The 70,821-nt window shown below is 48.9% G+C and overlaps 1 protein-coding gene across 2 annotated transcripts; it reads left to right on the forward strand.

The window, feature by feature from the left end:
* The first annotated feature begins 3,359 nt into the window (after nt 1-3,359).
* On the forward strand, nt 3,360-48,329 carry LOC308671572 (hexokinase-2-like). 2 transcript variants are annotated; one of them, XM_081333844.1, is made up of 18 exons: nt 3,360-3,460; nt 24,141-24,303; nt 29,327-29,475; nt 30,811-30,930; nt 32,011-32,106; nt 33,454-33,553; nt 33,763-33,946; nt 35,043-35,198; nt 36,293-36,526; nt 38,240-38,544; nt 39,306-39,454; nt 41,628-41,747; nt 42,403-42,498; nt 42,719-42,818; nt 43,605-43,788; nt 44,131-44,286; nt 45,469-45,702; nt 46,305-48,329. In XM_081333844.1, the coding sequence occupies exons 1-18, from the start codon at nt 3,416-3,418 to the stop codon at nt 46,447-46,449; spliced, it is 2,736 nt and encodes a 911-aa protein (XP_081189970.1). In that variant the 5' UTR covers nt 3,360-3,415; the 3' UTR covers nt 46,450-48,329. The 2 variants fall into 2 exon arrangements, with proteins under 2 accessions (XP_081189970.1, XP_081189969.1); XM_081333843.1 differs by lacking the exon at nt 3,360-3,460 and adding an exon at nt 14,365-14,525.
* The last annotated feature ends 22,492 nt before the right edge of the window (nt 48,330-70,821 follow it).

The raw sequence follows: 70,821 nt of genomic DNA on the forward strand, positions 1-70,821 counted from the left end.
TAAATGTTATTTTCAAGTTCTGGCCGGACATAAGGTAAGTTATTTTTCTGTGGGGATCCCAATGGGTCATTCGTTTGGTATATAGACCAAGATACCTGTCTCTCACCCTCTTATACAGACAACAGTCAAATAGGATGTGAGCCAGGTCCTCTACCTCTGCCGCTCTGCAAATGCAGAGACGCTCATTGTACGGTATAGCATGAAATCTCCCATATCTGACCATTGAGTCAAGCTGTTCGAATCTCGCTCTCGTAAATATCTTCCTAAGATGTTTTGGGAGTTGTAACTTCAAATAACTGTCCACTTGAAAAGTACGTTTGTATTTACTCAGCCATTTCAAGTTACCCACCTTACCAAGGATAGCTATATCAGTTTGTGCTTCTATATCCTTAATTCTTTGGGCAACTCTTTTTTTGGATTGTTCTCCTGTTACGCAAGAGACAGGAAGGCCACAGCTTCTTACAAAATTTGTTAGTTTGGTGATCCAGGAGATTTGTGATTGTAGTTTTATTTGCTCTAGTAGGCATAATTTGTTGAGTCTATCAGTCTCCATTTCATTAGCTAGTCATTTCTAGCTAATTTATCAGCAACAGGAAAGGGAGAGTTAACCCTGAATCAATTGCTGGCCTGATGTGAGTTCCTTGATAAGGCTATCAGGCAGTTTTCCAGGAACTTTACATCAAGAATGAGAGCCAAAATGGAAACCTCTAAAAGCAAAAGAAGGTTTTTCAACAAGATGCGGTTTCCCTGCTAAAACCAGCTAAGCCAGTCCTACAATATTAAAAATAATAGTGAAGGGGGTTTTGCTTGCTGCCGATTTAGAAAGTTTGAGAAACATTTGGATCCCCAAATAAATGATTTTCATGCATGCTTATAAAATACTTCCCCTGATAATTCTCTCTTACCTCTTTAAGGCAAGCCACCCAATTCTCTGTGGTTTAGTGTCCTTCCCCATTCTCCTCCTTCACTCCCCCCCCACCCATTGGGGCCACTGTTATTCCCAGCAGCATCAAAAGGTAGGACTTTTGCTGCTCTGGCAGTGCCGACTCTTTCTGATTCTCAGTCGAGGGAAACAGTGTCAGGGCAGGAGAAGTTTCAAGCCGATCAAGCAGCTCTCCTGGGTTTGCGTGGCACTGGATCCCCAAAGTGGGTCCTTGGAGAAGCTGGGATGCAGCTGATTCTCTTGTCACAAGTTGCAGAGTTCCCTGGCCTGGCCTGCATTCAGGAAGGTCATGTCAGGATAGTGTCTTCCTTCCTGCGCTCTTCTGCCCAACAATCTAATTTCCCTGGGATGGAATTAACAGCGCAGCATCTCAGCTCTGCTTTAAACCGCTTTTCTTTCCCCTGCTCATTCCATTAAGGCCAAGACAGCCCCACCCCACGTGTGTGCTTCAGGTCACGTCCCTCCTCAAAGAGAGGGGATGGGGCCCCACTGGGGCACTGACTCAGCCTGTGGGGGGAGGGCTTCCGCCTCACCCTTTGCTCCTTCTTCCTCGGCTATTGCATCCCTTCCCACCTGCTCCACATCCAAACTGAAGTCAGGTTCATTCACACAATGACCAGCAAAAAGGTGTCCAGGTTGTTCTGCTGCCAGACGAGCTGGCTGCAAGAGAGAGTTCTGCACGTGGCAAGGCTCTCCCGTCTCACCAGGTCCAGAGCTGAGGATCTGCTTTGGGAGAAGAATGGGGAGCAAAGGCAGCACACACACCTCCCCCAGTCCTTGCTCTGGGTTCAGGGTAAGGCCAGATGGACAGTTCGAAATATGGTAAAGGGTCCCCTCAATGAGGCCACCTGAGCACCAAGTGTTTTGTGCAAAGTGGAAAAAAACATGCATTGTGCAGGGAAAACTCTCAGGAGCCAGTATTCCTGCACTTTGTCCTTAATTGATTAGCATCCTCTATTTTAAAGTATAAAATGACACCCAGACACCTGGCCAATAGGATAAAGCCAGCAGCTTCGAGTCACCCATCGTCCCAGAAATGCCTTATGCTCATAATTTTGGTCTGGGCTTGCTGGTGCTAAGCAGGCCCTGATTCTGAGCCGAGCCTGACGCAGCCAGCCTTCCCGGCCGGAGATGCAAAGGAGAGCAGCCAAGGGGGCAAGCGAAGGAGGCTTACTGTGTGGTGTCCTTGTCTCCCAGAGAATCGGTCCACCCACTGAAGCTTCAAGGGCTTCAGGAGCCATTCCCAGCAAGGCCCCTGGGTTTCCATCAAAAGGAGCAGAATCAAGGCCCAGAAGGAGGGAGGGAACTGAATGTCATAAAATAAGTTTGGGTCACTGTTCACACATCACACATTAATGTGGCTTGTTCTGTTTCAACTGAAAAAGTTGGGAGAGCCAGGCTTGCCATGATGGACAAACTAATTCTGTGCCAAATCAGTTTCTCAAACATTTTCCTCCTCTGAGAAATGCGTAATACATAAAGGAGGTGTACTTGGAGCGAGAATGATTAAGAAGGTGGAACGGGTATTGTGAGGCATGGGCACACATACAGAGAAGTGCCCCCCTGCTGCCAGTGGGTAACCTGCATGCAGCCTGTGTAAACTGAAACTTTGCCAACAGATCCTCCATGCCCAGAGGCAGTCTACCTCTAAATGCCACATGCTGGGAACAACACTTGCATGGCTGCTCAGAAGCTCCCCAGAACTGGCCAGAGTGGAAACAAGACAGAACCTTGCTCTGGTTGGGCAGGACCGTGTTTTACTCTCTTTAAGTCTTATTAAGACTTAAGTATTAAGTCCTTATTTCCTTTAAGTCTTATTAAGCTGGGGCAGCTGGTCTTCCTCGTGGATCCATGCTGAAAACCGGGGCTGCCTTCAGACAGCAGTGTGGTGGGACGAAGCACGTTTCCTCCCCATTTATGGTCAGTGGAAAGAAAGGAAAAACCAATGATGAAAGAATCTGGGGTGGCTTCAAGGTTTTGCACAAGGGGTCTCCGTGACAGATGCCCCCAAATTAGCAATAACCACCCTTCCTTAGCATTTTGATGATGACATGCTGCTCTTTCACTAAAACCACTGAAATACTGCAATCCATCACAGAACTGGCAGTAATTTTAAAAAAAATTCCAGAGCCCTTCAGTTCCTAGGTTGTGTTGTCCTGCAGATGCTTCAGTGAACAGTTGTTGTTTCCCACAGCCAGCGTGCGAGCCTGGCAGTGACTGCCCAAGAGGAAAAGCCACAGCTGAGATGTGGTGCCCAATGTCCCTTCTCAGCCTCCCTCATTGCCCAGAAGTCGGATTCAATGCATACAATCCTGTCTGCCTGTGCAACACACTCAGCCTCGCCCAGCTGGTGACCTCAGCCAGCTTCTTCATAAATACTCCCAGAGCTGTCCTCTGCTCATGCCTTCCTGAGCTGGAGGACACCAGGGCAGCTCCAGATCACCTGCAGTTGCTACCAAGAAATTGGACAGGATGGATGCCAGGGAGGAGACCAAGAAGCAGGAAATCTTTAATCAGGTAGGTTTTTAGAAGAGAAGAGAAGAGATCTTTCCTATTTTTTCCACAATCAGCTAGACTTCAACTTCAATGTTAACCTTGCTTACGGTGATTATTTGCCCTCAAGCTGGTGCTGGAAACCACATTTTCTTTGCGATGATGATCCCTAAACTGCTCTTTCAGGTCTTCCAAGAGAGCCTCCATCACCACAGTGCCTGCACCTGGCTGCTGGTCGTCCTCTTCTCCTCTTTTCCTCCCTCTTTCCAGAGCTGGGTCTTCGCACAAAGTAGGATACTGTAGCCGGGCCATTTGGGCCTCAAGTGAAAACTCTGGGTTGATTAGTACGATGAATCCTCGGTTGGTTTTCTTGGTCATCATTCGCAGTATTCTCAGTGCTCTTCTGCAATGCAAATAGTGTCAGCATGATTCCCCCCCCCCCGCTTCAAGGCCCAACTTGTGCTTTCATGGTGTACCACAGAGAATACCACGACCTGCATGATTCTGATCTTTGTACCCTAGTATGATCTATGTTGTTTGCTTAGCTAGTATTCTGTGACTATCACTAAATGTTGCATCTTATGATTTATGATGAAGAGTTGTATTTTATGATTTATGAATCTATTTTCATATGATTATCACTATTACTTGTATGTACACTGTGAGTTTATGCACCAGAGACAAATTCCTTGTGTGTCCAACCACACTTGGCCAATAAAGAATTATTTTCTATTCTATTCTATTCTATTCTATTCTATTCTATTCTATTCTATTCTATTCTATTCTATTCTATTCTATTCTATTCTATTCTATTCTATTCTATTCTATTCTATTCTATTCTATTCTATTCCAAGCCCTTCATGGCATCTCTCTCAAGGGCCGCCTGTGGATTGATTCTTGGCTGCTGTCACTTGGCTAAAGGCAAAGGCTTCACCCCTTCAGGGTCTTCATTGCCAGTTCTAAGGCAGGTGGATCTACCTGGTTCTCATCCAGATTGTTTTCATCTATATAAATTGTGGAGAATTTTTTTTGGTATGATTTTGGTTTTTTAAAAAAGTATAGAATAGTTGGTATTTTTATACTGTTTAATTGGCTTTGCCCTTCCCTCCTTATGCTGGTCTTTGAGCATAATAAACGAAGATACACACTCACAGGTAGCGGGGCTGGCCAAAAGGCTTCGCGGGAGCCTGGCCGGAGAGAGGGAAGCGGGAGGCTCGAGCAGCTGCTGCCGGAAGGAAAGAAAGGGGGATGGTGGGTGTTTGTTGTGGGGGAGAGACCAGGTGAAGCCGAGGAGGAGTTTGGGGTTCTGTGCGATTCCTTTCCTCTGAAATGGAGGGAGGGAGAGAGGAGTTTTATCGCTTTCTTTGGCAAGGGGGCTATTGCGAGCGGAGGGATGAGGGAAAGCTTGCTGGGGTTTTGAACGTAGCTTTTAACTAGAAAGGAAGGGGGGGGAAGAGGAGGAGAGGCTGGTCGCTGCTGCTTCGGAGACCAGCGGCCATCCGAACTTGGATCCTGATGACCGGTGCGAGGTGAAGACCTGGTGGGGAGCTGCCCTCGCGGGGCAGGCAGGCTGTTGCCGCGGCGCGGAGCGCTGACTGGGCTTCGCTCGTGCTTTCCGCTGCTGCCTGGAGCCGAAGGGTCTCTCTTCCCCACCCCCCACCCGTTTTGCAAGCGGCGGCTGCAAGCCCTTGACTATTGTCGCCACGACTGCCGGGGGGGGGGGCTGATAAACGCTGCCACACATTGACTGCCACGCCTAGGGGTTAGTCATCTTGTTCCTGTAAACTCAGTTGACGACGAGAACCTGCCACCCCTTCGCCTTTTGAGACCAAAATTTCTGTTGCTAAGCAAAGCAGCTGTTATGCCCAGTTGTATGATCTTTTTTGTCACAGTCTTTAAGCAAATCATTGGAGTCGTTAAGTGAATCACACAGTCGTTAAGCCACTCTGGCTTCCCCCACGGACTTTGCTTGTTGGAAGCTGGCTGGGGAGGTCACATGTGGGGGTCACGCGACCCTCGGTCGCTGCAGCCATCAAGGCAGGCTGGTTGCCAAATGACTGCGGGGATGCTACGATGGTTACAAGGACGAGGTCTGGACGTAACTCACCTTTTCAGGGCCTTTGTAGCTTCAAATGGTTACCAAACAAATGGTTATATGCCGAGGACTCCCTGTACTGATCTTACTAAGCAACTCCTACCCCGCTGTGGTAGTTAGTGCTTGTAACTCTGAAAAGTTCAGGATGAGCAACACATCTCGTTCGATTGGCGGCCATTTTTTAACCTCAAATATTTCTGGTGGCTCCTCAGGTTTTGGGAAACCTCTCTAAGAGAAATGCAGAGTTTGGCAAAGGGGATCCTTCCACTGTGGCAATGAAACCCAGGGCTTGCAAGGCAGCCCGATTCATCCTGGCCGCCCAGCAGGCAGCTGGGAAGGTCTACCCCGGGCTGAAGACAAGAAGGCAGAGGCTAGAAGTCGAGCACGGGGAGCCCCCATATGGTGCTGGAGGGGGGGACAGTTCTTCAAGTCAGCTGGTCCAGAGGAAACCACAGATGGACGGGCTGCTGGGCATCCGGCGGGGGGGGGGGCTTTGGAGCTCCTGGGTGGGTGTCGGCCTCAACCTCTCCTCAGAGGGGCTTCAGCTGCTGGCTGAGGTTGTGGCCCTGGGTTTGGCTCGAGGGGTCTGGGTCAGCCTCAGGTTTCTCTCCCTGCACTGCGCAATCCGGCACTTCTGTTTTTGCTTGAAACATTTCCCTTACACGGAAGTTATGTAACAAAATTCCAGTTTTGCGATATGCAGCGGTAATGGAAGAAATGTTGCAATCGTGTGTGTGTGTGTGTGTGTGTGTGTGTGTGTGTGTGTAAGCACTCCAGCACTGATTACGACAGATGTGATATTAAATACTGTAGGGCCTCACCCACATCCTAACCCCAAAAAAACCCTGCTTGCAAAATGCAGCCTGAGGACACCTTGTGTGGTGGTATGTAGGAAATGTGTTTTGCGAGTTAATTGGAGGCTGGATAGGTTAAATACACAAATGTTTTAAAGAGGAAGGTTTCACTGGGGCTGGGTCTTCCTTGTAGAACGTGGCGGCAAGGGGATTTGAGCAACATCTTGATGGAGGTTTCTAATTATTTACTTTTTATTTTAATTCCATTTATATCCCGCCCTTCTCCGAAGACTCAGGGCGGCTTACAAGCTTAGCAGTAGCCTTCATTCTATGTATATGCCTGCTTATTAGGGCTTTCATACACCCCCCCAAGCGGCATTATTACAAAGTCAGCTTAATTGCCCCCAACAATCTGGGTCCTCATTTTACCTACCTCGGAAGGATGGAAGGCTGAGTCAACCTTGAGCCTGGTGGGATGCGAACCTGCACTAATTGCAGGCAGCTGGTGTTACTTAAGGAGGCATTAGCCCACTGCTCCACCTCTGCCTTACTCAGCTCTCTAAATATGCTGCACTACATTTCCCATCAGTTATACAGGTTAGAAAGGTAGGTATTAATAATGGGAGATATTATCTGAAAGGCTTGTAATTCAAAATTATGGGAAAAATCACTTTCCCTGTAACACAATCATATAGAATTCCACTAAATTAAATTCCTGTCACCAATTCTTGCTCCTGGTTTTCAATGGCGTAAAACTATCCTCCACTCTGCGTCTGCATCTTGTTGTCAACCAGGTGGTAATGACAGATGGACATCCTGCCATCTTCCACATCTGTGACCTCCTATAATTCTCAGTCTTATGAATGTAAAATATGGGAATTATTATTCCACACACACCCCCTTGGGAAATGAGTTAAACGGCATCTGGTTTGATTTAAAAGGTACAATTCTGTCTCCGTTTCTGGGACTTTCTTTTCCTTTAGCACATTTGTCTGTGTCACCTTCTTCTTCTCCCCTCTGGAAAGGAAGTTTGCAATTCTCCTCAGCAGCAGCCTACCAAATGTTTCCTCTTCCTGTGAAGAATGTGATTGTGCAGCTCTCCCCCCCCCCGCCGCCCCCATGGTGCCAAGTCTTCTGTGCCCAAAAGATCCCATCCTTTGAAGGAGGAGGAGGAGGAGGAGGTCAACTGGAGGCAGGAAGGAGCAATGGTTGTAGCAACTGGCTGACACACCTGACCTCTCTAATATAAGAACTGCGGTTGCTGTCGCCTTCGCCCCCCCTTCTCCATCTCTCCCCCCCCTTCTTCATCTCCAGTATCCCTCTGACTGCAGGACACCTAGCTAAATCCATGCTTATAATCCAACAAGGAGGGAGGATCCTGAGCAATGGGGCACGTGATACTGTTTTGGACTGTCACTGGGAGGAGAGTCCATTTTTAATGTCCCTTTACTCACCCACTGAATGTAATTCTCAGAGCTCTTATAGCACTGGGGAACTAGCAGAAGACGGGAAAAGAGCTGATGTGGTTCTAGTATACAAAAAGGGGGAAAATGGATCTAGGAAATTATAGGCCAATCAGCTTGACATCAATATCTGTTTAAATCCAGGGACAGATAATTAAGTGGAGGATTTGTGAGCAAAGGTCTTACTAGAATCCAACATGGGTTTGTCAAAAAGATCATGCCAAACAAATCTCATTGCCTTCCCTGATCAAGTGAATATGTGGACCAGAGAAATGTTGTGGACATAGTATACTTGGACTTCAGTAAGGCATTTGACAAAGTAGATCACAGCCTGCTTCTTAGTAAGTTAGAAAAATGTGGAATTAGCACCATTAGATGGATTTACTGACCAGCACATGGTCCACAATGGAACTAGATGGAGGTAAGCATGCTGTGGTGTACCAAAGTTCTGTCTTAGGTCCAGTACTCTTCAACATCTTCATAAATGACCTAAATCAGGGGTGTCAAACTGCCGGCCTGCGGGCTGGATGTATCATAGCAAAACCGCACCCACCCCATTGCTGGGATAGAAGGGGTCAAATTTGCAGATGATACTAAGTTGGAAGGAATTGCTAAGGCGAAGACACTCAAGATTCAGAAGAATTTTGACAGAATTGAGCATTGGCCCAATCTAATAAGATGCAGCTCAGTGGCCAGAAAAATAAGGTCCTGCACTTATGCAAGAAAAGCCAAATGCACAGGTAGAGAATAGGCAGTACCTGGCTTAAGAGTGGTAAGTAGGAGCCAGCAGTGTGCTGAAGGTGCCAAAAAAACCAACACAATCCTAGGCTCCATCAACAGAGGAATAGAATCAAGATCACATGAAGTCGTTGTACCATTATATACCGCACTGGTAAGGGCACACTTATAATATTGCCCCCAGTTGTTGTCACCACAATACAAACAAGAAGCTGAGACCCTAGAAACTGCAGAGAATAGCAACAAAGATGACAAGGGGTCTGCAAGCTGAACTGTGTGATCAAGAGAGCTAGGTATGTCTCGCCTACTGAAGAGGACGGGAGTGACTTTGTCTATGGAGATTCTCAGTCATCCAGGTCACAGTTATCCCAAAGAGGCTTTCTTCACAAGGCAACTTGACAAGAAACTAACAAGAAAGTCGAGTTGCCTCGTGAAAAAAGCATCTTTGGGATTGGAGTGACTCAACAGCATTCTTCCAGGAGTTGAGAGGATGCCATAGAGAAGAGAGGATTGACGTATTCAACAAAGCGCCAGAAGGCAGGACAAGAAGGAATCAATGCGAGATCTTTAAAGAGGGACCCAACCTACAATTAAGGAGAACTTTTCTGACAGTGTGAACAATTAATCAGAGGAATAGTTTGCCTCCCAAAGTTGTATGTGCTCCATCACCGGAGGTTTACAGAAATAGACTAGGCTACCATTTCACCAGGATGGTACAGGTAATCCTCAACTTACAACAGTTCATTTAGTGACCATTAAAGTTACATCACTAAAAAAAGTGAGTTTTTACCATTTTTCACACTTAGAACCATTGCAGCGTCGCATAGTCACATGATTAAAATAAAGAGGCTTGGCAACTGACTCATATTTATGACGCAGTGTCCTGGGAACATGTGATCACCTTTTCCAAACTGTCTCACTTAGGGACAAAAATGTTGAGCTGAATTGCGGTTGTAAGTTGAGGACTACCTGCACAAGGTCTCTTTGCCTTGGGCGGGCGTCCGGACTAGGCGGCCTCTGAGGTCCCTTCTAATCCTGCGACTCTGCTCTCATCTGCCACAAAGGCAGGAGACTAGCCCGAAAGGAAACGCTTCGGCTGGAATCTCCTGCCCTCCTACATGAAGTGGCCATTCAGAGGCAAAGTGGCAAGGATGTCTGTCCTCTCTGGAGGCTGCTGTGCATTCTGCTGAGCATGCAGAGCGCAAACCTCACCTTTGCAAAGTACTGCAGGTGGCAGCCCTCTTTTGGAACCCCGAAGGGCACTCGAGCCAGGGGTCTCTGCCAGGCTGTGCAGCTGCATTCCTTCAGGATCTTCTCATTAAATGGCTTCCCCCCCCCAATTTTGGCCACAGAAAAAACTCAGCTTTAATAGGATTGCCTGCTTTCTAGTGTCTGCTTGCCACAGGTTGCAAATATTTTGCAATCTACCTAGCTATTTAAATGTCTTTATCTGATTGACTGCCAAACCAAACACTGAAATTGACAGTAACAAAATATTACAATCAATCAGGGATTATTGAAAATGATATCACAAGTTTTAATGAGCCACTTCCACCTCTTTGTGTCCCAGCAGACATCATTTTGTCACAATTATTTGTTGGTCATTGCTTCTCTGAATTTATTGTAAACTCATGCTTGCACCATCAATCCAAAGCAAACTCCACCCTCGTCCCTCTGAGGTTAAATAGCAAGGGGAGTTTGCTAGAGGCTAGCTGTCAATTTTTTTTTGGGGGGTGCCTCCTTTTGGAAGCCCCTGGTTCTGGTTTCCAGAATGATTGGGGGCGGGGAGGATCTGTGACACCCCATCCCAGCCCCTGAACTGTTGCATTTGGTGTGGCAGGAATCCTGGCAAATTACAGCGGAACTCTTCCTTCGTTTCTGGAGCCCAGAGCGAAGGTGCTGGGCTGCCCGCCCTTAACCTGACCTGGAGCTACCACTTGTGCCCAGAAGATGCTGAGGGTTTTCTCTGGAAGGGCGCAAAACCCCCGAAGGGTTGGGTCTGTTAGTAGCCATGGGAGATTTGTGGCATCCTCAGTGGGGATTTCACTTCTCTCACTCTCCCGTGATAGGAAGCTCAGACATATAAGAAGTTTTTTCATACAACTATTTTCCACACCTAAAAATGGTTTTAGGCTAAAAAAAATCAATTTGGGGCATTTATGGAGAGCTGCTGTGGGTGGCACAATTAGGCTAACTGAAGTCCACACTGCAAGAGGGAAATTGTGGGTTCCTTGTGAAATGTCTGCATAAAGTTGTTGCACAGGATTGCAAAAGGCATCCAGGAGCTCTGTCCTGCCTACATTTTCCCCGCCCTCCTTCTGCCAGAATGACAGCATTCACGGAAACCAAGGCTCTTTTCCACTGGGCCAGTTCTGAAAAAGGCAGACTTTTGGAGGCTGATTGACACAACCCAGCATGCGCCACCTTGGCAACCAGGAATCTTTATTGCCTCCCACAAAGGCAACCCAACATCATGGTTGCAGGAACAGGACATGCCTAGTCTAACGAAGAGGACGACTAGGGGAGACATAATAGCACCTTCTAATATTTGAAGAGCTGCCACAGAAAAGAAAGGCTCAAGGTATTCTCCAAACCAGCAGAAGGCAGGACGAGCAACAGATGGAAACTTATCAAGGAGAGAAATTCCCTAACAGGGAGAACAATTAATCAGAGGAACGGCTTGCCTTCAGCAGTTATGGATGCTCCATCACTGGTGGTTTTTAGGAAGAGATTGGACAGTTATTGTCAGAATGGTAGAGGGTCTCCTGCCCGAAGTGGGAGTTGGACAAGAAGACCTTCAAGGTCCCTTCCAACTCGTTATTCACTGCACACCTTTAGGGCAGTGTATCTCATGCTGTGGGTTGAGGACCCCAGAACAGTCACAAGCCCAATTTCTTTTATACCTGGCCAACACTGCAACATCTGGGAAAGATGTCAGAGCTCTCTTTGATTTTCCTGTGCAATTGGGGCACTTGCTCTGCTACGGTGTTGGCCCTCGGCCACGATATATTTATTATGAAAAGCGCTCCCTGTATCTGCTGTCCAGCCGTAACCCCAATGAATTATTTTTTTATTCCTGGGTGAAGGGGATACCCCAAATTCCTTTAGGGCAGGGGTCCCCAACTCTCGGTCCGTGGACCAGCACCGGTCTGTAGCATGCCAGCATGTGGGCCACACAAGCAAAGCTCCATCCTTGGGATGCAGGCAGTATTCAAAACCAAACCCCATCTGGTCTGTGGGAAAACCTTTCTCCGTGGCACCGGTCCCTGGTGCCCGAAAGGGTGGGGGCCTCTGCTTTAAGGGTAGCGGTGTTTGAAAAGTCCAGTCTTGTGAGTGCGTGCGTGGTGTGAACCGGTCCAGGATTTCATTTTTGTTGTGGTGGCTGCTGGCACCCACTCTCTCTTTCCTGTCCCTGACATTTTCTTTTGATGTTTTGATGATGATGCAAAACAATTCTTCTTCTCCTACTTCATGTAAGAAATGCGAGGAATTGCTGCCGCAGAGCAAACAGTTGTTCCTTCATGGGTGGACCTGATAGAAGTCTTTCTCTTACAAAAAGCCGGGAAGATGAAATGATGGCACTGTTTTGTAAAGAGTCACTATTGAAAGGGGGCCCACATTAAAACATATTTTTGCTTTTAATTTCGGGGGGGGGGATCTCTTTGTTGCTCTCTCCCCTCCCTGATAGCACACACCCCCATATACACACTTAAATGGCAAAAGACAAAATAAATCTTTTCCTCGTGTGGCTTACATTTCTAGAAATGAGCCGAGTCCATCCCTCTTATCCTTCTATGCACTTTCAGCAAAATGGAGCTCTGATCTTTGTCATTCTGAACTGTTGACATATAATGAACTATCATTCATTTGTTCAAAATCCTAGAATCCAAGGGTTGGAAGGGATCTTGGATCTAGTCCATTCCCTACCCAGGGCAGGAATTGCCCAGAGGCTTTTTGAGCTCCTCCGGGGACGGAGCCCCCGACTTCAGAGGCAGCACATTCCCCGGCTGAAAAGCTCTTGCTGGGGAGGAATTTCTCATTTCCAGTTTGGACCAGTTTCCACCCACTGGTTCTCATGCTACCCCGAGGAGTATGGAGAATAAATCCACTCCTCTTCCTTGAGACAGCCCTGTGCGTTTCGGAAGACTGTTGTGATGTCCCCCCTCCACCTGATTTTCCTTTGACTAAGAAAACACCCACCCAGTTCTTCTAAAGCTTCATGGGATTCAAGACCCCCCACACCATTTTGACTGCTCTTCTCTGCCCCCTTCCAGGCCCTCAACATCCTTGTTCTATTGTGGCCACCAGAACTGGACACAATATGTGAGGTGCTGTAGAACTATCATTCCTGTGATCTTAAATTTGTATACATTCAAGTATATCAGGATCCTTTTCAATCTTGAATCTGTCTTTGGAAGAGTTAGTACATTACACTATCATGTATTTTCTCAAATCTCAAAATATAGACAACTGCTGAGCTCCTGAGCATAAATCAGGCTTTAAACCCTTGTTCAAGCTGTTAGCGATATTCAGGAGCTAATTTATAGATGGGACACCAAGCTTTTCTCTCCAAAGTCCCACATCTCCCTGCTATGCTGTAACGATGTTACAATGTGTGAATCAGGGCACTGCAGTTATTATTTACATAACTGAACGCATTGTCACACAGTTTTTAGAGGCAGTTATCTTTTTGCTAAGTTTTAAAAGTCAGTTAATACAGACTAGATATAGTAACGTCGTGCAAATGGACGTATACAGCGTTAACCACAGTATCGCCTTCAAATACTACACTGTTTGGATCAGGGGTCTTCAAACTTGGCCCTTTTATGACTTGTGGACTTCAACTCCCAGAATTCCTCAGCCAGCTTTGCTGGCTGAGGAATTCTGGGAGTTGAAGTCCACAAGTCATAAAAGGGCCAAGTTTGAAGACCCCTGGTTTGGATCAAGTTCCTTAATTAAACTGATCCAGCTGCGTGCAGCGCATTCTCACACGGGGCGGCAGCGGCCGACTTCTTTGTCCGAGGGATTTCTTAGTAACTGAAGTTTCGCTTTCAGCGAACCGAGCAGGGTCCAAACCCTCTTCCGTGAAAGCGTCGCCGGGGGAGGACAAAAGGGAGGGGGGGGGGAGGGAGGGAAACTGGACGAGCGCTCGCCAAAGGCGGATGGCCCCCCTCGCCAGGAAGGCGACTCCCTCGCGCGTGGAGCCCCAACCGGCTCGGCTCGTGGGCGGGAGGCTGCACCCGGCTGCGGTCACCCGGGGACCCGTAAGCTCGGCAGGCGGCTCTGAGGAAGCGGCGCCCGGGACGCGGTCCCCTCGAGGCGGCGAGGCCTCGCGCCCGGTTCCCCGGACCTGCCCGCCCGCCGCCGAAGGAGCCCGGCAGTGCGGCGCGAGGCGCTCCGGGCGGGGCCGGGCCGCGAGGAGCCCCGGCCCCGCCGCCCGCCCGCCCGCCCGCCATCCGGGCCAAGGCGCTCTGCACGCGCTCACAGAAGCCCCGCCGCGGGTGGAGGGGGCGGCCCGCACGCAGCCCGGGCCGTGGCCGCTTCCCCGCCCCGTCGCTTCCCCCGCAACCGCCGGCCGGCCGGCAAGCAGTAGCCCTCCGGGCAGCCGCGCCCCGCCCCGCCCCGCCGGGATGCCCGGGGCCTGGCGGGCGCGCCCGTCTCCCCGCACGTGCCGAGAGCCACGCCGCGAGGCGCGCGGGGGGGGGGCAGCCTGGCCGCCCGGCCCCCGGAACAGCCGCTCCCCCCTCCCCCGCCGGCACACACCCTCCGCCCGCGGCCAATGGGCGGCGTCGGGCAGGGCGCGTCACGCGGAAGCCGGCCGGGATGACTGATTAGCCGGCGCGCCTCGCCAGTCACTTTGTCCGGCCGGCGCCGTCCGAGCTCCGCTCCCGCCGGTGGTCGCGCAGCCAGGGCCGTCCGGCAGCAGCAGCGGCACCATGATCGCCTCGCACTTGCTGGCCTACCTGTTCACCGAGCTCCACCACGACCAGGCGCAGCGGGTGAGGGCGGGCAGCACGTGGGCGCGGGCCGGGCGCGCCTCCCCTGCTCCCCGCCGACGCCGCCCGGGGGGCCCGGGAAGCTCGGCGGCCGACTCGCGTTGGACGGCGAGGAAAAGGCGGCGCGGTTGGAGGGGGGCTCCGGCGGCGCGAGGGGCGCTTTCCATATGGCCGGGCCGGCCGGGCGGCCAACAAAAGCCCGGCGGGCTCCCTCCGAGGGGAGCGAAGCGCCGGCGCGCCCCTCTTCTCTCGGGCTCCGTGCGAGCGTCGCGGCCGGGCGCGGAGACGGAGCTCCGAGCGGCTCGTTCGGCCGTCGGGTCGCTCGCTCGCTTCTCGTTCGCCTAAAGAAGCGGCGGGAACAAAGCGCCCTAGGAAGCCCGTGGAGAGCCCGTTGCGGCTGCGGGCTCTCCGGAGCCCGCGTGTCCCGCCCGCGCCCAGGCCCCGCGGCTGCTGACCCTCGAGGCCCGGCAGGGACGGCTCCGCCGGGCCTGAAGGGAGGCGGCCGGGGGACGTGGGGCCGCTGGCACCTTCCCCGCGAGGCGCCGAGCGGCAGCCGTCCCCCGGAAGGGCCCCGGGACCCTCCCAGGCTTCCTAGCCGCTTGGGCGAGAGGCTCGCCGGGGCGCGCGCCTGCTGCCCGCGTTCACTTTGCTCCCCTGCAACGTGGCGCCCGCGAGCGCCTGGCGCGGTTGTCTTCGAGGGGTTTTGCTGCCTTTCAGCCTCCCCTGCAGAGAGGCCCGCCAGGCTCGGAGGGGGCGGAGCCTGAGGACGGGAGGCTTGGGGGGGTGTGTGCCGGGGGTCAAGCCACGAGGAGGAGGGGGGCTGTCCCGCTGATGCCTTCACAGAAATGCGAAGACGCTGGGCCAAGCTAGAACTTTGGGCTTGGGAGCCGGAGAGATCAAAGCTAATGATCCATTTGGCTTTCCTGTGCCCTCCCCCCACCCCAAAGGGCCAGTTACCCGTTGGCCTTGTCTCCTCTCTCTGGCAGGAGCAGATGTTGCTTTCACCATCTTATTGCCATCCAGCAAAGCCCCCTGCGCTGCTTTCGGGAGGTTTGGCGCTGTCTCAGCCCGGAGCCAACCATCACGGCAGCTTCCTTAGGCATTCATTTCATACCAGACCTTCGTTTTTGTCCTCGAGTTTAAAAAACAACGGGGCCCTGCAATCCCGCCCTATTTTTATGAGGGAGGTCTTGTTGCACAAACCGTGTGGGATCTAGTTAGTGGCTCCTTTTGATTGCAGAGGGATCTTGTAACTGTGCAGCCCACCCACCCGGCTCTGGTCAGAAACAATTCCTTGTGCAGTACAGGAATTCTCATGGGAGAGCCACAACAAAAGAAGCTGTTCTCAGATAGGAGCCATTTCGTGGGGAGGAAAGAGGGATGTTTCTCTTCCGGACCTCAGGTGGTGATTTTCTGACCAGAGACGCATGGCTGTCTTGAGTGCCCTGGATGAGGTCCTGACTCGTATTTACTCCTGTGACAGCCACGGTTTCCAAGAACCTCATCATCTTCTCATCTCCCCTCCTTCACTGAGATTTGATTGGATCCATCCCTGGCGGCCTCCTTGGGGCCGTAGCATCTCCTGGCCCTGGTCCCCATTTCCTTGGAAAGAGGTTAGCGGTCCAGAGATGGGAAATTTTAAAACCTCGCCTATTCTTCCTCCAAAAAGCCTCTTGCAAGACCTTCCTCCTTTTTTGGTGGCAACGGAAGTTTTTAAGAAGAGACTGGCCAGCCATTTGTCTGAAATGGTATAGGGTTTCCTGCCTGAGCAGGGGGTTGGACTAGATGACCTCCAAGGTCCCTTCCAACTTATTGTTGTTGTTGTTTGTCTGGGGGCTCAGCAGCCAGGTTTATTTATTTATTTATTTATTTTTATTTTAATTCCATTTATATCCTGCCCTTCTCCGAAGACTCAGGGCGGCTTACAAGCTTAGCAGTAGCCTTCATTCTATGTATATACCTGCTTGTTAGGGCTTTCACACACACCCCCAAGCGGCATTATTACAAAGTCAGCTTATTGCCCCCAACAATCTGGGTCCTCATTTTACCTACCTCGGAAGGATGGAAGGCTGAGTCAACCTTGAGCCTGGTGGGATGCGAACCTGCACTAATTGCAGGCAGCTGGTGTTACTTAAGGAGGCATTAGCCCACTGCTCCACCAAGGCTCATGTGTGTGGAAAAAGGTAGGGAGGTAAAAGAAATCCTAAATAAAAGTGGGCCCCTTTATTTGCCATTTTCCCTTCCCCCACTCTCAATTAGACTGGCATGGCAGTGGGACAGAGGTGGCCCAGAGATGCTGGAGCCGACTTCTTCCTACTGCAGCTCCATGATTGGTGGTCACTTTGCCCCAGTTAAGGAGGGAGGACAGGAATCAAGCAGTCGGTTTGCTTATTGTGATTGTGGGTGATGGGGGGCGGGCACCTTTTGGAGGTGAGGCTGTGGGGGCAGCCTAGGGATTGGTAGAGAGCTTTAGATGTCATGGACTAGTTTTTCCAACCTGGGATGGTGGGAAAGTGTTTAACCCGATAGTGCAGAAAGATTCCCTGACAAACTTTTTCAGAACTGAAGAAGCTTCCTGGATGAGAAGTGAAAAGTTTTTGAGGAGCCCCCCCCCAAAAAAAAGTCCAGTTGCCTTTTGAGGGGAAAAAAACCCTTTGAGACAACCATGATACACATGTCTGAGAAGCTCCATAGACATTTCCTGGCAAAGGAAAAATTGGAAAAGGATTTCAAAAAACCCCAAGCCTAACTTTTAAAAGCCAATTCTCTGGAAAGGGCAGGTATTTTGTGGCAGTGCTAAATTTTTGGAATAAAACAAACCAGGTTTGCTGAGATGGAAGGCAAATCCCTGACTAATTCCCAGGAATCTCCTGGGTCACCTTGTGGGCGGAAGGTGTGAGGCGAAAAGGCTTATATGCTTGTGTCACAGAGCTGAGATGTGAAAGATGTTCTGGAGCGCATCTGGGCTACAGGGATCCCCAAGTCCTGGGCCGCCGACCGGAACTTTGCTGCGGCGTCTTAGAAAACAGGCTGCGCAAGCAAGCAAACCTTCTGCGCATACCCAGGATCAAGGCAGTGTGCGAAACCATTCCCTGCCCACCGCCGCCAGTCTGTGGAAAGACTGTTTTCCCGGAAACCGGTCCCTGGTCAAATAATAATAATTGGTGGCTGCTGCTCTGGTAGACGTGCAGGGATAGCAATAGTGGCCCTGCCTGTATTTGGTCTTTTCTGTGTCAGCACACACTTTGCCTCCTGGCCATGTCCAAGCGCTTTGGGCTGGGACTTCGCCCTTCCTAGCTGGTTCTGCATCAAAAGGCCTGTTATGAGGACCCAGAGGGTTGGGGGCAAGAGGCTGACTCTGTGAAGCGCTTAGAGAGGGCTGTCAAGCACCACGAAGCGGTAAGAGCTCTTGCTATTGAGGCACCTCTTGAGGAACATCAACCTTTCAGTGCCTGCCTCCTTCCCGCAAAACGTGCCTTGGAGCATGGAGGTGCCCGGGCTGGGGGTGGGGTGAAGGAGAAGGAGAATCTGAGCTGGCAGGCTGGCTGGCTCTCCTCCCTTGCTGGTGAGATGGCACTTGGCAGACTGGCTGTGAGAAGGACCCAGCCCAGAACAGGGACCTTCTTAACTGGTTCTCGCTGGTAGGGCTGAGAGGATCAGCAAAGGTTTTGTCATGCTTGTCTAGGCAGGGAAAGGTCATGGCTTAAAATCTAGCACTCCTAAGATTAGCAGCTTTGCTTGGGTAATTTTGTTTTTCAACAAGACAAAATTATTGGGGGGGTATTCTGGGGAGGAAGAGCAGGGAGGAATCAAGGGGTGGGTGGGGGCAGGGCTGGCACTCCCTTTTGCTATTTCTTGTCTCCGCCCCCTTACACATAGGTGCACGTACACACACACACACACAAACACACGCACACACACACTGCAAAGAAAGAACAAGCCACCTCTCTCCACTGCCCCAACCAATCCTTTGCTGGAACCAGAAGTTGAAGGATCCCCAGCCGCGAAGAGAAAGGGGTGATTTGGGGATGCACACAGACCCTCTGTCAGAGGCCTCCAAAAGAAGCTGTGCCAAGCTGCTCTTGGCCAGGGGGAGAAACCCCTTTGCCCTTTGTGTCCTGAAGCTCCTTTGCCCCTTGGGGTCTGGGCCCCAGACGAAGGAGGGCCCGTCTCTTTTTCCACAGGCAGGGCCCTGCGTGATTGGGCTACCCTGAGTCAGGGTAGGAAGGCAGCTCATCTCTGGCGGAGTCTTTGAAGGGCAGGGAGGCCGGAGGGGGGCTGCTCCTTAGAAGGGCTGGGGGCATTCTGCCTTTTGAAAAAGGCATGGCCCTCAAGGCCATAACACTTCAAACATGTAAATTGTAACTGCCAGATTGTGTAATCTGTAGCAAAGTGGGAGAAAATATCTACTAGTTATTCTTGTAAATCAGGCTTCAGAAAATACCATATTTGAGAAAATAAAATTCTAATTTTCCTTGGAAGTGTTGCTTCAGAATTTTAGTATCCTTCGCTTTGTTAGGTTGTGCAACTTGTATTTGGGCTCAGTTTGGAAATCAAACCTCAGATTCTGAAGGATCTTCCACTGATTCGGAAGTTGGCCAACATCTGCAGCTCTGAAGCAATCTGCTGGGAATCAAAAAGTTTAGAGTGGCTGGAAGGAAACACCAATTTCCCAAAATCCAGGGGGTGGAGGGAAGGGGAAGACTTTCTTTCATTGTGCCTCTCTTCCCCCATCGGTTGATTTTCCCCACTGCCCTTGGATTAGAATCCAAAATGTGCCTGTTTTACCTTTCGGTGTGTATTGCACTGTTACAGTTCTTAACTCTTGTTGATTATAAATTAGACTTGCTATAACCGAGGCATTATTATAAGATGTAATTTGTATGCTGCAGTCCTAGGAATAAGGAATTAACGCCAAAATGAGACTTAACATATTTCTGCTCTGTAAAAACATGTCAGCTGAACACAACAAATAGATGCAATTTGGATGCAGAAGTACTATGGTTTTGGCTTCCTGCACGGACTAACTTGAAGGGCTGACATCAAGGCCACCTGCCGCTTTGGCAAGAGCCCAGAAGTGAGCGCTGATGTCCCCGGTCACCACACATTAACCCAAATAGCCTCCAAGTGAACTTTGGCTGGTGCACCTTCTCATCTTCTGCATCCAAATTGTGTCTGTTGTTTTCTTGGTAGAGAAACCAACTAACTGCTATTGGCATTTGTTATTGTTTACCATCTGGGTCTCTTGGTGTGATTGCCCTGATGGGGGCAAAAACGCCAGAGGAGAATTCTTGTGCTGGCAAGGAAGGTGGGGGATTGTGGTCCTTCTGAAAGTCTGGTTTGAAAGGTTGTCAGGCTAGGAGAGAGCTTTTGTTCGATGTTCTCCATCATTTGCCCTTCTTACCCGTACCCTGGAGTCTCTGGACAGCTTGGACCGAAGCGCCTTAAATTAGTAATTGCTTTCTAAGTGTGTGTCCCATCCAGCAGCTTAGTGCACAGGCTATGTGGTAGTGTAGACTGAGGGTGGAGATGAGCTAAGGAAGAACCAGCTAAGCAGGAAACTGACTCACTGGGTGCTGAGCAAGAAATCTGCCAAGAAGTAAAGTTAATCTTTTGACGTCACAAGCAAAGGAGCTCCCTCTGGGGAGATGTGACGTGCGTGGCGTGGAGGCATTCAGCTTTCAGCTGTTTCTTGTCCTGCCTTAGCACATTGTGGTAGGCCCTGGCTTAGTAAATGGTTGCCCTGTTGTGGGGTGGAGGGTGGTTGACCTCTGGTTTTAGTGCCAAACGTGGCTCTGACAAGATCAGAGCAGTTCTGGGAACGAATCTCCTCAAGGAGGCTTGAAGGAGAGCAATCCAGGAAACCTTGGTGGCTGCCTCAGGAACAGATTCACCCACCAAGTAGATTACTTGCCCAAACTGTCCCTGATTGAGAACTGCAGGCAGGCAGCCTCATGGGAATGGGGTCAGAATTATGAGAACTAATTTATTTTTACATGAGGTCGGGAAATAGAGTGCGCAGGAGCTGCCAAATACTGGTCTGACATGCGCATGAGAGTAAGCTAGGTTTTTCCAACTTTGGTTTCTTGAACAAGTCCTTGTAAGCCTCGTTCACACATCCCTCTGTGTCAAAGACCACCCAGTCACTCTGTGGCTTAGCAGGGTGTGTTGCTGGCTCTGCTGTGGTTGGCCTTGGTTGGGGCTGTCTGGAAACGGAGGGCTTGGTCTGGAGCCTCTCTGTGGAAGGGTTGGCTCTGCCCCTTGGTGGCAGTGGGCAGGTGTGGAAGAAGAGGGGAGGACGTGTGGATGGCCCCAAGCAAAGCTCCTGGGGCTGGTGGAAGCCGGTGGGCTGATGCCTCTCATTGTGGTCTAGGGTCCCTGGAGGCAGACAAGGAAGGAGCTGATCCTCAGGTTGACTTTTCGGATAAAAGGGAATAATACCAGAGCTCTGAGACCCTGAGTTCTAGTCCTGCCTTAGGCACAAAGCTGGCTGGGTGATCTTGGACAGTCCGCCTCCCAGGCCCAGGAGGAAGATGGACACCAGGGCTGACCACTTCTGAAGATGCTGCCAAGAGAAAGGGGGGCTTTGCCAGGCACTTGCTGGGAGTCAAGACTACTGTATGTGGTAATGGAAAGTCCCCCCCCCAAAAAAAAAGGTTGGCCTAGAAATGTTTTAAATAGCTCTGTAGTTCCAGGGCAAGGACAGGATATCGATTCTCCCTCATGTGTCCTGTGCCTGTCATGAGAGCCCGGTTTCCTGGGCCATCAGGGCCAGTCGATGTCAACGTGAGCTGGGCTGGGCCGGGGCGGGCTGCTGCTTAAACTAGGCAGTGGGCTGACAGGTGGAAAAAGATTAAGCTGTCTGGCAGCCTCACTCCCTTTCAAAAGAAATGTGGATTCCGACACACCCTCCCCTCTTTGTCCCCGCTGGCCACATAGTTGTGAAAGCAAATGAGGTTCGGACTCTGTTGGTTGAAAGGAAAGAATGTAAAAGCTCTGGGGACTTCCTGTTCCACTGCAGAGACAGATGCGGTGGAGCTGCAAGGCAGGAGGAAGCAAAGAGGTTGCACACTGGCTAGAAAAAGGGAGGGCAAACTAAATTTGAGACTTGAAGCATAACTCAAATCTATCTAGACAATTGCTTTACTTGGACAACTGAAGAGACACAAAAGTGCCATCGAGCAACATGGTTAAGTTAAATTATTAAGTTTAAATTATAGTAGAATTGTCAGAAATGCAGTCTGGAATTCTTTAAAATCCAGAAATTGGGGAGATCACTTCATCCAATTTCTGTAGAAGGAGAAATCCATGCCCAGGACAAAGGCGGGAGGCTGAATAAGGAAAGAAAGCCGCAAGGGAAGGATCTCTTGAAAACGTCTCCTTGGGAGCTAAGGAAGGCGTGGGAAGACCAGGTGGCTACAGATCCCTGAAGGGAGGAGGGGGCCGGACCTCCTAGCTCCTCCTCTGCAGTTTCTCAGCCGGCCTCTGTTTACAGAGCAGCCAGAGCCAGGGTGGCGCACCTGTACATCCTGGTTACTGGTAGCTGGGCGGAAAAGATGTCACATTAATCAAAAATCTCTCTTGGTGGACAGGAATGGCAGCTGTGTGCAACTGGTGTGTGTTCTGTTTTGCTTCCAGATTCTTTCCAATGCAGCCTTTCTAAGCATTGTTTTTGTAACTGGAAAAGAAAATGCACTGTAACAAACTTTTATCCCTGGTTCCTCTTGCAGCCTGTTGCTGTAAGATTCCGAGAAGCATAAGTGGGGCCGTACTGTATCATTTCTGAAATCCTGCTTGTGTAGCATGGAGTGGCATAAAATTTAGGAAGCAGTTTGCCAGGTGATTAATAAACTTAATTCTGGAACTGGCAGCAATCTCTGACCACAGAAGCGGTTTCCCCACCAGGAGATGAAGGGTCTGCAGTGAGGGGGGAATCACTAAGTCAAGGGTGCCTGGCTGGCCAGCTCCCTTCTGATATCTGCTCTTCTTCTCAATTGCATTTTAATTTTGTAAAAGCCGAGTAATTAAGTGAGCAGTTCTCAAATGATGTTCTCTGGCAGTCCTCCTGCTTTGTAATTGAGGACTTTAATGAGGCAATCTGGGCTGCGACAGACAAAATGCTGGCCTATAGGACTCCTGCCTGCCCCGTCCTGGCCTTTGGAGAAGCTCCATTGGGTGGTTGCTGGCTAGTCTTTGAAAGCAGCCTTCCTGGACCTTCTCTCCAACCAGCAGGATCAGCTGGGCAAAGCTGATCTGCTGCCAGTTGATCACAGATGGAGAAGGCAGCCCTGGTTGTTCAGGATGGGCCTTATTATTTAATAATTCCCTTCTGTCACAGCTTTGGGCCTGTCAACACAGTTTTATCTCAATTTCTTCTGGACTTTTTTTTAAAGCTGCTAAATTCTATAATTTCCATGGGTTTTATTTTGTAAGCCTTTCTAGTTCTGTATGAAATAGACTCCGATCACTGTTCCGTGTTTCTTCTGAACGTTCCCAAAGGTAGATGCCATCTATCACTCCTGAATCTTGGTTAGGTTGAGGGAGCGGGTGAGAGGTGGGGTCTCCAGGTAGACAAAGCGGTAGGAAGCAGAAGCTGCCTTCCCTGACCTGCTCCGTCCCAGCTGGCCAATGGCTGCTCTCTAGCCCAGCTGATCACAGCTCTGCAGGGTTTTGAGCCAGAATTTTCCTACTCCTGTCTGGAGATGACAAAACGTGCAGTTAGCAAGCAAATCACTTGTCTTTTTATTGTCCTAATTGCGAGTTATATTCTTCTGGTCACCTGAGTTTTTATTGATCCTCAGTCAAATCTGGTTCAGTTCGTCATGTGCCATGACAATAATATATTTTAAAATGTTCAGATAATTGGAAGACAGAACCTTTTCTGTGCCAACAAGGCTCTTGGCTTTAAAGGATGCTGCAGTGTAATCATGGCCAGGGAACAACTGGCAGCTTCAAAGGGGTGACGTCAGCTGGCTGACCTCACTTCAGCTTGGAATCCAGGCAGGGTTGGGCCCAGTCAGTCCTTCAGCACCACCAGTAAGGAGCCTCATAGCTGAAAGCAAAGGCAAAAGCCATTTGTGTGACGGATTGCGTCTTGCTTGACTGGGCATCTTCACTTCTTAAGTGTGCTTCATTCACATGCACAGATCCCACCCGGTTATTCTTTTGGGGGAACAAGCAAGACTATGCAAAGCACAGAAAGGAGGAATGCACAATAGGAAACTTAAAAACCACAAGAGGAATTGTAGCTAAATCTAAAGTGTGGCAATATAGTCTGTTACACCTGTCCGTGCCTCTCTGTCATGTTTCTGACGTACCCAATTCTTTTTATAAGAAAGTGAAGATGCACCTGCCATGTTTTGCTTTTGAGAAATGCTCCTTCCTGGCGATGGGCCATGTACTGCCCACCACCTTTCTTCCAATATTTGCATATCTTAAAATTCCACTTTTCCCACCTTGGTGCAATGGGCATCTCGTTGGTCTGCTCAGGATTAAACTTCTCAGTTCACCCTTCCCCTGCACACAGTGAGGACTGGGATTCCAAGATGCTGTTGGGTTGGGGTGGCTCTTGTAGTTCACCATTTTCCTTTGCCTTACCCATTCTTCTCCTATTGCCAGGTTGACAAGTACCTTTATAACCTACGGCTTTCAGATGACTCCCTCCGTGACATCTCAGAACGGTTCCGGAAGGAAATGGAGAAGGGCCTGAGGGCGGACACCAACCCTACAGCTTCTGTGAAAATGCTGCCAACCTTTGTGAGGTCTATTCCTGATGGAACAGGTAAAGTGTTGTCTTCGTCCCCCCAATAAAAAGCAGTCAGCTTCAGGCTCCAGAACTCTTGTCAGAATCCATTTATATCCCATTCATAAATCTCTATATGTATTGAGATGTTCTAAAATCTTACACCCTCACTGGCTTCTGCCATTCCCAAGGAGGAGAAGAGAAGATGTTAATTGGCCATCCCTATCCATTTGATGCAAGGGTGTTTATTCAGCCTGCCTGGAGGCGGTCATTAGACCAGGGGAAGAACCTTTGAACTGAGAAGAACAAAGAAAGGGAGGGGGAGAGATCTGGTTTGTATCTCCGATTAGAATCTGAAAGGGAGGAAGGAAATGTTGTAAAGGCATGGAAGATCCCTCTTCCCTTGGAAGGTTTGACACCTGAACCTTAATTGATCCGGGACTGACCAAATGGACTGAGGGGAGGGGGTTTCACTCGGGGACACTTTAAAAGTATCAATCTGTAACACAGTTTTCAGATCCTGTCTAGATTTTCCACTGACAATCATGTTTTAGTAAAAGTTCCTTTTAGGACAATTCTGTCTTCAAGAGTTCTTCTTTCCTAAGACGTGGATTGGGGTGGGTCCTGACAGCTCTCTTGAATGTAGAAGTTCAATTCTTCCTGATATCAAATGTTTTTTAGAGCATGTTAACTGCCAAGCAGGGATTTGACTACTTCAAATCGTTAAAGAATATTTCTTAAGCTTTGGGATCTTTCCTATAGAAATGGGCCTCTAAAGATGAAGATCGACTTTTCTAAATTCTGTAACTTATGGTGTAGTATATTTCTGGAGTAGTTTTCACCCGTTTGAAAGCCACCTGGGAGACTTGACTCTGTATGGTTTATTGGCCATGTGTTTTTGTTTTTCCCATTACAACATGAATAGAATAGAATAGAATAGCACTGGAAGGGACCTTGGAGGTTTTCTAGTCCAGCCCCCTGCTCAAGCAGGAGAACCTATACCGTCTCACACAGGTGACTGTCTAGTCTCTTCTTAAAAATCTGCAGTGATGGGAGCACCCACGATTTCTGAAGGCAACTTCTGTTCCACTGGTTAATTGTTCTAACTGTCAGGAAGTTTCTCCTTAATTCCAGGTTGCTTCTCTCCTTGATCAATTTCCAACCATTGTTTCTTGCCCTGCCCTCTGATCTTTGGAGAATAGTTTGACCCCCTCTTCTTTGTGGCAGCCCCTCAAATACTGGAATACTTCTATCATACCTCCCCTATTTCTTCTTTTCTTTTGACTAGCCAAACGCAAGTCCCACAGCCCTTCTTCGTATGTTTTAGTCTCCAGGCCTTTGATCATTTTAGTTGCTCTTCTCTGAATTTTTTCCAAACTCACAACATCTTTTTTATGATATGATGACCAAAATTAGTTGCAGTATTCCAGGTGTGGTCTTACTAGCATATTATAAAGTGGTACTAATACTTCGTGTGGTCTGGATTCCTTGCCTCTGTTTATACAATCCAGGATTGTATTAGCTTTTTTGGCTGCTGCTGCACGCTGCTGGCTCATAGTTAAGTGATCGTCCACTAGGACTCCAAGGTCCCTCTCACAGTTGCTGTTTTTTGAGCTCTTTTCTAGGCCCTGCGTGGTCCAACAGGCTCACCAACGGCATAGATGTGATAATCAAACTGACGGAAAGAAGGTGGGATGCCCAATGCCTTCATTTGGTAGGAAAAATAGAAGGAATGTAGGAGTAGGAAGACTACTTTCTGCAGCGGAACCTGCAACAAAGGTCTGAATGACAGAGGCTAGACAGGAGTCAACAGCAGGATGCAACTGCAAAGCAATTTCAGCCAGAAATCTTCACAGGGAGAAATTCTCCCCCATGAAACAGACTATCTCAGAAGGAGCTGGAGCCTCCTGGTCTGGGGGTGTTTAAGCCGAGGGTGGATGGCCATCTATCAGGAATAGCCTCCCGCCTGGGCAAGGCTTTAGCTCGATTATCTTGATGGGCCCTTCCAACTCTTACATTCTGAGATTTTGTGACTTCATTCCTAGTCCCCAATCCTCCTCCTCCTCCTCCTCCTCCTCCTCTTCCTCCATCATCTTCTGGAATGGACGGAATCCTTCTAAAATGCCTGGTAGGAAAGCAACCAACAGGTTCCCTCTACCTTCCTCCATTAGTTTGTAGCCATCAAGACTCCCAGCTCCCTGACTTTGGCTGACTGCCTGAATGTTCCTAATGTCACCTGATTACATTTTGGGAGCAATCAGTTCCAAGGAGCTGCTCCTGCTCCTGCTCCTGCTCCTCCTCCTCCATCAGGCAGAGATGCCTTCCAGCTGGTTGTCCTTTCAGAAGACCTGTTCCTTTTTTAAATTACTTTATAATATAAAATACAAAAAGAAAAAAAGAAAATAGTGGGAAAACATGGGAGGGAGAAGGGAAGGCAAAGGAAAGAAAGAAAGAAAGAAAAGGCACTGACTTCCAGGTCCCTTTGGTGCAGTAGAATATCTCAGCTTTTTACTTTTACATAGTAATATAAACTAGCCATTTCTATAACAACAAACCTATCTAACACACCTAACATCAAAAACATCACCAAAAAAGCACAACAAAGAATGTTGCCAACTCAGAGAGCTCAGACTGCCCAAGGAGCTGCTGAGACAGTTGGACAGAGGAATTACTGGGCCTGTCATTTGCTCCTCTATAACTGTCTGGTTTGGCACAGCGACCAAGCAAGACAGACACAGACTTCAACGGATAGTTAGAACTGCAAAAAGACAATTGCTACCGCCCTGCCTTCCATCGAGGACCTGCATGCTGCAGGGGTCAGAAAGAGGGCTGTGAAAATATCTGCAGACCCCTCACATCCTGGACATGGACTGCTTCAATTCGTCCCCTCAGGTTGATAGCCGTCCTCCAGTAACTGAGTGGCTGTCCCAGAGGGCAGGGGGTCGACTTATTCTCCAAAGGACAAGAAGCTCATTAAGCAGAGATCCAACCTGGAACTGAGGAGAAATTTCTTGATATTGAGTGGAACAGAAGTTGCCTCCAGAAGCTGTGGGTGCTCCATCCCTGGGGGCTTTCAAGAGAAGATTGTCCAAGCAGGGGGTTGGACTAGAAGACTTTCAAGGTTTCTTCCAACCCTATGATTCTAAGTTATAAGTTGCTAGCTAAAACATGATCTTTTTCCATAGCATCTTTCAGACACAGATATTAATTTGTGAGTTCATTAGAAGACCTCCAAGACCCCTCCCAACTCTATTCTATTCAATACGTTCAATGTAGAACATTTTGATTCTTTCTGTATTTGTGTTCTTCTTTATTTGTAAATTTTAGTTCCCTCTAGTGTCCAATTTTTTAAATCTTATTTTTTTTAACCAAAATCGAAATCATTTTCCCAAGAGAAAATTCTTTCAGGAATAGAATAGAATAGAACAGAACAGAGCTGAAAGGGACCTTGGAGGTCTTCTAGTCCAGCCCCTTGCTCAAGCAGGAGACCATATCATACAAGCAACTGTCCAGTCTCTTCTTAAAAACCTCCACTAATGGAGCGCCCACGATTTCTGGAGGCAAGCTGTTCCACTGGTTAATTGTCCTCACTGTCAGGAAGTTTCTCCTTAGTTCCAGGTTGCTTCTCTCTTTGGTCAGTTTCCAACCATTGTTTCTTGTCCTGCCCTCAGGTGCTTTGGAGAATAGTTTAATGCCCTCTTCTTTGTGGCAGCCCCTCAGATACTAGAATACTGCTATCACGTCGCCCCTGTTTCTCTTTTCTTTAGACAAGCCAAACCCAAATCCCGCAGCCGTTCTTCATATGTTTTAGTCTCCAGGCCTTTGATCATCTTAGTTGTTCTTCTCTGAACTTTTTCCAAGGTCCCAACATCTTTTTTGTGATGTGGTGACCAGAATTGGCTGCAATATTCCAGGTGTGGTCTCACTAGGCTTTTATAAAGGAGTAATAATACCTCACGTGATCTTGATTCTGTGCCTCTGTTCATTCAACCCAGGATTGTATTAGCTTTTTTGGCTACTGCTGCTCACTGCTGGCTCATGATCAAGTGATCGTCCACTAGGACTACAAAGTCCCTCTCACAGTTACTGTTTTTGAGCCAGGTCTCGCCCAATCTGTACTTATATCTTTGATTTTTTTTCCTGCCTAAATGTAAAACTTTGCTTTTCTCCACATTGAAACTCATTTTGTTGGATAGGGCCCATTGTTCAAGTTTGTCAAGATCTTTTTGGATTCTGGGTTTGTCTTCTGAGGTGTTGGCTACTCCCGCCGGTTTGGTGTCATCTGCAAATTTGATGAGTTCCCCTTCTATTCCCTAATCTAAGTCATTGATGAAGATATTGAAGAGTATTGGACCTAAGACGGAGCCTTGTGGTACCCCACAGCTTATTTCTCTCCATGTGGATGTAGTGCCATTGAGGACTACTCCTTGAGTATGGTTTGTTAGCCAGCTACAGATCCATCTGGTGGTGATGTTGTCTATTCCACCTTTTTCTAGCTTGCCAAGGGATAGGTTGTGGTCTACTTTATCAAATGCCTTACTGAAATCTAAGTATGCTATGTTGCATGAGTTTTAGAAATAACCTGTTTGCTTACAAGGTACCCTTTTTCAAACCACTTTTAAGAATATGGGAGGAGGTGTACTTTTATATACCTAGGTGAGGTATATTATTATTTTTTCTGTTGAGGGCCATGCTTGGCCACATGCCAGAAAGGATGTGTTGATCAGTGGTAATTAAGCTTGGTAGAAGCACCCAGAGTGATGCCCTGGGCATCTCCCCTGTGCAAGGTCCTGCATCTCTGTGGTCAGTGTGCCTGGGTGCCCCTAGCTGGGCATCCTGGATGTCCCTCTAGCCAAAGTCTCCTCTTCAGGGTGGGGGGCTGCAGGATGAGGTGCTTAGTTACAGCTTTCCCTGAGGATTATCAGCCGTGTGTATCTTTGAAGAGCTCATACTGTAGTTGTTTTGTTTTTTGAATCCCGCATGCATATATGAATGAAATGGCCTCCATCTCTCTCTTTTTCTTCTCTCCCCACCCCACCCCACCCCCCTCAACTTCGAACAGAGGAAGGTGAGTTCTTGGCATTGGAAATTGGTGGTGCAAATTTCCGAGTGCTAAGAGTCAAAGTTGCAGATAACGGCACCAAGAAGGTTGAGATGGAAAATCAGATCTATGATATTCCGGAAGAACTGAAGAGAGGCTGTGGGACACAGGTGAGTCCCGTAGTTTCTCTCTCTCTGATTTCAACTACCTCCCTCTACCTCCTACTCCAGCTACTGGGGCAGAGAACCTCTGGGTTCTATGGAAAATTAAACGAATATGCTCTTTACGTGGGCTCTCCCAAGTGCTCCCAAAGTGGGTGTCTTGCTTGTTTTTTTGGCCACTCTGAGTGGCAAAAAGTGGTTCTTGTTGCTTTTGAGTGTCTGTAAAGTTCCCCATCTCAAAAGGGCTCTAAGACATGGATATGCAGAGTAGAGTCCTACTATGAAACATGTAGTTCCACTTTTACTTATTTATTTTACCTATGTTGTAGAATGTAGCTATTTACACAATATTGAAGGCCACACCATAAAAAAATATAAACAGTACAGTGACACTTACAGAGCAGTACAGATCAAAATCGAAACCCCAGTAATATTCAGTGGAACGATTTCTAAATCAAGACCCAAGAAAGCCTGATTGCAAATGTGAACTTTGAACGTCTAATGGAGAAGAAGGCTGGTGTGTTTCCTTTGGTTGCAAATGAGGTAACCGGATTGGGGTGAATCCAAGATTGGCCTTAAAACTGTTTCATTACCAAATTGTGTAACCTCATCAGTACTCAAAGGGACGCGGTGGCTCAGTGGGCTAGGACGCTGAGCTTGTCGATCAGAAGGTCGGCAGTTTGGCGGGTCAAGTCCCGAGTGCCGCGTAGCAGAGTGAGCGCCTGTTACTCATCCCAGCTTCTGCCAACCTAGCAGTTCGAAAGCACGAAAAAACGCAAGTAGAAAAATAGGGACCACTACGGTGGGAAGGTAACAGCGTTCTGTGCGCCTTTGGCGTCTAGTCATGCCGGCCACATGACCACGGAGACGTCCTCGGACGAGCGCTGGCTCTTCGGCTTTGAAACAGAGATGAGCCCCTAGAGATGAGCCCCTAGAGTCGGAAACGACTAGCACGCACGTGCGGGGGAACCTTTACCTTTACATCAGTACTAGATGGGAGTCGGTTAGAGCAAGCCCTACTCCCTTCTAGTACTCATGATGTCACCTAGTTTGGTAATGAAATGTGTGCAAGAAAACAACCAGCTTAGAGAGCACCAAGGACCCCTTATTCCAACCCTTATTCCAACCCTGAGCTACAAATATTCTTTTAGCTCTAGATTTTGGGGGGATACAGTTCAAGTCTCTGATGTTGGAGATAGCACATAAATGTTGCTTGCATTTTGATTTTGATGTAGTTGTGATGCCTTAGCTGTACATGGATTTGAGTAAAGGCTTTGGCACATCTAGACAAACCAGAACTATTTGGTGATTGGATTTCCTAAAGATCTGTTTCTGCTTCTTCAGCTCTTTGATTACATTGCTGACTGTTTGGCTAACTTCATGGAGCAGCTGCAGATAAAGAACAGGAAGCTGCCATTAGGCTTTACCTTCTCCTTTCCCTGCCACCAGACCAAACTGGACGAGGTAAGCAAGATTTCTGCTCCTGGGACACTGAGTCAAACCTTTCCCCACATGCCTCCAACCCTGCCAGCATCTTTTCCTGCCGGGCCCTCCTGAGGTTCGTGTCCTCTCGTGCCCGGCCTGTGAATGGAAGAGGCCTAATCCATCCTTAGCGGTCCTGGCATGAAAGTGGTGCTTCCCCCTTTAAGCTGACATTCAGAGCATCGGCCAGGTGAGTAAAATCCATTATGCTGGAGCGCCTCTCACATCAGAGGCAAAGTGGGGGGAGGGCAGAAATGGGTGAGATTGGGAGGGGATCCTTATGGTTGGTGGGGACTGAGGTGGGCATGGCCCCTCACTGGAGCTCCCTGATCAGTCTCCCCTTCCACCACCGGGCAATGGGTTGTGCCAGGGATCTGTCGGGGTGGTGCAATATGCCAGGCTGACCAGACAGCTGTTCCCTCGGGGTGCTGTAGACCCAACAGGTGGAGCGCAAAGCTGAAAGCGCGTAATGGAGGAGTGCTGGAAACGGCCCCTTCCCAAGCGCCCCCCCGGGGGCATTTGGAGTGTGGAGCCTGCCTAGGAAAGGGAGGAAAGTCGCTGCTTGGCATTCACCCCCTTGGAGATGCCAGGCTTTGCGATGGACAACGGCAGAAAGGGGTGCAGGAGGAGGGATGGAGGAAGGAGATGCCAGACTCAGGACCATTTAAAAGTGGGAACAATTCTTTTTCTCACTTTTTTTTTAAATTCTGCCCAATCTGCAGAGTCTGAGTGACATTCAACAGAATGAATGTGCAGAATAAAAATAAAAGGAAATATTTAATAAAGACTCCTGAATGTCCACCAGAAACATTCAGTCACGGTTTAAACCATGGTTTAAATAACAGCTCCTCCTCCAGATACGTGGACTTCAGCTCCCAGGATCCCCGGTGTAGATTTCTCGATGGTACCTGCACAGGTTGAGGAGTTCTGGGAATTGAAGTCCGCACTTCTCGGATGGGGGTATCCTGTCAGAGCAAATTCTTCTAGGGCCTGGAGAGCAGAACCCCCGTAACGTAGTCAGGTTAAGATTAATTTCTTGTCGCTTTACCTTTTTCTCATCAGAGCTTCTTGGATACGTGGACCAAAGGTTTCAAGTGCAGTGGCGTGGAAGGGAAGGACGTGGTTTCTCTGTTACGGAAAGCTATAAAGAAGCGAGGGGTAATTAAACCTCATCTTTTCCCAGCTTGAGGTTCCAGGGAGGCATTAGATTTCCCTGAGGATCTATCACAGGCTCACTGGTGCTGCTGGAATACTCCCATAGTCGATCAGTGTGGTTGCACGTTTTCTGTAAAATTGTTTGAAAAAGTTTGTGAAACCCTTTCATGCAGTGACAACAGCCCACCAAAAAATGTTTCTGTACGCACCACGAAGAAACGATGCATTCACTCCAACCCTTCCAGCTCTCGGAGCCCCCCCTCGCTGCCTTGGGCAAGTCCAGGCCGGAGGGCCAGGTGGTGCCCAGTGGAAATATTGGTCTGGCCTGGCCTGGTCAGCAAAGTGGACTGGAAGACAGCAGGCTGGGCAGCTAGAGAGCTGCGGCTGCAGAATAGGGTCAGATGGTGCAAGTAAAATTCTAAAGTTCTCTGCTCTACTGAAGCTGCTCTTTCTGCCTGAGATCAACATTTGTGTCTGTGTAAATATGAAAAAAAGAAAGAAAGAGTTGAGACCCTGAAGCAAATTAGGAAATACAGAAAAACAGAGCTGGAAGGGACCTTGGAGGTCTTCTAGTCCAACCCCCTGCTCAAGTAGGAGACCCTATACCATTTCAGATAGGGTTGGTCTAATCCCCTCTTTAAAAACTCCAGTGATGGAGCACCCACAACCTCTGGAGGAAATCCATTCCATTGGTTGATTGTTCTCACTGTCAGAAAATTTCTCCTTAGTTCCAGGTTGCTTCTCTCCTTGATTAGTTTCCACCCATTGCTTCTTTTGTCCTGCCTTCTGGTGCTTTGAAGAATAGGTTGACTCCATCTTCCTTGTGGCAACCCCTCAAATACTGGAACAGTGGCTATCCTGTGGCCCCTGGTCCTCCTTTTCACTAGACTAGCCGTGCCCAACAGCCCCAAACCCTGGAAAAGAGGGGAGGTACCCGTAAAATGTGCCGTTTGCATGTAGATTGCGGAGGTGGCTTGGGGCCTGCAAGGGGACCGGCATCGACTGCATGCAGTGGGGTGGCAGGAGAGCAGGGAGCTTTTTCTGCAATAGCAGCGGTAGCTGCCCTGTGCTTCAAGCAGGGGAAGGCCCCTGGAAGTGGCTAGGAGGGAGGGAAGCTGCTGCTTGGAGGGAAGAGCGGGGTCCATCCACAGCAAGTACCACGGATTCCTTGTTCGTGGCTGCTTCACCATCAAATCCCAGCACAAAACAAACTGGGTCTGTCCCACCTTCTGCTGCCCCTGCTTCCAAGGCCTGGGAGGAGGAGCCTTGGGTGTCAACTGGATTGTGTAGAGTTGTTGAGCCAACTGGGACTCTCACTCACTGCTTCCTTTCCCAATTTCTGCATTACAGGACTTTGAAATTGATGTTATAGCTGTGGTGAATGACACTGTTGGGACAATGATGACCTGTGGCTATGACGACCACAACTGTGAAGTTGGACTTATTGTTGGTAAGGGAGTCATTTGGGCATAAGATGGGCAAGCATTGACATTGTCTGTGCCAACCGAGAAGCAGAAACAAATGTTGGCCCCATCAGATTGCTCCCCCTCCCCCTTAGACTTTGCAGCTCACGGTGATGAGAGCTTCTTTGCAGCCCATCACTCCGCCCTGGAGCCTTCTCTGTTTCTGCCTTGCCTCTCTCTCCCCGCCCCTTCCTAGGCTCTGGGTCAAATGCTTGCTACATGGAGGATATGCGCCATATAGAGACAGTGGAAGGCGACGAGGGCCGCATGTGCATCAACATAGAGTGGGGAGCCTTTGGAGATGATGGATCCCTCAAGGATATCCGGACAGAGTTTGACCAAGAGATTGACATGGGCTCCCTGAATCCTGGCAAGCAGCTGTAAGTGGAACGTCTCCCCCTGGGTGGCTTTGCTGTTGCCTTCTGGGCAAGGCTAGTTTCTCTCCAGGCTCCTGGCCCAGAGGCCAGAAGTGGCTCTAGTCTTGCCCAGAGTCAGAGAGCATTCAGCGATACCATCGTCTTCATCATCGTCATCATCATCAAGTTGGAAGGGACCTAGAAGGTCTTCTAGTCCAATCCCCTACTCAGGCAGGAGACCATTTCAGACTAATAGTTGTCCAATCTCTTCTTAAAAACTTCCAACTTCTGGAGGCAGGTTGTCCCATTGGTTGATTGTCCCCACTGTCAGGAAGTTTCTCCTTAGTTCTAGGTTGCTTCTCTCTTTGATCAGTTTCCAACCATTGGTTCTTGTCCTGCCTTCTGGTACTTTCGAGAATACGTTGGCTCCCTCTTCTTTGTGGCAACCCCTGAGATATTGGAACACTGCTATCATGTCACCCCTCGCCCTTCTCTTCATTAAACTAGACATACCCAATTCCAGCAACCGTACCTTATATATTTTAGCCTCCAGTCCCCCGATCATTCTTGTTGCTCTTCTCTGCATCTTTCTAGAGTCTCAACATCTTTTTTTACCTCGTGGGGCCAAAACTGGATGCAGTATTCCAAGTGTGGCCTTATCAAGGCATTGTAAAATGGTATTAACACTTCACGTGGGGCTCTGCTGAGTCGGCAGCTCTTCCAGTCCGAGGAGGCCAGTTAGATCAGGCCTTGGGGTTTTCCAGGTCCAAACTGGACTTCTGAGGCTGAAGGACTCCTTGCAGAAGGAAGGGCATGGAGGATCCGTTTCCATTCTGCAACTCCCAGTTTCCTTGTGGAAATGTAATTCAGAGGAATGTGGGAGATCACATGTATGACTGTGTCTTCCCAGAATGTGACCACTTTAGGATAGCATAGGAAGATTTGTTTTATGACACATTGTTTTCATTGCATTTCCTTCAAGATGATGATTTACTCATTAATTTTCCACACCTGTGCAATGGGGTCCACTGTGTGTGAAATGACATGTTTTGTTGAGCAATCCATAATCTGAAATCTATCTTTGATCTACTAATCTTGCTCCTTCTCTCCCATGTTGCAGGTTTGAGAAGATGATCGGTGGGCTGTATATGGGTGAGCTGGTCAGGCTCATCCTGGTGAAGATGGCCAAGGAGAAGCTTCTCTTCAACGGGAGAGTCCCTGACAACTTGAGGAAGAAGGGCTGCTTTGAGACCAAATACGTGTCTGCCATCGAAAAGTGAGTGGTGGGTCAGGGCTGGGAGCACTTCGGCCTTTCAGGAATTTGTTACACAGGGAAGAGCCGGGACTGGTCGCAGGTGCACCTTGGAGGACCCAGAGAAAGCTCCGAATGAAATGATGCTGAGACCGTTAGGCTTTCTGGCTCTGGAGTCCGCCACCCTCCATTGAAAGAAAGACATTCTTGTATAGAATAGAATAGAATCCTCAATTGGCCAAGTGTGATTGGACACCCAAGGAATTTTTCTCCGGTGCATAAGCTCTCAGTGTACATACAAGCAACAAGTGACAAATCACGATCCTAATCATAAGATACAAGCATCACAAATCAGAACGTACAGCACTCAGTGATAATGATAGGATACTAGATAAGAATAGATGTATATAGGAAGCTTGTCTGCTCCTCTTGTATTGCACCTTTCTCCTAGCAGCATTTTAATTGTGATCTGCACAAACCCGCATTTTGATTAGGTTCTGCTGGGCGGGTCCAGCACAAGGGGGAGGTTTGGACCTCGGCCTGTTCAGACAAAGCAGGCATGCAGAGGGACAATGCGGTATAGCAGCTTAGGTGATGGGCTAAGAGCTAGTTTCCCCTGAAGATCCTTTGGGATTAAGCCAATGGCTCCTCAGGCCAGCCTACCTTACAGGGTTGTTGTAGAGAAAACGAGGAGGAAGGAGTGCTGGGTAAGCCTTCCTGGAATTCCTAAATGAAGGCTGGAATAGAGACCGGGCAAATAACTAAACTGCTAGGAACCCTCTGAGCCTGACGTGCCGAGGACCCGCTTGCTTGGAAAAGGAGGTGCAGACCGATGACCCTTCCAGGGGTTAGCAGGGACCTTGGAGATTTCTAGCCTGTCCCTGCCCAGGGCAGGAATCCTCCAGCCACCCTGGCAAGTGGCTGTCTAGCTTGGCAACCGAGCGGTGCTGAAAATGGCACGAGGGAGAGAAGGCCCTGGGGGGACAGGGGGGGGGCTGGGCTGCAGGATTTGGCCACCCCAGAGAGGATTTGGGCAGAGATGGAGGCAGGCAGAGCACCAGGGAAGGGTGGTGTGCTGCTGGCAAGGACTTAGCCTCATTCCTTCCCCGAACTTGCAGGGAGAAAGAAGGCATCTCAAAGGCCCGCACCATCTTGGACCAGCTGGGCCTGGAGCCTTCCTACGAGGACTGTGTGGCCACCCAGCGAGTCTGCGAGATTGTCTCCACCCGCTCGGCAAACCTTTGTGGGGCTGCTCTGGTCGCTGTGCTCCACCGCCTGAAGGAGAACCGGGGGGTCGACTGGCTGCGCACCACCATCGGGGTGGATGGCAGCATCTACAAAAAGCACCCTCAGTAAGTGGCTCTGGAGACCCGGCAGGAGAGGTTCTGAGTGGGCCTCCGTTTGAGGTCCAGAGGCATTCTTAAGGGGAGAGGAAGGTGGGCGCTTTACTTTGTGCCAGCCAAATTCCTTCCTTCCTTTCTCCTCCCTCCCTCCAAAAAAGGGAATCACCGACGGATTTGGGCACCACATGTGCAATTAGTTTTAAAGTTTAAAAGGTTTAATTAATTGGACTGAGTACCCCTTAGTTGCCTGCCAAAGTTTCTTTTCGCACGTTAGGCAAGTTACAGATAGCCCTCTGGTTAGGATGGCAGTTGGAACTTCCATCATTAACCGTTTGGCCACTTGAGCACCTTGCTTAGTGTTGGCCATCCCAGCAGCCCTGGTTGTTCTCAAAATTTCAGGACCGCGTGGGTTATTAAGTGAGGGCTTCAAGTGAACAGGACAGGGGAAGGGGTAGGCCAAGAAGTGCAGGGGAGGGCCACAGCGGGTGGATGCGTGTAGGCACGGAGTGCCGGTGGGTGTGCCGGTGCCACGGCCAGGCAAGAAAACCGGAGGAGGCTGCTGGTTTTCCCACTGACTTGGCTTGTGGGAAGCTGGCAGTGAAAATTGCAAATGGTGATCGTGTGACCCCGGGGAGGCTGCAACCATCACAACTTTGCAGAGGGGTCATACGAGTCCCCCCATTCAGCAGCACCGCAACTCTGAATCGTTGCTGAATGAGCGCCAGGCAAGGATTAACGAGTAATTCAGAAAGGCAATTCAGTTTCCAAAAGGGGTAGTTGGTGGAGACATTTTAAAAGTATTAGTCCACTGCTGTTGGCCCTCATAATTGTTTACTATCTGGATCTCTCTTATGGTTTGCGACCTGGTGTGATTCTGTTGTTTGGGCAATGCTTGTGATGGAAAAGTGTTGTGTAGACAAAGAAGTTGCCAGTTTGTGGTCCTTCTGAAAGTATCTGGCCATGTGGGTTTCTTTTGCCATCACTGCCCTTGCTGCCAAAGGCAGGATGATGCCAGGGTCCCTGGGAAATTCTCTGCCTTGGGGAGGGCCTGCCTGCTTCGGACTCACTAGTTCCATGCCTGAGTTGGGAGAGTGTTACGGGTAGGAGCAGCCCATGTAATTACATGCAGAAATAGACCGTGTGGATGTCACAATCTCCGGTAAGCTTAGGGACCGCAGGACCTGCTGTTTTCAGTCTGACAGAGAAGGTGACCAGGGCCTCTCGGCAGCCTCACCCTGGAGCCTTTCAAGGTGCTGTGGAAGAGGAGGGGTGACTGGAAGGCAGAGGCTTGCAGGGTTGCTCTGGTCTGGATTGGGGGCAGCTAACGGCCCCCTGTTAGACAGGCTGTTTTACTTAGGTCAACTGGGCAAACTGGGCCGGAAGACCCAGGAGGAGAAGAGAAAAATTGGCCTGGGCCAGAATTCCACAGTCCTCCTTTGGCGACTGGCTTTGAGTTGCTGGGCTGGGCTTAGCCTCTCAGCTGTGTGTCCCGCTCGCTTGCTGAAGCAGGTGGAGTGAAAGGGCCTTCCGGGCATTGCTGCAGAGAGGTGGCCGCCTGCTTTTAAACATGCGTGTGCAAGATTGTCAAGGGTGTCTCTGAGCAGCTGCTGTCTTAGCGGCACAACCCTATCAAAATCTTTCCCTTCGCACCAGCTGGTAGCAAAGACAGATTTCTGCAGGGTGTTCTGAAACAGTCTTCTGCTCCATCTTTGTCCCACATAGTTTTGCCCGCCGCCTTCACAAAGTGGTACGTCGCCTCCTGTCTGGCCACGAAATCCGATTTGTCCGGTCAGAAGATGGAAGCGGCAAGGGAGCTGCCATGGTGACAGCGGTGGCATATCGGCTGGCTGCCCAGCACGAGGCCCGCCAGGAGATCCTCCGCCCTCTCCGACTGAGCCACCAGCAGTTGCTGGAGGTGAAGAGGAGGATGCAGCAAGAGATGAAGTTGGGCCTGGCCCAGGAGACGCACGCCAAGGCCGCGGTCAAGATGTTGCCCTCCTATGTGTGTGCCACTCCGGATGGGACAGGTAAGGAGGCCTAGAGAGGCCCAGTGGGCTGGAGCAGGGCATAATTTCATAATCTCCAGATGCCCATGTAGTAAATCACAAAAAACCCCACCCAAACCAAGTTCATCCTGATGCCTGTGCAGGGCTGTTGGAATGCTGGTGACCCAGTTGGACCAGTGTGAAGGCAGCCCTAGGGTGTTCCCTCTGTTCCCTCTCTCAACGTGGCTTCCTGGATGTCTGCTGTTGCTGGAAATTTTCTTGTGAATTGTGTCCTTGGAACAGATTTATTTATTCCCTCCAAGGATCCCCTGGGGCAGTCCCCCACATTGGCCTCTGCTGAAGCCTGCGTCTGCCTCTGCCTTGCTTGGTGGCCCTTTGTACCGGAGGAAGATGGTTTTCTCACTTGCCCTCTAAATGCTTTTGCATATGATCTGGAACAGACTGCCCAGTGGGGCCCCTCTTGCGAGCATTCACAGATGCTTTTTTCTTGAAATCCACCCCCCCACACTGGTGCCTTCCAGATGTATCGTTCCCACTAACATCACCATGCCATCCTCTTTGAGAGTTTTGCCATGTGCTGCTGTCAATGCATCTGGAGGGCATCACTGAAGAACAACAACTAAGGATTTCATTGGTCTCCTCCTCCTTTACCACCACCACCACCACCTCCATCATTGGGGTAACTTCTGGGGCTTTGCAGAACGAGGCATAGAAGTTCTGATGTTTTGGTATACCTGGTTGAAGCAGTGGTGTTTGTAAAAGGAACTGGTTTTTGGTTTCAGAAAAAGGAGACTTCCTGGCCTTGGACCTGGGGGGCACCAACTTCCGTGTGCTTCTGGTGCGCATACGAAATGGGATGCGGCGCAGCGTGGAGATGCACAACAAGATCTACACAATTTCAGAAGATATTATGCAAGGAACAGGAGAGGAGGTAAGTGATCCTTGGAAGAGTGGACGGAGAAGTCATAGCAAGTTCAGCGAGGCCTCCCTGGCAGCTAAAAGGTGCCCTGGCATTTTGGCTTAAGGGCCTCTGGAACAGCTATCAGGCACTAGGAGAAGCAGCCCTACTGCCAGGTGAAAGCTATTATGAAAGTCAAGCAGATAGTTCTTAATCTTTGGTTGTTTAACTAATATTCAAAATTATCATGGCCTCAGAGAAGGTGCTTTACGACCGATGAAGCTCTTCCTGAGTGTTGCAAACGGTTGTAAAACATTTTCCCTGTGGTCACATGATTGGATGAAATTCAGTTGTGAGGTGAAGTAAGTAAGGTTTTGCTTAGGCAAGAAAAGCCAAATGCACAGGTACAGAGTAGGTGAAACCTGGCTCATTAGCAGTAGCTGTCAGAGGTCTTGGAGACCTAGTGGACAATGACTTAAATGTGAGCCAGCAATGTGCTGTAGCTGCCGAAAAGGCCAATGCAGTCCTAGGCTGCATTACCAGATAGAATCAAGATCACAAGAAGTGCTAGTACCACTTTATGAAACCTTGGTAAGACCACACCTGGAATACTGCATCCAGCTTTGGTCACTATATTATAAAAAAGATGTTGAGAATCTGGCAAGAGTGCAGAAAAGAGTGGCAAAGATGATTAGACCTAGAGGCTAAAACATACAAAGAAGGGTTCCAGGAATTGGGTATGTCTATAGTGAAAAGGACCAGGGGAGGCATGATAGGTATGCACTAATATGAGGGGCTGACCCAAAGAAGAGGGGGGTCAACCTATTCTCCAAAGCACCTGAAGGCAGGACAAGAAGCAACGAATGGAAACTAATCATGGAGAGAAGCAACTTGGAACTAAAGAGAAATTTCCTGACACTGGGAACAATTAACCAGTGGAACAACCTGCTGCCAGAAGCTGTGAACGTTCCAACACTGGAAGTTTTTAAGAAGAGACTGAACAGCCACTTGTCTGAAATTGTATAGGGTTTCCAGCCTGAGCAGGGGGTTGGACTAGAAGACCTCTAAGGTCCTTTCCAATTCCGTTATTCTGTTAAAAGGCTTCCAGTCCTGTTTTACCCCTGCCATGCAGGGTTTCTTCTGGAAAATGCAACCTTCCTTCCCTTGTGGAGGCTGTCCGGGGAATTTGGGGGTTGAAGTCCATCCAATTTAAAGTTGGCACGTTTGAGAAGCATTGTTCTAGAGCAGGGGTGGGCAACCTTGGCTGTTTTATGACTCGTGGACTTCAACTCCCAGAATTCCTGAGCCAACCATGCTGAGGGGAAAAGGAGAGGTTTCCAAGCTGAGCCGTGCTGGCTCAGGAATTCTGGGAGCTGAAGTCCACGAGTCATAAAAGAGCCAAGGTTGCCCACCCCTGCTCTAGAACAATGCCTGGGAGACGGCTTTGGCTGCAGGTCTTTGTCCCAGAAGCAACAGCCCGGACCTTTTTCACAGCCATTTGGTTATACAGGGGTGGAAATATTTTAGGACAGGGGGAGCTGATGATGCTCTGCCTTTCTGCATAACAGCTGTTCTATTCTACGGCGAGAGGAACTTTATCCCACGCAAAAGGAAGTAACCCACAGCTGGAAATGTGACTGGGATGCCTTTTTCACCCTGTCTCCATCCTCAAGTTAGGGAAGCTACAATGACAAGAGGAGCATTTTAGTGTGAATATCCAGGCCACTTCCACTTGCCACGTTTGGATGACCATGGGACCCTTTTGGTAGGGCTGGCCCTAGAGGCACTGACTGGGTTTCCGTAAGGAAAAGAAGCATTCCAGCATCCCTTCCGGCTGGCAGAAGGTTGGGAAGCAGTGGCTGGCAGGCTCTGTTAACACCTCAGGCGATCCAGGTGAAATGGGCTCTTGGCCTGCTGGACTTTGGCTCCTGTCCAGCCAGCCTGCATGGGCAGTGGGCCTGGGAAGGAGGGGATCCTCAGCCTTCGAGGTTTGGGTATGCTGTGTTGGAGGAAGCCAGATTTGGAGGTGTGTCCTGTAGTTTTAGATACGAAGATGGGAACTGCAGGGTCCCTTCCAGAGGTCCTTCAGTCCTCTTGGCTCAGGCCTGCTCCCCTCCCCTCCTCCTCCCAAGGGGACGGGGCATTCCGGCTGGCAGTGCCAGGTGCAACTCAGGTTCGCAGCTCCACCCCTTGTTTCTCCCTGCAGCTCTTCGATCACATCGTTAATTGCATTTCGGACTTCCTGGAGTACATGGGGATGAAGGGCGCTTCACTCCCCCTAGGATTTACCTTCTCTTTCCCTTGTCAGCAAAACAGACTTGATGAGGTACACCTTCTCCTGCTGCTTTCAAATTGTCTCTGTGTGTATGTGGTTTGTGTGTGTGTGTGTGTGCTGCTAAGCTTGTGGGCAGCTCCGATGACAAACAGCACCAGGCAGCCCAAAGGTATCAAGTTGGGTTAAAAAGCAATGAAAGCAAAAGGTACCTATAATGTTAGAATTGGTCAAGAGACCACCAGGAAGGTTAGTCATTTAATTGATTCAGACACCTGCCCCCCTCCCCCGCCCGAGGGACTGAGAAACCGATGGGCAGTCCAAGGGCTGTTGGAATAAGCCTTTTTTCATAGCTTTCCTAAAACCAGCCAGGAAGGAGCCATGTTGAGAAGGCCCCGGGATGGTGGTTGCTGTTTGGTGTGTATTTCAGTACAGTGTTAACCCTGCAAGATGGCTTGATCAATTGGCCATGAGACAAACCTTGGATTCCTGAGGGTAGTTGAAGTAGCTGATGGAAGCAAGGAAGGAGATCTAGAAGCGCATAACTTTGCTTTGTTTGCTTATTAAACTTGTAGCTGTTGAGAGCATCTGCATGTTTAAAAATAAGCTGGATAGGTTTTTGCTGGTCACTTAACCTGAGGCCGCACAGAGAAGTTGTTACGGGTTGATTCTGAGGTGGGAGCTGATTTCTGCACTCCTTTCCTCTCAGGGAATCCTCCTGCAGTGGACCAAGGGATTCAGCGCTTCTGGTTGTGAAGGAGAAAATGTTGTGGGGCTGCTGAAGGAAGCCATCCTCAGAAGGAAGGTATATCTCTGAAATAGGTATTTCTAATTGCAAAATCGATCCATTCTGGAGAGAAACACTTGGCCTGAAACAAAACCAAAGGAGCGATATTTGGAATATGCTTAATGTGGACTGAGGTTGACTAATTTTGATTTCTAATTCCTTTTTTACACTGGGGTGGTTTCCTGTTCCCTCGTAGAAAAGACTGCAGGCCGAAACCCTTTTTCTTTCTTCTCCTTAGGAGTTTGAACTGGATGTGGTAGCTTTGGTGAACGACACAGTGGGCACCATGATGAGTTGTGGGTATGAAGACCCTCTTTGTGAAGTGGGACTTATTGTTGGTAAGCACCCAGCCTCGCTTATTAAAGCAGCGATGTAATTGATGGAGGGGATTCTGCCCTCTTCCACCCCAAGAACATCATCCCTGGCCCACCTTCTTCACGAATGAAGCCAACCAGCTGGAGATATATTGTCTCCTTCTGTTGGGATGAAGGGGGCTGCAGGCGAGAAGCGGAGTAGTGCTCAGCCCTCCTGTTGTTGCGGGTGATGCTCAGCCCCACTCTGGCTCCTGAATCCAGAGCTTTGTTGGCTTCATTAGTTTCATTTGTTGGCTTCTTATTTAGCAACTTAATGATAATCAAATTAATATACAAAACAATAAAACAAAATCCAACTCTCAGAACTTTGTGGTACATTTGCCTGGTGGAAGTTAGGCTGAAGATGCTGTCCCAGGAGTCTTCTGTCCTGTTTTGTTTCCTTCCTCCCAGGACTTGTAGACTCAACCATGTGGTTGGGATGTGTTGTGTGCTTCATACAACAACAACAATTAAAGATCCTATATTGGATCTTATGTCAGTAACCCAGAGTTTGGGCGTTTCTTGCAGTACCCGGTCTTTCCAGCTTGCCTGTCCGTGGCATCGGAGGGCAGCGGCTCGGTTTCTTGCTGAGCTGCTGTACCTCTGCAGTTGACCTCTGTAGCAACAGGAGTTTTTGTTGCTGTCGTTCTCGGTGATGGAGTCACATGCTTGATCCTTTGGTCCATGTCACTTTTTCTACCTTCTGCCTCTTCATCAAAAAGTGGAAGCTGTTTCTTTGGCCTTTAAAACCCTCTCCTGTTGCTTTCCCAGGAACTGGCACCAATGCCTGCTACATGGAGGAGCTGAGAAATGTGGAGCTGGTGGCTGGGGACAAAGGCAGGATGTGTGTCAATATGGAGTGGGGGGCCTTTGGGGACAACGGCTGTTTGGAGGCGTTCTGGACAGAGTTTGATGCCATTGTGGACGAGAATTCCCTCAACCCTGGGAAGCAACGGTGGGTGAACTTGGGGAAGCTCTTCATGGGCCTTTGTTTTCCTCCAGGTTTAGCAGGCACAGAGGAGTGTGTGATTAATGGGATCCACTATCCCTGATCTACCTGCACCCATCCTTGCTGGATTCCGCAACCTGCCTATATTCTAATGAAATGGGATTGGTTCCACATTTGGGGGGGGGACCCAGCCATTGTCAGAGCATGTTATGCAAACAGGGTCCTAGTCTAGACTATAATGTAGTTTATTTAGCTGGGCATTATTTGTTGCTGAGCAGTAATGAGATTTAGCATGTGGGTTAGTTTCCTTGAGTGTTCACAACCTTATTCTCCCTCCCAACGTTTCAGATTTGAGAAGATGATCAGTGGGATGTACCTGGGAGAAATTGTCCGCAATATCCTGATCAATTTCACCAAGCGAGGACTGCTCTTCCGTGGGAGAATCTCTGAACGGCTAAAGACCAAGGGGATCTTTAAAACCAAGTTCCTGTCTCAAATTGAGAGGTGAGATCAGGTCAGATCTGAACAGGATCTGGGGCCAGAATCTCCACTGACCACAAGCAGAGAAGAGGGAGGCAGAAATGGCTGTCTGCATCTTCCCCTTCTTGGACCTTCCTTGGGCTCTCCTGGAAGGCCCAAATTCTTGTTTATTAATTATGGGACAAGCAAAAAGATAGTTCAGCTTCTTCCTTCAGAATGACTACTGCCTCCTAGTGGCCAGGTTTACTTCCCCTTCTGTAGCCTTTCCCAATCACCATAACATCTGACCCAGCCAAGTTGGAGAAGGTTGCTGCGGTATTTCCATGGGAGCAGTTGTATTCTGGTCCTAAAGTTGAAGTGGAAATGTAGCAGAGCCTTAGCTCTGTATGTTATGTAGTATTTGCATCATGCAATGAACACGCATAATTCTTATTGCTGTTTTCTTCCAATGTGAGATGGAAAAGATAGTGTGATTTTCCTTTGCTACATATTCTTTGTGTAAGGCAAACCTGCAAGAAGTACATATATAACCTCTCACAGACATGCATTACAAGAGCATTAATTGGATTATTTTCTGTGAAAAGTCATAACAGGTAGAAGCCCATAACAGTTCTTTGAAAGAAGGACAGGTGAATCTGCAATAAAATATTCTGGGTTGCCAAGTTGCTGAACTTTCCGATTCATCATAAATGAACTGGGAAGTAACTGAAGATTGTTCTTATCTCAGTCGCCCCTTGGAATTTCCATTGGGCTCCATTTTAGATAGAAGTTCAGAACGTGTTTGCATTCCAGCGCTAATTGAAGCCAGGGCAAGAGAGGGTCTTTCTGAAGCTAATACTTGTTTTGTGTCAGAATGATGATGGGGGCATTACCAGCCCCACCAAGTAGGCCAGAACAGGGAAGCTAAAGCCACTTTTATTGAGATGGACTATAATAACAGAATGCAAGTCTGATTGTGCTGGGCCATCTCCCGCTTCTTCCATTCCTGTGAATTAGGGAGGAGTTTGAGCCCCTTCCAAATGTTCTCTTGCTGAACTGGACTAGTGTGTTCAGCCTCTTACCTAGCTGGCGATTCCTGCCTATCTCCATCAAGGTTGTCATCCTTGCTTGCTACATCAGGCCAGGCCCATTCCAGCAGAATGGACAAGACCCGCCTTTCCTCCCCACCCAATTCCTAAGCCTGTGTGCCCCATCTTGTGCCCCCAGTGATTGCCTGGCGCTGCTTCAGGTCCGGCACATCCTCCAGGACCTTGGGCTGAAGAGCACATGTGACGACAGCATCATTGTGAAGGAGGTGTGCACTGTGATCGCTCAACGTGCCGCTCAGCTGTGTGGGGCAGGAGTGGCCGCAGTGGTGGACAAGATCCGAGAGAATCGAGATTTGGATTTCCTTAAGATCACCGTCGGTGTGGATGGAACCCTCTACAAACTCCATCCTCAGTAAGTTTCTCTGCTTGGCCTGGGAAGAGGAGGTTTGAGGCCCTAAAGCAGCGTTTCGGCATCTTTAAGACGCGTAGACCAATTTCCCAGCCAGCATTTGTTCAGTTCTGAGAATACTGGCTGGGGAATTCTGGGAGTTGAAGTCCACGCTTCTTAAAGTTGCCAAGGTTGAGCAATACTGACCTAAAATAACAACTGCATGAGATGGAAGGTAGAAAGGGGAGGGAGGTTAAAATAGATCTAGGGGGCTTTCTGCCACACAAATTGGTCCCAGCGTCTTCTGCCATTTGCACGGAGGCGTCTTTCACATTTTTGCAAGCACAACGTAGCTTGATGTATCATTTTGTAGCGTGATTGCACCACAACAAGAGGTGCAGTTATTGGATCTCTATTTCCTCAAATATTTGAGAATAAATCTCTTAAAGCAGACCCAGAAATAATTTGTAGAAACAGTTAAAAACTGAGGAACACTGGCATGTTTGTTGCAAGGCCAAGAAAGACAAATGAAAGCGAAAAAGGCCCAAGGGCAGAGGGAAACGAGATGAGGGAGAGAGAAAAAAGTCAGATGACTGTCATCCTGTCCCTTTCTGCTCTCTCTGCAGCTTCTCTAAGGTGATGCATGAAACCGTGAAGCAGCTTTCGCCCAAGTGTGAGGTGACCTTCCTTCAGTCCGAGGACGGCAGCGGGAAGGGGGCGGCCCTTATCACTGCGGTGGCATGTCGGATGCGGGATGCTGGCCAGCACTGAGAGGGCCCCCCGAACACCCAGGCGTGACTGCTGCTCCCTCCCTGCCCAGTTTCCAGACCACTCCGGGCAGAATCCTTGTGTCTTCCAAAATTGTTCCTAGTGGACCCCATCTGGGCTGGGTCCTTTGCACATAGATAAGGAGCCTCCCTGTAGGATAAGGGCTGCTTCTTCCAGCCAATCTCCAATGGCTGTTCAGTGTCTTTCACCATTGCTGATCACCCCGTGTCCATGTCACATCTGAAGTGCCTGGCCCTGAGCTAGGCCCAGACCAGAGCATAGCAGAAGCACACCCATTTCCACTAAAGTCAATGAATCTACTTACAACTTAAACATTTTTAGTAGGATAGCAAGTGTTGGTATTAGGAGAGCAGGGATGTTCTGCAATCATGATTCTTGAGGTAAGCTCCGGGGATTTGAGTGAGCCGACATCACAGGAGGCCGAGAAGCTGCCTGCTCATCTCCCCTTGGAGAGGCTGCATTTCCATCCAGAGTTGGTGCGGCCAAGCGTCAGTGGCCTGGCTGCTCTTTTCTGCTGGAAACAAATCCCACCCCCATCAATCTGAAGGGTCCTTCTAAAGGACTGTTGTGACCCCATCTGAGAGGGAGGGAGACTCCCTGGGCGTTTGAGAATCCCCATCTCCATTTTCCCTCACAGCTTGAAAACCAGCTTCTTAGTTCTCTAGCTGGAGATACGTTGGGGAGGGGAGGGGGAAAGGGCACAGAGGGAGGTTTACAGCAAGTTTTCTGTCCAAAAATTCTCAAGAGGGGAGTACTTTAGAAATTACCCCTCTGCAAGTTGAAAACGGGGCTGGGAAGGAAAAGGCCCCTTTCCAAGACTGCTCCATGAAACCTGAAAATGAGGACACCAGGCGGAGATCCCATCATGCTGGCTAATTGTGGGCCTTGCAGTTGTGCTCTGGGAGCACCTGAGCCGTTGCAAACCACAAGCCCATCAGCTGCAGAAGAGGCCCTGGATATGGTCCCTGGGGTGCCGCTTTCTCAGCCAATCCAGTCAGTTTACAGCCTCTCTGAATCTGCTTTCTTGAGTTTTCACCTCTGCCAGGTTTGGGGCTACACAACCCCCTGGGTCCTTCTGTGGGGGAAAGGGAAGCCCCTTCATCACCTGTTTCTTGCATTTTGAAGTTTTGCGTTTTGAAGTGTTGAGGGCCAAGGTGTGGAAACCGTTGGCTTCTGAGGGAGGCCGCTGCAGGGAAGCAGCCTCCGAAAAGCCAGGCGGGCAGCTGGGATGGCAGACTCCCTTCCTGGCTTTCCACAGCCTCCTACAAGTGACAAGCTCACCTTCTAGTTCTGAATCCAACCAGGGGGAAAAACTGCTTTCCTCACAGACCACGAGTGGCAAAGAGCTCCTTTTATGGCAGAAGGCCTAGTTCACAGGAGTCAACCTTTGCCTGTGACATCCATTGCATTTTGGTCGGTACATTTGGTCGTTTTGAAAAGAAATTATTTCTTCTATTTTTTATCTCTTGTGTGTATATATATATATATATATTTATAGCTTGGATAACTGAAATAGAAATGTTCAAGAAAATGTTCCATTTAAAAATACACATCCTATTCTTTTAAGCATTTAAAATGATTGACTATTTTAGGAAAGCTTCAATCTTGCAATAAAGAGGAACCACTCCAAACAGCCTGTGTGAAAAAGACCAAATGAAAATTTGTGTTGGGACAAATATTAAATTTTATCTATTTTTATGAAGGAAGAACAAAATGAATAATCCAATTCCAAACCTTTTTGTGGAGGCTTGACTGCAAACAATACCTGTCTACTGAAATAATTGAAAACAAATAATATTTGATGTACTGTAATTCCATGCATATATTTTTCTCTGGAATTAACATTATGAGATTGGCAAGAATGTAGAAATGCCTTGTATTTTCTTAGTAGTGTGCTTGGTTTAGTGAACAGCACCATGTGCTTAATAAGATTGTTAACTGGAAAGAAAGAAAATAATTAGAATTTTGTCAGATTTGGGTTTGGTGTGTGTGTGTGTGGGGGTGTTGCAGGGAGGCTCCAGGCCAGGCTTGGGAAGAGGGCGATGGTAGAGCCCTGAGCTGAGACATAATAATAGACCTCTGACTCTCACAGTTTTACATTATAATCGTGTTTCCCCGAAAGTAAGCCCCAGCTGATTTTTGGGGGTGGGCCTAATATAAGACGCCCTCCCGAAAGTAAGCTCTACTTAAGGGCTTGCATAGACAGCCTGCTGCCGATTCCATCTGGTTTCACCATAGACACAACGGGGGGGGGGAATGTGCCACTGCCTCTGTGATGAGGCAAAGCCGATGGGAGAGGGGGAATCTGACCCACTGGTACTGGTATGCCAGTTCCTTACCTGGTTTGTTCTGCAGCCTCATGGCAGTGGCATTAGGTGTGATGTGCAAGGCAGCAAATGGCCGGTTTCAGTGCGACGTGGCCTTTTGCCACCAGCTGCATCCCTTAACCACCTCGCACATCACACTCAATGCCACTGCCATGACGCCTGGTGGATCTTCCCCCCTTGTGTCCCACGTGCCATTATATCAGTTCCTTACTGCCGCCTGGCTTGTTCAGCGGCCTCATGGATGCGGCATTGGGCAGGAGGCAGCAAATGGCTGGTTTCAGCAGGCCACAGCCATTTGCTGCCTTGTGCATCACACCGAATGCCCCTGCCAGGCCTACCGTATGTTAACTCTAACCCCCACTGCCCACCAACTCTTAATGGGAGATGGGAAGGCCTTGAAAAACCTGGAAAACTTGTGAAAAAATAGGGTTTTTTCCCTTTATTTCCAAACAAAAATGGGAAAAATGTTTTTTCCCCACCCACGTTTTTCCGTTCCCCCCCCCAGGGCTTCCCATCTCCCATTAGGGTTGGGGGGCAATGGGGGTTAGAGTTAACATACAGTAGGTCTGGCTACGGCCTCGTGGGTCAGATGGGGGAATCCGTCAGACCTCACGAACATGCCATTGGTGAGCGCAACGTGGCTCGGCTGAAAGAGGCGGAGAGGAAAGCTGACAGGGCAGTGCAATGACTGGCACAAAAGGAGAAACAGGAGAGCCGGTGAGGATAGTGGAGCAGAGAAGAGAGGCAGCCAGGGAGAGAAGAGGAGAGCTTACTGTGAACCATCCAGACAGCCTTGTTTGCTGAAGGAAGCAGAACATCTGCGTGACAAACCAGCAAATGGGAGTCACATGGCTGTGGAGCTGTTAGAGTGGTAGAATGCTACAGCACAGTAGACAAGGGCCTGCGGATGGCAGTAGACTGGGTGCTGTGGGTGGCAGTAAATTGGGTACTGCGGACAGCAGTAGATCAGGTGCTGCAGACGGCAGTAGACCGGGTGCTGCGGATGGCAATAGACCAGGTGCTGTGAACGGCTGCAAACCAGTAGACCGGGGACTATGAACAGAAGTAGACCAGCAGACTGGGGACTGCAAACAGCAGCAGACCAGTAGAACTGGAACTGTGAATGGCAACTACACAGCAGACTTGGAAAAAGAAACCAATGCTATTTTGATTTGCAAAATATAGGATACAAAAAACAAAAAACCATAGGCATAATTACCTAGAACAGAGATGGTAGAAACCAGATTAACAGCAAAACACATCCACCAACCAAAAAGAGGGATTTTCAGACAACAAACTCATGGAACAGGTGACAGATACTATTGTGGTATGCAATACATGTTCCATGTATGTGCTTATGCCCAAAGAACACCCAAATTATACATGCATTAAATGTAAACTATGAAATACTAGAGGAAAAAGTAGGATGTAGAGGCAACTCTAGCCAAACTCCAACCTACACAAGAAAGCTTACCCAAACCAAACCAAACAATGAAAAAATAACTCCCAGAGGATCTGACCCTGCTGATAAACCCTTGGAGGAAGACATGGAGGTATGTCACACATAGAAGGAAACACAATAATTGAAGCAGCATACATCTAACAAACCCCTATTGCCCAATTTAAGCCAACAAGAAGCAGCCCCATTAAAACTGAACAATCGATTTCTCCCCCTAGATGGAAATAAACAGACCTACAACCTCCCCCTCAAAGAAAACATGCAGACACCTAGCAAAGAAACAACACCAAATATCCCTAAAAAAAATCACATCAACAAACACTCCTGAGACAAACAGAAAAAACACCTTCCAAAAAAAGAAGGCAAGTGCTGTTGATAGGAGATTCTATTCTCAAAGGAACGGAAGCAGCCATCTGCAGACTGGACATACAATTCAGGGAAGTATGTTGTCTCCCTGGAGCAAAAGTCAAAGACATGGCTGAGAACGTAACCAAAATAATTAGGACCACAGATTACTACCCTCTCCTACTCCTTCACATTGGGACGAATGAGACAGCAAAGAACCTGAGCACAATACTGAGAGTCTATAAAGCAACTAAGCAATAAAGTTGAGCTAGGAGCACAAGTAGTGTTCTCATCAGTACTCCCAACAAAAGGCTAACACCCATTGAGGGGAAAAAGAATTCTAGAAATAAACCACTGGCAAAAGGGTTGGTGTTGCCAAGAAAACTGGTTTTCTGGACCATGGACTGAATTTCCTATGCAAAGGACTGTTGGCAAGGGATGGGCTACACCTCACGAAAATGGGAAAATGTACTCGGAAAAAGACTGGACCAACTCATCAGGAGGGCTTTAAACTAAAATTGAGGGGGAAGGGTGACCAATTTTTAGAATCTCTAAAACACAAAACCAACCATAAATCCCAAGAAAACAAATCAAACAAAGACGTAGGGAGTGATGAGAAAAAAAGATCAAACAACAATCAGGAGATGCAGGAAACATACCCATGGACTTAAAATGTTTATATACTAATGCCCAAAGCTTGGGGAACAAACAGGGTGAACTAGAAGCAATAGTAATCTATATGGGTCAGTATGAAAGGAGAGAAAAGTGACATTGCCATAGGTATATATTACAGGCCATCCAACCAATCAGAAGAAATAGATGGACTATTTGCCAACCAGTTAACAAATGTAACAAAGTAGTAATGAGAGACTTCAACTACACAGATATCAGTTGGGAGACAAACTCTGCAGCAAGTGGGAGATCAAACAGATTCCTAATCAACTTAGCCGACAACTTTGTCATCCAAAAGGTGGAGGAGGGAACTAGAAGTAAAGCTATACTGGACCTAATTCTTACTAATAGAGAAGAAGTGATAAAGGGAGTTGAAGTTGCCAGAACCTTGGGGAAAGTGATCACATTATACTGGAATTCAATACAATGCAAACACAAGCAATAGAAAATAATTCAACCAATGTTAAACTTCAAAAGAGCTGATTTTAACAAACTCAGAGAGAATGTAGGAAAGGTTTCATGGATGAAAATCCTAAAGGGGAAAACAACTCAAGAAGCATGGGAAACTCTAAAAAATTCTATCATAAAAGCCCATACCAGCACAATACCACTGAAAAAGAAAAACAAGAAAGTCAAGAAAAAACCACAATGGCTGCAAAAACCATATAAATATGGGGACAGGATATACCTCTCCACTAAGCATTTGTAATCTTTACAACCTTCAAAGAAATTAGGCCCTAAATTTGTAGGAACATTCTCTGTCAAGCGGATCATCAACCCTGTGATGGTTGAATTGGACTTGCCAAAAAATCTATGTAAAATCCACCCTGTTTTCCACTGCAGCTTGCTCAAACCAGAGGCTACCTCTAACCTTAGGCCTCCTACATCTCAGGTTCCCAGACCTATCATGTTTGAAGGTGAACAACATTTTAAATTAAAGATATTTTGGATTCTTGAAAATATCAAGGCGTGACTCGGTACCTAGTAGCCTGGAAAGATCTCCCTTCCACCCAGAATGAGTGGGTGTACAAGAAATATGTTAGAGGCCCTAGACTTCTCAAACGTTTCCACGCTACATATCATGATAAATCTGAATGATATGTCTGTATTGTTTGTTTTTGCTTTTTTTTCTGTCTTCTAGGTGCATTTCCCATTTTTCTAGGGGGGGGATATGTCAGGTCCCCAAATTCTTATTGTTTTCCCTGCATATGTGCTCTTGTTTGGGGCCTGCCATTCTGCGGGGGAGGGGAATTTGCTTTCTATCTTTCCTCTCCTGCCTCCCTCCACTTGAAAAAAAGAAGGAATAGTCAAAAGACAGCTTCATATATGTGCATGTTATCTGCAAGCAAGTATTCTGGATCAAGCTGCTGTATTGTGATTGATCCCTTTGTTAAGACCCCTTTGCTGGTGGAGCAGTGGGCTAATGCCTCCTTAAGTAACACCAGCTGCCTGCAATTAGTGCAGGTTCGCATCCCACCAGGCTCAAGGTTGACTCAGCCTTCCATCCTTCCGAGGTAGGTAAAATGAGGACCCAGATTGTTGGGGGCAATTAAGCTGACTTTGTAATAATGCTGCTTGGGGGTGTGTGTGAAAGCCCTAATAAGCAGGCATATACATAGAATGAAGGCTACTGCTAAGCTTGTAAGCCGCCCTGAGTCTTTGGAGAAGGGCGGGATATAAATGGAATTAAAATAAAAATAAATAAAAAATAAATAAATATAAGCAGATGTTATCACTGTTAACAGCTCTCTTCCAGATAGCAGAACTCATGAAATACCTTGATCGTCTAGAAATACCTTTATTTGCATGCAGATGAAATTACAGCTGACGAGGTGTAGTCAGATGATATATAGACGGTAATTCAAGGTCAAAAGACAGTATCGACTCCCAGTGTCTGCACACGTATCTGCCGGTTATGGAGGAGCACGTGTGTCTGCTGGTGCCGGTTATGGAGGAGAGCCCCCCCGGAGCAAGAAGGAGGAAGTCCATCCCAGAAAAGGGAGGGGTGTAGGACACATGGTCAGGAGAAGGAGGAAATATGTCATAGGGAAGGAGGGGTTAGCTGACCCAGATAAGATAGCATATTATAATTTTTCCAAACACCCACATGGTGGCAGCACAGCATCAAAGAAGCTGAGCTGTATATTTGACGATGCTTGTTTCTATGAGAGAAATCCTTCTCATACTGTCAGAGGCAGGCTCTGAATGGAACCGCTGCTAACAAGCATTCAATGTATCCTCAACATTTGACATGGAATGTTTGAAAGAACGGCTTCCTTTCCCTCCTCATTCTCCCCCCTCCCCTTCCCAAGGAGAGAAAACATTAACTCTGCTGAGTGGGAGTCTCACGTCCATATTAGCAAGCACTGCTTTTAGAAGCTGCACAAGCAGATGAACGTGATTTCATTGCACAACTTCTCAGGAGATGGTGAGCAAGTCAGCTCTGCCCCCCCCCGCTTTCTCCCACTTTGCATCTGAAGTGGCAACAACAGTCAAAATGCAACCTAGAGAACCATTTCTTAGCTCCAAGGCAGCTTCTCAGTAGTGACAGATCCATATTTAGCTGCTGCCTCGTGTCACAGCAGCGAACATGTGGCCTGAATACGGTTACTGTCAGACGGATCAATGAAAAAAGCAATTAACAGAATAACAGAATAGAGCTGGAAGGGACCTTGTAGGTCTTCTAGTCAAAGACCCTTTGCCACTTCAGGGAAGAAAGAGGCTGTCCAGTTTCTTTTTAAAAACATTTAATGAAGCACCCACAACTTCTGAAGGTAACCTCCGCTCCACTGGTTAGTTGTTCTCACTGTCAGGAAATTTAGTTTAGTTTAGTTCTAGGTTGCTTTTATTTTATTTATTTATTTTATTTTATTGGATTTGTATACCGCCCTATTCCCGTAGGACTCAGGGCGGTTTACAGGGCAGTTAAAACCATGAATACAAAAAATTAAAAACAATTAAAACAATTAAATTAAATTCAAGCCCCAAGAGTAAATCTAAAACCCAGTTAAATTAACAACCCCACAGTCTGGACCAAACAGATCGAAGAGCCAAGTTTTCAGGTCCCGGCGAAATGAGCGAAGGTCGGGGGCAGTCCTAAGTTCTGTGGGTAGTTGGTTCCATAGGGCAGGCGCACCCACAGAGAACGCCCTTCCCCTGGGAATAACCTGCCAGCATTCATTAACCGGCGGTACCCTAAGAAGGCCTGTTCTGAACCAGCCCTCTTCTCGCAACCCCTAATTAAAAGAAGAGTCTGGAAAGCGTCCAAGGCTAAAAGGCTTCTGCCAAGATTTAATTACGCAGTTAACAAAAACACAAGAGCTTGTCTTCTCAAGCGGAAAAGTTGCTTTCAGCAACCAGCCCCTCCCCAAACACTTCTTTTATAGAGAGCTCAGGGCGTGGTCTCCCTGTGCCTCCTCCCGAGGAGTCCCATAGTCTTTCTTTGTTTGTCCCTGCTCGTCTGCCTCCTGCGTCGGGCGTCCTTGAACAGGGCCAGCTGTGGGTCATCATCCTCCGCACTCTCGGGCTCACACAGCTGAGAAGAGGTCCCCGGCTGAGGACTCTGCAAAGCCTCCAAATCATCATCAGCCGGTTCGTTTCCCTCCTCCCCCACATCTGAGTCCTCCGATACATCGGACCCGGCTGTCGGACCCACAGGCTGGCCCTGAGTCACAACACTATCCCGCACCGCAGGGCCCTTCCCTCGGGTCTGCCGATCCGGATGCGGTCGGGATGGGAACTGTTCGTGAAAAGCAGTCACCAACGCAGGGGCATGAACGGCGGTCGCGTCTTCCCATGTGAAGTCCTCCGGCCCGTACCCTTTCCACTCGATCAGGTACTGGAAGCGACCTTTCAGCCAGCGGGAATCCCTGATGCTGGCGACCTCGTACTCGGGGGTGCTGCCTCCATCACGAGTTCCTGATGGGGGAGGTTCCGCTTGGCGAAGTGGACAGGCCGGTTGTTCGGGGACCAACAAGGACCGATGGAAGACGGGGTGCACGCGCAGGGAACGTGGCAGAGTTAAACGATAGGCGACCGGGTTGATGACGGCCTCGACTGGGAACGGTCCAAGGTAACGGTGGTCCAGCTTCCTCGCCGGCCGAGTGGATGGTAGGTTCCTGGTGGACAGCCAGACCCGATCCCCCACCGATAGTGGAGGCGTATCCCTTCTCGACCGATCGGCGAACCTCTTGTAGTCGGCCTTGGCCTTCTCCAGCTGCCGTCGCACCAACCGATGGATCGCCTGTAACTCCGCCATGAATTCGTTCGCTGCCGGCTCCGGTGAGTCCACGGGAGAAAGAGGGAAGAACCTGGGGTGATAACCCACGTTGGCCAAGAACGGTGTCATCTGCGTGGAGGTGTGTTGCGAGTTATTAAAGGCAAACTCGGCTATGGCCAAATAGTCCACCCAGTTGTCCTGCTGCAGGTTAACGTAGCAGCGCAGATACTGCTCTAAGATGCCGATGACCTTCTCGGTACCCCCGTCGGTCTGAGGATGATGCGCGGACGAGAGGCAAACCTTAATGTCCAACGCCCGCATCAACTCCTGCCAGAAGCGGGCTGTAAACTGGGCCCCCCTATCGGAGACGACCCTATCGGGAAGGCCGTGCAGCCGGAACACCTGTTGGATGAACATGCGACTAGTGGCGCGAGCTGACGGTAAGCCGCGACAGGGGATGAAGTGCGCCATCTTGGTCAACATGTCCACCACCACAAACACTGTCGTGAAGCCGGAGGATGGGGGTAGATCCGTCAGAAAGTCCATGGACACAGCCCCCCAGGGTCTCTTGGGCGTTGGCAAAGGCTGCAATAAACCAGGCGGGGCCCCTGTCGCTGACTTGGCCTGCCTGCATGGGACGCAGGAGGTGACATAAGACTGGACATCGTGTCGGACTCGGGGCCACCAGAAAGTACGGGAGACCAGGTTCAGAGTCTTGAACAGGCCAAAATGCCCCGCAGCCGGGTTATCATGACATTGGCTGAGGACGAGTCCCCTGAGTGGCCCTCCTGGAACATAGAGCCGGTCACGATAATACAGGAGTCCATCCGTGACCGACCAAGGCGAATCTGGCCCCACCTCTTCCTTCCGCTGAGCCACCCACGCCTCCTGCTGCTGCGCCTCCCGGATCCGAGCCCGTATATCCACCGGCTCCCGTACCGCAGCAAAAGACTCGACGGGGATCACTGTCCTGGGCGGAAGCTTGTCTTCCACTCGGGTGTACTCGGGCTTCCTGGACAGAGCATCCGCTCTCTGGTTGTGCCCGCTTGGTATGTACCACACCCGGAAGTCAAACCTCGCAAAGAAGAGGGACCACCGGATCTGGCGTTGGTTCAAATTCCGAGCGGTCTGCAGGCTTTCCAGATTCTTGTGGTCCGTCCGGACCTCGATTTGATGCCGCGCCCCCTCCAGATGATGCCTCCAAGCCTCGAACGCCGCCTTGATGGCCAGCAGCTCCTTCTCCCAGATGGTATAGTTGCGCTCCGAGGGATTCAATTTCCGAGAGTGATACGCGCAAGGGAAAAGGGTACCGTTGGGCGTCGCTGCCTGGAGTAACACGGCCCCAATGGCAATGTCGGAGGCGTCCGCCTCCACGACAAACGGCCGTTGCGGGTCAGGATGCTTCAAGATGGGCTCCTTCATGAAGGCGTCCTTCAAAGCTTGGAACGCCTGTTGTTCGGGGGCGTTCCACTGGAACCGAGTCTTCTTCTGCAGGAGCCGGGTGAGGGGGGCTGTCAAGGCAGCAAAGCCAGGGATGAATGTCCGATAGTAGTTGGCAAATCCAAGAAGTCGCTGAACATCCTTCACGCGACGCGGGGGTTGCCAACTCTGCAACGACTCAACTTTACTTGGATCCATGGCGATGCCCTCAGGAGAAATGCGGTGGCCCAAGAAATCAATGGTCACCTGGTAGAACTGGCACTTCTCCAACTTGGCAAACAGCCGATGTTTCCGGAGGCGCTGCAGGACCTGACGGAGATGCTGATGATGCGCTTCACGCGACGGGGAGTAAATCAGGATGTCGTCCAGGTAAATCACAACAAACTGGTCCAACAGATCCCGAAAGATGTCGTTCATAAAATGCTGAAACACAGCGGGGGCGTTGGTCAGGCCAAACGGCATCACCGTGTACTCGAAATGTCCATAGCGAGTACCAAACGCCGTCTTCCACTCATCACCCGGCCGAACCCTGACGAGGTTGTAAGCTCCACGCAGGTCCAGTTTCGTGAAGATCTTAGCCTCCCGGAGTCGGTCCAAGAGCTCGGGGATGAGGGGCAGCGGGTAGCGGTTACGCACCGTGATGGCATTGAGTTTCCGGTAGTCACAGCAAAGTCATAACTCGCCCGACTTCTTTTTGACGAAGAGCACGGGCGCAGACACTGGCGAGGACGAGGGCCGGATGAAACCACGAGCCAAGTTCTTTGTCAGGAAGTCCCGCAATGCAGCCAACTCGGGCTCCGACATGGAGTACAAACGCCCCACTGGGAGAGGCGCATCAGGGACTAGGTCAATGGAGCAGTCGTAGGGCCTGTGCGGGGGTAATTGGTCCGCCTCTGACTCGCTGAACACGTCAGCAAAGTCGGACAGTACGGGAGGCAAGGAAACCCCTGAGGAACCCTCCACCTGGCCGGCACAGATATGGCGGGTGTGGTCCACGCACTGCAAACTTGGGAAGGTGACCAAGTTCTGAGACCAATAGATCTGTGGATCATGCGCCCGGAGCCACGCCAGTCCCAAGACCACGGGGAAGTGCAGATCCGAAGTGACGTAAAACTGAATGGCCTCCACATGGGTACTGATGGCCATACACACGGGTTGCGTGGCGGCCGTGATAGGCCCGGACAGGAGCACTCGACCATCGATGGTCTCCACAAGCATGGGCGGATCCACCGGACACTGGGGAACAGCCCATTTGGCCACAAAGGCCGAATCCATAAAGTTAGTGGTAGCCCCAGAGTCAATTAAGGCATGGACCGGAATCCCCTCTGGCTTGCCAGGAAGGATCAGTCGTGCCTCCAAAATCAAATGCCGTGGAGGTTCACAGGCACCGTCGGAACGGCGTCGCTCGGCGTGATCATTGTGGGTCGCCCGATCTTTCACACCGTCTAGATCGGGCTCGGGCCGTTTCCCGATAGCAAAGCAGGGGACTTTCTCGGGGCAGGCTTGGTCACTGACGCCCGCTGACGCTTCTTCGGGCAAGAAGCAGCCAAATGTCCAGGGTCCCCACAGTAAAAACACAACCCCTCCGATCGTCGTCTGTCCATTTCCGTCACCGATAGACGGGACCTGGCGGCACCCAGCTCCATTGGCTCCTCCCTCTGGACTGGGGGCTCACGCACAACAGGGGCGGCAGGGGTCTGTGGGGTGGCACGGCGACTCTTACGCTGCTGCAGCCGGGCATCGATCCGCAGACAAAGATGGATCAGCCCATTCAGGTCTGAGGGAATGTCCACGCGGGCCAGCTCATCCAACATCTCCTCTGACAAGCCATCCTGAAAGGCATCCACGAGCGCAGCCTCATTCCAGGCGGAATCCTGGCTAAGCAGCCGGAAATCGCTGATATAGGCCTGTAGGGGGCGCTGACCCTGCCTCAAAGCTTTCAGACGTCGGGTGGCGGTCTGCGCCTTAATCGGGTCCTCGTACATGAGGCGCATATGATCACAAAACCCCCCAAAGTTATCCAACAAAGGGCTAGGCTGTGCCAACAGAGGCGTGCCCCAACGAGCTGCATCTCCCGACAGAAGGCTCAACACGAATCCCACCTTATCTCGGTCAGTGGGGAAATCAGCTGCTCTCACGCTGATATAAAGCTGGCATTGTCCCAGGAAGGCAGGAAACAGTTCTGGATTACCAGCAAATTTATCCGGCATAGCTATCTGACATTTCCTCCTGGGTGGGGGGGCAGCATGTACCTGAGCCTGCAGTTGTGCCACCTGAGTGGCCAGCAAGGTGAGTTGCTGGTTGAGCTGGGCATTCTCGGCAAGAAGCTGCTCCATCGTAGTATTAAGGGGTGGGTGGCTGAAAGCAAACTGTTCTGAACCAGCCCTCTTCTCGCAACCCCTAATTAAAAGAAGAGTCTGGAAAGCGTCCAAGGCTAAAAGGCTTCTGCCAAGATTTAATTACGCAGTTAACAAAAACACAAGAGCTTGTCTTCTCAAGCGGAAAAGTTGCTTTCAGCAACCAGCCCCTCCCCAAACACTTCTTTTATAGAGAGCTCAGGGCGTGGTCTCCCTGTGCCTCCTCCCGAGGAGTCCCATAGTCTTTCTTTGTTTGTCCCTGCTCGTCTGCCTCCTGCGTCGGGCGTCCTTGAACAGGGCCAGCTGTGGGTCATCATCCTCCGCACTCTCGGGCTCACACAGCTGAGAAGAGGTCCCCGGCTGAGGACTCTGCAAAGCCTCCAAATCATCATCAGCCGGTTCGTTTCCCTCCTCCCCCACATCTGAGTCCTCCGATACATCGGACCCGGCTGTCGGACCCACAGGCTGGCCCTGAGTCACAACAAGGCCCTCCCTGTGGGGGCGCACAGGACGATGGGAAGATGATGCCGGCAGCAGGTGTTCCCTTAGATAGTCCGGACCCAAGCCATTTAGGGCTTTATAGGTCATTACCAGCACCTTGAATCTCACCCGGAGGGCAACCGGAAGCCAATGTAGCTCACGGAGAAGAGGTGTTACACGGGACTATCGGGAAGCTCCCATCAAAACTCGCGCGGCTGAATTCTGCACCAGTTGAAGCCTTTGGGTTGTCCTCAAGGGCAGCCCCATGTAGAGGCCATTGCAGTAGTCTAACCGGGAGGTCACGAGCGCATGAGTGACTGTACGTAGAGCATCTCGGTCCAGATAGGGACGCAACTGGAGCACCAGGCGAATCTGGGCAAAAGCCCCCCTGGTCACGGCTCCTATATGATCTTCCAAACTGAGCCGTGAATCCAGGAGGACTCCCAAGTTGCGAGCCCTATCAACGGGGGGTAATACCTCATCCCCTATTGTTAATGATGGAGAAGGCTGGTCAGCCCGAGATGCCAGTATGAACAGCCACTCAGTCTTGTCAGGATTGAGACAAAGCCTGTTTCTCCCCATCCAAACCCGGACCGCCTCCAGGCAACGGGACATCACAGTGAGGGCATCACTGGGTTGGTTCGGGGTGGAAAGAAAAAGTTGGGTATCATCAGCGTACTGGTGATACCCCACCCCGAAACCACGAATGAGCTCACCCAGCGGCTTCATGTAGATGTTGAACAGGAGGGGAGAGAGGACCGACCCCTGAGGGACTCCACGAACGAGAGATCTCGGGGTGGACCTCTGTCCTCCCGTCAACACCGACTGTGAGCATCCCAGGAGGTAGGAGAACCACTGTAAAACGGTGCCTCCCACTCCCAGCCCCCTGAGACGCCGCAGTAGGATACCATGGTCGATGGTATCAAAAGCTGCTGAGAGGTCTAATAGGACTAGGATAGAGGATCAACCCCTGTCCCGAGCCCGCCAGAGATCATTCACCAGTGCGACCAATGCCGTCTCTGTGCTATGTCCAGGTCTGAAACCCGATTGGTACGGGTCAAGATAATTTCTCCTTGATTAGTTTCTATACTTTGTTTCTTGCCTTCTGGTGCTTTGGAGAATAGGTTAACCCAGCCACCCCCACTTCTTTTGGCAGCCCCTCAAATACTGGAATACTGCTATAATGTCAGCCCTAATCCTTCTTTTCTTAAGACTAGCCATTCTCAATTCCTGCAACCGTTCTTCACAAGATCGCGTGAAGTACTAATACCACTTTACAATGCCTTGGTAAGGCCACACCTGGAATACTGCATCCAGTTTTGGTCACCACAATGTAAAAAAGAGACTCTAGAAAGAGTACAGAGAAGAGCAACAAAGATGATTGGGAGACTGGAGGCTAAAACATATAGGGAACGGTTGCTGGAATTGGGTATGTGTAGTTTAATGAAGAGAAGGGTGAGGGGTGACATGATAGCAGTGTTCCAATATCTCAGGGGCTGCCCCAAAGAAGAGGGAGTCAAGCTATTCTCCAAAGCACCTGAAAGCAGGACAAGAAGCAACGGATGGAAACCAGTCAAGGAGAGAAGCAACCTAGAACTAAGGAGAAACTTCCTGACAGTTAGAACAATTAACCAGTGGAACAACCTGCCTCCAGAAGTGGTGAATGCTCCAACACTGGAAGTTTTTAAGAAGAGACTGGCCAGCCACTTGTCTGAAATGGTATAGGGTTTCCTGCCTGAGCAGGGGGTTGGACTAGATGACCTCCAAGGTCCCTTCCAACTTATTATTATTATGTTTCAGCTTCCAGGCCCTTAATCATCTTTGTTGCTCTTCTCTGCACTCTTTCCAGAGTCTCAACATCTTTTTTATAACGTGGTGACCAAAACTGGATGCAGTGTTCTAAATGTGGTCTTACTAAGGCTTTAGAAAGTGGTACTAATACTTCACACATCAAGTATGGTTTGCCAGCCAGTTACAAATTCATGTGATGGTGATGCTGCTAGTCCCACATTTTTCTAGCTTACCGAGAAGTAGTTTGTGGTCTTCTTTGTCAAATGCCTTACTGAAGTCCAAGTATACTAAATCTGCGGCATTTCATTGGCCCACTAATGTAGTCACTTTGTCAAAGAATGAAATAAGATTTGTTTAGCATGATCTGTTTTTGACAAATCCATGTTGGCTTCTGGTTATAACTTTGCTTGCTTCTAGCTGTTCACAGATCTTTTGCTTGATTATCTTTTCCAACATCTTCCCAGGTATTGATGTCATGCTGATTGGTCTGTAGTTTCCTGGATCTGGCTTTTTTTTTTCTTTTTTCTTTTGAAGATGGGAACTACATTAGCTCTTTCCCAGGTATTCCTTGGTGCTCCAAGAACTTTGAAAGATATGATTTAATGTTTCTGAGATCACATCTGCTAGCTCCTTCAAAATTCTGGAATATAATCCATCAGGTCCCAGTGTTTTGAACTCATCTAGAGTGGACAGGTGTTCTCTTATCATTTTCTTGCTTATTTTAATTTCTATTCCCTAGTCTATCTTTTATGGGTTTTTGGGTAGGTTGGACTATTTTCTTTTTGCATGAAGGCAGATGCAAAGAATGAGTTAAGCAGCTCTGCTTTCTCTTGCCTGTCACTTCTTTGCCATCAACTCCCATTAGTGGACCGATCATTTCCTTGACTTTTTTTCTTTTTTACATATGAAAGAAACCTTTTAAATTGTTTTTGACATTTGTTACAAGTCTTACTTCATTATTCATTCAACTCCCTCACAGCATTTCTAACTATGGCTGTCAAATGGACCTCCAACAGAAGGATGTCCACGGGGAGAGGGAAAAGATATCGTATCCATTGACTGAAATGGTACAGGTTCTCCTGCCTGAGCAGGGGCCTGGACTAGAAGACCTCCATGGCCCCTTCCAGCTCTGTTCTATTCTAGCATCATGATGTCAGCATGCAAATGCCACCAAACATGTAATACATGGATATCAGGGATGAAAATGACATAATTCAAAATGGTACAACATCCACATGGAGAGAAGTAAGTAGTGAGATACCACAGTCAAAGATATAAGTACAGATTAGGTAAGGCCTGGCTCAAAAACAGCAACTGTGAGAGGGACCTTAGAGTCCTAGTGGACGATCACTTGACTACGAGTCAGCCGTGTGCAGCAGCAGCCAAAAAAGCTAATACAATCCTGAGTTGTATAAACAGAGACACAGAATCAAGATCACACAAAGTATTAGTACCACTTTATAAAAGCCTAGTGAGACCACACCTGGAATACTGCAACCAATTTTGGTCACCATACTACAAAAAAGATGTTGAGACCTTGGAAAAAGTTCAGAGAAGAGCAACTAAGATGATCAAAGGCCTGGAGACTAAAGCATATGAAGAACGGCTGCAGGACTTGGGTTTGGCTAGTCTAAAGAAAAGAAGAAATAGGGCAGACATGATAGCAGCCTTCCAGTATCTGAGGGGCTGCCACAAAGAAGAGGGGGTCACGTTATTCTCCAAAGCACCAGAGGGCAGGACGAGAAACAATGGTTGGAAACTGATCAAGAAGAGAAGCAACCTGGAATTAAGGAGAAACTTCCTGACAGTGAGCACAATTAACCAGTGGAACAGTTTGCCTTCAGAAGTTGTGGGTGCTCCATCACTGGAGGTTTTTAAGAAATCTTTCTCCTTAGTTCCAGGTTGCTTCTCTCTTTGATCCGTTTCCAACCATTGTTTCTTGTCCTGCCCTGTGGTGTTTTGGAGAATAATTTGATCCCCTCTTCTTTTTTTGGCTACTGCTGCTCACTGCTGGTTCATGGTCAAGTGATCGTCCACTAGGACTCCAAGGTCCCTCTCATAGTTGCTGTTTTTGAGGCAGGTCTCACCTAATCTGTACTTATATCTTTGATTTTTCCTGCCTAAATGTAAAACCTTGCTTTTCTCCATATTCCAGTTTGTCAAGATCTTTTTGGATCCTGAGCTTGTCTTCTGGGGTGTTGGCTATTTCTGCCAGTTTGGTGTCATCTGCAAATTTGGTGAGTTCCCTTCTATTCCCTCATCTAAGTCATTGATGAAGATATTGAAGAGACCTGGGCCTAAGATGGAGCATTGTGGTACCCCACTGCTTACTTCTCTCCATGTGGATGTAATACTGTTGAGTTCTACTCCCTGAGTACGGTTGGTCAGCCAGCTACAAATCCATCTGGTGTTGATGTTGTCTATTCCACTTTTTTCTAGCTTACCAAGCAGTAGATTGTGGTTTACTTTGTCAAATGCCTTATTGAAGTCTAAGTATACTATTCCATAGTGTTTTGCTGGTCTACTAATTTGGTCACTTGGGTGGCCTGTAATATACCCCGATGGCAATGTCACTTTTTTCCCTTTTATATTGACCCGTATAAATTCTGGAAGGTTTTTATCTTTGTTCATGTGCATTTCTGCAGATATGTGGTGTTCTCTTACATACAGTGCAACTCCTCCTCCTCTTTTATAGATCTGTTTCTTTAGAACAAGTGGTATCCATCCATCTGTCAGGATTCTGACACCATCAGTCCATTCCAGTCATGGGTTTCATCCCACCAGTTTTCTGCAATGCCAACTATGTCATACCTGCCCTCGTGTACTATTGCTTCTAGTTCACCACTCACCTTAGTTTTTTGGGGGGTGCAGTCTGGGGTGCTTTTCTGTTTGTCTCAAGTGTGTTTGTTGATGTGACTTTTTAAGGGATATTTGGTGTTGTTTCTTTGCTAGGTGTCTGCATGTTTTCTTTGACGGGGAGGTTGTGGGTCTGTGTATTTCCATCCAGGGGAGTGCTGATGCAGCCTAGGACTGCAATGACTTTCTTGGCAGCTGCTGGCTTCTTCTTAAGTGGTGGTCCACTAGGACTCTTAGATCCCTCTAACCATTACTGCTGTTTAGCTAAGTACTGCCTATTCTATTCCGGTGCATTTATTTATTTATTTATTTATTTAATTAATTAAATTTTTATACCGCCCTATTCCCGAAGGACTCAGGGCGGTTTACAGGGCAGCATAAAATACAATATAAAAATAGTATAAATTAAAATAGATTAAATTACTTAAGCCCAACAATTAAAACAATATTAAAAGCTAAAACCCCTTCAGTCCAGGCCTGATAGATCAAAAAACCAGGTTTTCATATCCCGGCGAAATGAACGCAGATCGGGGGCGGTCTGAAGTTCCACCGGTAAATCATTCCAAAGGGCAGGCGCACCCACAGAGAATGTCCTCCCCCTGGGGATCACCCGCCGGCACTCCTTAACCGCCGGCACCCTGAGAAGGCCCTCCCTGTGGGAGCGCACAGGACGATGGGAAGTTGATGCCGGCAGCAGGTGTTCCCTTAGATAATCCGGACCCAAGCCATTTAGAGCTTTATAGGTCATTACCAGCACCTTGAATCTCACCCGGAGGGCAACCGGAAGCCAATGCAGCTCACGGAGAAGAGGTGTTACACGGGAGTATCGGGAAACTCCCATTACAACTTGCGCGGCTGCATTCTGCACCAGTTGAAGCCTCCGCGTGGTCCTCAAGGGCAGCCCCATGTAGAGAGCGTTGCAGTAGTCTAGCCGGGAGGTCACAAGCACATGGGTGACTGTGCGTAGGGCATCTCGGTCCAGATAGGGCTGCAACTGGTGCACCAGACGAAGCTGGGCAAAAGCCCCCCTGGTCACGGCTCCTATATGGTCTCCGAAATTGAGCCGTGAATCCAAGAGGACGCCCAAGTTGCGAGCCCTATCGATGGGGGGTAACACCTCACCCCCCATCATTAGTGATGGAACAACCTGGTTAACCCGAGATGCCGGTATGCACAGCCACTCAGTCTTGTCAGGATTGAGACGAAGCCTGTTTCTCCCCATCCAAACCCGGACCACCTCCAGGCAACGAGACATCACGTCGAGTGCATCACTGGGTTGGTTCGGGGTGGAAAGAAAAAGTTGGGTATCATCAGCGTACTGATGATACCCCACCCCAAAACCACAAATGAGCTCGCCCAGCGGTTTCATGTAGATGTTGAACAGGAGGGGAGAGAGGACCGACCCCTGAGGGACTCCGCAAACGAGAGATCTTGGGGCGGACCTCTGCCCTCCCGTCAACACCGACTGTGAGCGGCCCAGGAGGTAGGAGGAGAACCACCGCAAAACAGTGCCTTCATCTCCCAACCCCCTGAGACGCCACAGTAGGATACCATGGTCGATGGTATCGAAAGCCGCTGAGAGATCTAAAAGGACTAGGACAGAGGAACATCCCCTGTCCCGAGCCCGCCAGAGATCATTCACCAGTGTGACCAATGCCGTCTCTGTGCTGTACCCAGGTCTGAAACCCGATTGGTACGGGTCAAGATAATCAGTTTCCTCCAGGAACAGAGGAAGCTGATGCACCACCACACTCTCAACAACCTTCGCCAAAAAGCGGAGGTTGGAGACCGGACGGTAGTTATTTAAAACAGCCGGGTCCAGGGCAGGCTTCTTGAGGAGGGGTCTCACCACCGCCTCCTTCAAGGCAGCAGGGAAGATACCCTCCTTCAAGGAAGCAGATATTACTGCCTGGAACCAGCCTCGTGTCTCCTCCCGAGCCGCATAGACCAGCCAGGAGGGGCACGGGTCCAGTAAACAAGTGGTGGAGCTCAGCCTTCTCATGATCCTGTCCACGTCATCGGGGGAAACAAGATCGAACTCAGTCCAGATAACATGCTCAAGACCGCTTGATTCCTCCATGCCTGACTCTGCCCAGTCAGAGTCCAAACCAGTCCGGATCTGAGCGATTTTGTCCACCAGATGATGACTAAACTCCTCAGCCCGTCCCTGTAAGGGATCCTCCCTCATCTCCAGATTAAGGAGAGAGCGAGTCACCCTAAACAGGGCGGCTGGGCGATTATCTGCGGACGCGATGAGGGCAGTGAAGTAATTAGACTTCGCCGTCCTCATCGCAGCGAGATAAGACCTTGTAAAGGCTCTTAGTTGCAATCAGTCAGATTCAGACCGGGTAGATCTCCAACCGCTCTCTAGACCCCATCTCCGACGCTTCATCTCCTGGAGCTCCACAGAAAACCATGGGGCCCAACGGGATCTGTGCCGGGTCTGGGGTCGCAAGGGTACAACACGGTCGAGTGCCTCAGTGGCCGCCCTTTCCCAGGCATCCACCAAGGCATGGACCGGGCTGTGAGTGAGGGAGCTAGGTAAGGACCCAAGCACCATCTGGAACCGTTCTGGGTCCATTAGGCGCCTGGGACAGAACCACCTGGTCGGTTCCACAGCCCAGCGGCGGGGGGTGGCACAGCGGAAGACCAGCCGCAGGAGATAATGATCGGACCATGACAGGGGGACAATAGTTGGCAACCCCCTCCCAGATCATCCAACCATTGACCAGATAGAAAAATCAGGTCAAGAGTGTGACCCGCCCCATGAGTCGGCCCCTGAATTACTTGGGTCAGGTCCATGGCCGTCATGGAAGCCATGAACTCCTGAGCTAACTCTGACGACTCTCCCAGGGAAGGCAGGTTGAAGTCGCCCAGAACTATAAGTCTGGGAAACTCCACTGTCAACCCTGAGAGGGTGTCGAGCAGCTCAGGCAGGGCCATTGCTACACAGCTGGGCGCCAGGTATGTTAGCAAGAGGCCCAACTGAGCCCGAGGGCCACATCTCATGAGAAGGGACTCACTCCCGCCTATCTGGACAACAGTGGTCTCCCGTGGACATAAGGTCTCCCGTATAACCACCGCCACCCCACTGCCCCTGCCCTGAGCCCAAGGCTGGTGTAGCACACAGAAACCCGGAGGGCACAGTTCAACCAGAGGGACACCGCCCTCTGTGCCCAACCAGGTCTCCGTAATGCATGCCAGATCCGCGTGTTCCTCCTTGATCAATTCCCGGACGAGGGGAGCCTTGTTCACAACGGATCTGGCATTAAAATACACCAGTCTTCCGCTGGCGGCGCAGCGCTGAAGACAGCCTCCCCTGGCTGCCCGCGGCTCAGCTGTTTGTTTTTTTTGCCTGAAACAGCGCCGATCAGCTGTTCGGGCGAAATTGAAGCCCCCTCCTCGGGAGAAGAGGAGGGGGTGAGGCCCCAGGTAGGGGTAGAGTTCTCCGAGGCCGCCTGAGCTTTGAGCTTGGGCGGCTGAAGGATCGAACTCCCCCGAAGCCTGGGTTGCTCCCAGCTGGCCGTCGTCTCTGCTCCGAACTTCCTGGAGCAGAGCCAGGCGTCTGCGAACCAGCCCTGCCTGATGAAAGGACTATGATTTAAAGGAGCAGGCAGAGCGGTACAAGAGGAAAAGGTGAAGAGGACTATTTTACTGTACTCTCTAACTTGTTGGACTTTTTAAACTTTAATTGAAAGTGCGTCATAATTGAGGATTAAAAGATGGCGGCTAAACCTCCCTCTAAAACTCTTCGGAGTGGAGGATCCTCGCCGGTGCAACAATCATCACTACAGGCATTGCACCCTCCTGAAGTGCTGACATCGAAGGATTTGCGAGATGCCTTGGATAAACATGCCCAGGTACTTTTGGAATCAATTAATCAATCAATTGCTGATAAATTTGCACAGATGGAGGAGAAATTGGAGAAATTTGAGGAAAGAATGGAAGAGAGGATGGAACAGAAGTACAGCGTGATGAAGGTAGACATTTTGACTTCAGTGCATAAAGTGGCGGAATGTGTGGAAGATTTAGATGAAAAAGTGGATGATTTGGCTCAAAGGAATGCTATACTAGAAGTAAAAGCACGGGAGAATGAAATTGAAAGAGGCAAGTTGGAAAGGGAGTTAAGCCATGCCCAACATTACCAGATGCAGTTTGCTGTCAGAATTAGAGGCTTAAAAGAGAATGTTAAAGAAGATTTAAAGCAGCTGATCTCTGAGGCTCTCGAAGGGGTATTGAACCAGCCAGCATCTGAAATAAGAGCAGCTATGGATAAAGTGTTTCGGGTGAATTCATGGATTGCCAGACAGAGAAAGTTGCCTAGAGATGTGGTGGTTTATTTTGCAAAAAGAGAAATTAGAGATCAAGTTATACAAGCTGCCTATGATGTTAAGGTTGTGATTGCTGAACAAGAAGTCTTGGTTTTAAAAGAAATTCCTCCAAGGATTTTAAGGGGAAGAAAGGACTATACATTTCTTGTGCAAGAGCTCAAGCAAAGAGATATAAGGTTCAGATGGGAGATTCCAGAGGGGCTGATGGTGATGTATGAAGGTAAAAGGTATAGGCTGACTACTGTGAAACAAGCACGTGATTTCTACAATAATGTCTTAAAAGCAACCTCATTAACGCTCTTGGAAGCTGGAAAGGGATCTGGAGAAGAAGAACAACAAGAGGAGGAAACAGAGGAAAATGGTGCTGGAGGAGATCAAGCTACAATCTCTTTGGATGATCCTAGAGAGCAAAGAGTGACGCGTGCTGCTTTAAAACGAGCAAAGAAAATAAAAGAACAAGATCAGCAAAAGTCTTCAGATTCTTCACATCGCATTCATAGCCAAGCTGTGGGAGGAGCACGGCCTAAAGTAACCAGTCCTATCAAAGCTGTGGTCCAAGAGCTTTTCGAGGATATACATGGCAACTAAATTTTTAACCTGGAATGTTAATGGACTAAACTCACCGCAGAAGAGGAAGAAAGTTTTTCAATATTTAAAACAATTTAAGATAGATGTTATATGCCTGCAAGAAACGCATATTAGAGTTTTGGATCAAAAGTATTTATTGAACTCGAGGCTGGGTACGCAATTTGTTGCTTCTGCAGAGAATAAGAAAAATGGAGTGGTTGTTTATGTTAAAAGTGCCTTAACAGCGGACCTAATTGAAGCAGATAAGCATGGAAGATATGTTATGATCGAGCTGTTGTTTGAAGGTAAAAAGACGCTTTTAGTTGGATTATATGCTCCAAATCAACAACAAGCTGACTTTTTTAGTTTACTTCATACAAAGCTTACCCAGTTGGATTATAAATCCTTTATTTTTATGGGGGACTGGAATGGAGTTATGGATGTACAGTTGGATAAGGCTGGAGCCTTTAAACGCATTCCAAGTCACGCTAGACTGCCTAAATCTTTTTTTGAAATGAAGGATGACCTGGAATTGCGAGATATTTGGCGTGAGAGACATTTGCGGGAGAAGGATTATACATTTTATTCTGATAGACACCAATCTTTTTCGAGGATTGATTTTATTTTGTTGACTAATGATCTTCTTTTGAGAACTAAAAAGGTGAAAATCTGCGCAAGAATTATCTCTGATCACAGTCCAGTGTGGTTGGAGATTGATAAGGAAAGAGGAGATAGACGCTCATGGCGCGTAAATGAGAATTTGTTTAGAAATCAGAGAAATGTGGAAGAATGCAAACAGCGGATGAAGGATTTTTTTGAGATGAATATGAATAAGGGTACCTCTATGGATATGGTTTGGGATGCTAGCAAGGCCTATATGAGAGGGGTGTTGATATATATGAATAATAGACATAGACGTGCAGTGGAAACTAGAAGGAAAGAACTGGAGAATGAAATAAAGGAAAAAGAAAAGGCTTTGATTTTGAACCCAGAGGAGGTGAAGATCAAGGAGGCTATTAGACTGTTACGAGGACAATTTGATAAATTAATGGCTGATCAAGTGGCGACCAATCTGCGGTTTGCTAGGCATAATACTTTTTGCAATGCTAATAAGCCAGGCAGATGGTTGGCTTATAGACTGAGGAAAAAACAAAGGGCATCTAATATAGATAAGATTGAGCATAAAGGAAGGGTTGTGTATCAACAGAATCTTATTAAGGATGCCTTTGTGGATTTTTATTCGAAATTATATACTAAAGAGGACATTAATGCAAAAGATATTGATACGTATTTGGAGAAGGCTAGCATCCCGGTTCTTACGCAAGTACAAAAAGAGGGGATTAACCAACTGATTACAGAAGAAGAAATTTTTACAGCTATTAAGGAACTGAAGGTGGATAAAGCACCAGGCACTGATGGCTTGACTGCGGCCTATTATAAAAACTTACAATTAGAGATGATAAAACCGTTAAAGGAACTGTTCCAGACAATCCAGAGGGGGGGAAAGGTG

Source organism: Vipera berus (assembly GCF_964194415.1).
Source record: "Vipera berus genome assembly, chromosome: 8".
Lineage (NCBI taxonomy): Eukaryota > Metazoa > Chordata > Lepidosauria > Squamata > Viperidae > Vipera > Vipera berus.

Excerpts from the sequence above, each read along its gene's own strand:
- LOC308671572 (XM_081333843.1), top strand. The coding sequence starts at position 14,463 with ATGATCGCCTCGCACTTGCTGGCCTACCTGTTCACCGAGCTCCACCAC. Across the intron at positions 35,199-36,292 it reads TACGTGTCTGCCATCGAAAA|GGAGAAAGAAGGCATCTCAA; the intron begins GTGAGTGGTGGG and ends CCGAACTTGCAG. Across the intron at positions 42,499-42,718 it reads AAGCCATCCTCAGAAGGAAG|GAGTTTGAACTGGATGTGGT; the intron begins GTATATCTCTGA and ends TCTTCTCCTTAG.